Source organism: Dermacentor variabilis, chromosome 2, assembly GCF_050947875.1.
Source record: "Dermacentor variabilis isolate Ectoservices chromosome 2, ASM5094787v1, whole genome shotgun sequence".
Lineage (NCBI taxonomy): Eukaryota > Metazoa > Arthropoda > Arachnida > Ixodida > Ixodidae > Dermacentor > Dermacentor variabilis.
The window spans coordinates 77,210,105-77,264,611 of NC_134569.1; the positions used below are offsets into that span (position 1 = coordinate 77,210,105).

The 54,507-nt window shown below is 43.0% G+C and overlaps 3 protein-coding genes across 15 annotated transcripts; all 3 read right to left on the bottom strand.

The window, feature by feature from the left end:
- Window positions 1-570: 570 nt before the first annotated feature.
- LOC142572141 (serine hydrolase-like protein) lies at window positions 571-9,346 on the bottom strand. 4 transcript variants are annotated; one of them, XM_075681035.1, is made up of 4 exons: window positions 9,190-9,346; window positions 7,296-7,392; window positions 3,514-3,964; window positions 571-1,124 (listed from the first exon to the last, which is right to left on the bottom strand). In XM_075681035.1, exons 2-4 carry the CDS (start codon window positions 7,319-7,321, stop codon window positions 597-599), a joined length of 1,005 nt encoding a protein of 334 aa, XP_075537150.1. In that variant the 5' UTR covers window positions 7,322-7,392; window positions 9,190-9,346; the 3' UTR covers window positions 571-596. The 4 variants fall into 4 exon arrangements, with proteins under 4 accessions (XP_075537150.1, XP_075537148.1, XP_075537149.1 ...); XM_075681033.1 differs by lacking the exon at window positions 9,190-9,346 and adding an exon at window positions 8,790-9,179; XM_075681034.1 differs by lacking the exon at window positions 9,190-9,346 and adding an exon at window positions 8,695-9,179.
- A 1,741-nt stretch (window positions 9,347-11,087) lies between these two features.
- On the bottom strand, window positions 11,088-25,115 carry LOC142572142 (serine hydrolase-like protein). Of its 4 annotated transcripts, none has more exons than XM_075681037.1 (4): window positions 24,936-25,115; window positions 22,862-22,966; window positions 16,226-16,676; window positions 11,088-13,560 (listed from the first exon to the last, which is right to left on the bottom strand). In XM_075681037.1, the coding sequence occupies exons 2-4, from the start codon at window positions 22,885-22,887 to the stop codon at window positions 13,033-13,035; spliced, it is 1,005 nt and encodes a 334-aa protein (XP_075537152.1). In that variant the 5' UTR covers window positions 22,888-22,966; window positions 24,936-25,115; the 3' UTR covers window positions 11,088-13,032. The 4 variants fall into 4 exon arrangements, with proteins under 4 accessions (XP_075537152.1, XP_075537155.1, XP_075537154.1 ...); XM_075681040.1 differs by lacking the exon at window positions 24,936-25,115 and adding an exon at window positions 24,834-24,852; XM_075681039.1 differs by lacking the exon at window positions 24,936-25,115 and adding an exon at window positions 24,681-24,762.
- A 2,370-nt stretch (window positions 25,116-27,485) lies between these two features.
- LOC142572143 (serine hydrolase-like protein) lies at window positions 27,486-49,292 on the bottom strand. 7 transcript variants are annotated; one of them, XM_075681047.1, is made up of 7 exons: window positions 49,244-49,292; window positions 46,418-46,526; window positions 45,798-46,248; window positions 44,449-44,652; window positions 31,536-31,686; window positions 27,769-30,740; window positions 27,486-27,686 (listed from the first exon to the last, which is right to left on the bottom strand). In XM_075681047.1, exons 1-5 carry the CDS (start codon window positions 49,254-49,256, stop codon window positions 31,669-31,671), a joined length of 795 nt encoding a protein of 264 aa, XP_075537162.1. In that variant the 5' UTR covers window positions 49,257-49,292; the 3' UTR covers window positions 27,486-27,686; window positions 27,769-30,740; window positions 31,536-31,668. The 7 variants fall into 7 exon arrangements, with proteins under 7 accessions (XP_075537162.1, XP_075537156.1, XP_075537157.1 ...); XM_075681041.1 differs by lacking the exons at window positions 27,486-27,686; window positions 27,769-30,740; window positions 31,536-31,686 and having other exon boundaries at window positions 39,602-44,652; window positions 49,244-49,291; XM_075681042.1 differs by lacking the exons at window positions 27,486-27,686; window positions 27,769-30,740; window positions 31,536-31,686 and having other exon boundaries at window positions 39,602-44,652; window positions 45,798-46,251; window positions 46,448-46,526; window positions 49,244-49,288.
- Between the last annotated feature and the right edge of the window lie 5,215 nt (window positions 49,293-54,507).

The following is a 54,507-nucleotide window of genomic DNA, read 5'->3' on the forward strand; positions in this document are numbered from 1 at the left end:
GTGGCAATGTGTAAGTATTTAAGTTCAAACAAATCTCTTAAACTGTCAATTCACAGAATTTCTTAGCAAATGCCTAGAAGGTCCACCCTGGATATTTTTTATAGTAAGCTTTACAAACAGCTAAACATAGAGTAACATAGTCTATTTGTGATAAAATGACACAAGCTGCATTTTCAATACAAAAAAGCAGAAAATGACAAATTGTGTGCCTAGTTACTATACAGTCAATGGAAGCAGCACACAATGAAAGTAATGCAAAAGGAATGCAAAAGATTTGATGAACGCCAGCTACTAAGAGTTTGCAGTTCATGCTCATACTAGTTCATTGTATTTTGTCTGTTGTATTTCTTTTTTCGTGGCGCTATAATATGCCAGCTAGTATCTAAGGTATCTCATAGCATGAATTTCAAATGTAGCTTACACACTCGGCAAATAAGTGCAGTGTACCTAGCACAGCCACCTTGAGGCCACAGGTGACATCATCCACAATGTGCAGCATCAGTAAAGATGCAGCAACACTGAGAAAAAATTATCACCTTGGCTGCCTGGAAGGATAAAGTATGACAAAAGGAAATTGAGGTTAATGTATTATCACATCAGTGTGGATTTACAAAACGGCGTATGTGACTAGCCACTGCATCTGGATGAGTCATGTGCACATGGTGATTGCCCTCTACTTCAACGATCTGAAACGTATGGCAGTTTTGTGCACAGATGTCAGACACTATCTTGTGATTTGCAGACAAGCCCCCGAGGCCAGGAACAGCCATCACTACGAGGAGGTTGTTGGTGTAGCCACGGTAGTACTCTTTCAGAGCAGCACGGTCAGCCTGAATCCACTGGATGTACTTAAGCCGGATGTCTTTGGTCAGGATATAACGACCATCCCCAACAGGCTTGCAACCACGTTTCATCAATGTTCTAATGTTGTCCGGAAGGTAGCCCGGAACTATGCTATGCCTGTAAAGCTTTATCACTTCCTCTTCTGTGTAGACAGGTGGCCTGCTGAGATCCTTCTGTTCAAGTTGCATGTTGCCCTCTAACACTGCTCTAATGGTTTGTGAAACTTTGCTTGGTTGCTCATACCAAGGGGCAAAGGCGTCAATCAACACCAAATTTTGCACCTGAAAAATAAAAGGGGTATTTGTCGATATCAATTCATAAAGTTACAGAAAGCAAGCAGCTCAATTATGAGGCCCTTTCACACCACACATTGTGCAAGGATGATGACATGACCCATGAGCATGCCATGGATGTGGTGAATTCAATATGCCCAAAACATGCTGTGATGTGAAGTGTGAAAACATTGATGATGAGACAAGCAAGGCTAGCATTAAGAATGCGCTGAAACATGCGGTGGAGGCATTTTAATGAGTGAATAATAATACGTGGCATGCTCTCATCATGTTATTTCAGCACAAGCAACGAGCATATGTGACATTAAGAGGTAGCTTATGACACTAGGACTAAACCAAACTGTTTCACAATTTCATACATGCATTTGTAAAAACTTTGTCCTTTAGCATGCAGTTCCATGCTTTACATAGGCACTTCATTAAGGATGACCTAACATTAAAAAAGCACCAGAGCAATGGCAAACTTGGAACAGCAGAGACAGCAGATCACACTGGTTTTTCTGCAACTTTGCTGTCGCTGATTTCACCTGCTTCAGGAACTATAATGAATAAGCTTGATCAAATGAAGTACCCCGTATATGGCATTTCATGCAGCCCCATCTTTGAACACCTTTAAACTGTTTCATGAACTGACGTAAGATGCAAGACGCGACATCACATTTGTAAAATTGCAGAACAAGCCTCAAATTTGCCAACTTCACAAAAAGGTCAGGAGAGTTCGCAGGTACGCAGTCTTGCAAGTGCTTCATCCTGCTTCCCTCCAATGCAACACATGCTTAAACCTACTCAATCACCCAACCGACAGCAACAAATGGTGGGGGAGAAATAAAGTTACATATAATGGTGGCCCTGTAGGATATCTTTTAGCAACCAGTGGGCAGGATTCTCTACAGATATTTACGATAGGTTGCAAATGTTCTCTATTACTGAAGAATAACTATGCAGAAAGCTGTAGAAGGCTTTATGTAGAATTTGTAGAAAGGAAAAGAATATGCTTTGAGGTGTTTCTTACCAGAAATTTTTCTTATTGCTCATTGTTTCAGGACAAAAATAGAGTAGAAGGATCTTTTGCTGAGCTACTTGGTACTCATTTAATGATATAGTGTAGCGCAAGGGCACAAGCACAAAGAAGAGACACAAGATGAAGAGAAAAATGGGACATGTTCTGTGCGTCTCTTCATTGTGATTGTGTCCTAGCGCTACTCATGTAATTCAGAAATAGAGTATCAGAACATCAAGTTCAAAGTTTTCTGGCTCAGTGTCTGTTCTGAAGATTCAAGATATGAGACACACACAACTGTATTGCATCTAAGCTCTCAAGCTCTCATATCCACCCTGCCACCACTGCAAACGCTTCATTCAGTATGGAGAAATGGCTTTTAAAGTAATGCAACTACCTTTCGAGAGTATGAGTTAGGCACCACATGTAATTACGTTTCGCTGTGGTCCTCATGCTCAACCGTCATAGACACAGTGACTTCATAAAAAGTCAAAATGACACCATTTATATAGAGAAAACACGGGGAATGCGGGAGATGGAAATTCAAGACAATGAGCAAAACGAGAACAAGGTGAAAGCAAAATGAAAGCTTGAAATTTAGCTATGCTTAATTTCAAGCTATAGGCAACAACACTTAGTTTGGTTTCTTGGCGTATCTTTTTTTTTTCCTTTCCTTCCCTCCTTTTTTTTTCTTTTTCAGCCGGCGTGTCAGATGCCGTTGACACGCCGGCTAACAAACGTGCATTGACGCATGGTTGTCAGACCGGGGGGGTGGGGGGGGTGGCCCTGGCCTTGTGCACAACATTCCTTTATTCTCAATTCGACACGCTAACACACCTTCCCTTATTGCCGCACCCACCCACCTTGCACCCTCTCCCCTATGGAAAAACACCATGTATACATACTGTGACAAAGAAAGCATACGTCGCCTTGAAGAAGACAAGACCGTTTGTTGAAACATTTGCTCCTGCTTTCGTCTTGTTCTCGTTTTGCTCACCATTTATATAGGACACTTTATTTGGGAAACGCTTGAACAGAATTAATATGATGGTATGCTGGACTACAAATAATGGCACATATTATATTTTATGCTGCCAGGGTCATATTTTGCACATCACTTGCCATCATTGTTAGAATGAAGCATTGACATTTTCATGCTGTTGCTTGAGCATGCTGAGACGAGGTTGCCTATTAAGTTTTTTTACTAGACCTGTTCTCTAGAGTAGAACACATCAACCAACAGAAAACACTTGTTGCCTTGACAATATTTTTTATGGCTATAAGATATGTGCATGCACAAACTCACAGATGTTTTTTTATTCTGTCATTAAATAGCATTAGTGGTCCAAACTAAAAGGCAAACATTGTTATACACACCCTCTCAGGAAAGATGCAAGCATAGTTCAGGGCTGCGATGCCTCCCATGCTGTGTCCGATCATAGAGAACTGACTCCAGCCAAGGTGGTTAACTGCACGTGATATATCCAGCAAAAACTGCATCGAAAGATACGGTGCCCCTTTGGGTAAGTGTGAAGAGAGGCCATGGCCTGTGAAGTCAAGGGCCACAGCATGCCATCGAGGGTCAAGCCTTGGCACAAGGGGGTCAAAGCTCCCGGCATTGTCTTGGAAACCATGCAGCAGGAGAACACGTTGGTGTGGGTCCTCAACACACATGGGCAACCACTGCTTAGCAGCTAAGTGCCCGTACGGAATGGGGATCTGCAGTTCGCGGACCTCGCGCTCCACAACTGGAATCTCATTGGTGGCAGTGCGGCACCGACTAATACCTCGGCACCTGAAAGGCACCCACTGCAGCTGCCTTGCGGACCTGCAAAAGGTACATATGTATAATTGTAATATTAATTAGAATTAACAAAGTTAATTACAATTCTCTAGGGACTATTCCAATGTAAAGTTTTACTGGTACTATACAAGAATTATATGTCCACCAGCAAACCTTATAGGTACAATACAGATTTTTTTCCAGTTTTGTAGTTCCTTCTACAGGGCAGCACGATGTCTTATATATATATAAAAAAAAAAGGCTTTATGGGTCCCAATTGAAACAATAGAAGTAGTGGTATAAACATGTATTGGACGAATAAAATGCTTCATAGATCCTAATAGATGCAATAGAAGTAGTTGCGATACAAACTTGTATTGGTAGTACAGTTGAACGCCTTTGTAAAGAAGTCCTTGAGGCCTCTGAAATACTTCATTGTAAAGGTCGGGCACCACAATGCTCACAATGGAACCGGGACAGAATTATTCCTTTGTTACCCAGGTAATTTCATTGTAGAAGTGCTCGACCGTAATGCTTGGCAAGAAGCCAACAAAGCACACACTCCAAAAATCAAGAACGAAGGCACAGAAGGCTTTGCTTTAATGAAGGAATTATGCATTGTAAGCTGTACATTTCTTGCACTGAGGATACTTAGCAAATTAGTTTTGCGAAATCCAACAAGGCAGAGGAATGGAATGGAATGGAAAACTTTATTGATTCTTTAATATATTAGCGAGTTGAGGACGAAGTCTTCATTCTTGAAAACTTTGGGTCCTCTTCAGCCTTGGGTGGGCCCCTAGTCCAGGGCACCACTGAGTCGGGCCACCTCGCTTGCGTGTGCTATGAGGGCCCTTTGGACCCCTAGCTCTCAGCTGGTGAGCCGGCTCTCCCATTGCTTTGCACTTGGTGTTGTATGTTTGTGGAATGTCTTGTTTCTCTCGCATTCCCATGTGATGTGATATATAGTGTTGGCCTTGCTCCGCACCACGGGCATACAGCGCAATATTGTGTGGGGAACATCCTGCTTAGTATGTAAAGATTTGGAAAGGAACCCGTCTGCAGTCTACGCCATCCTGCGGCTTCCTCCTTCGTCAACGCTTGGTGTGGTGGGGGGTATTGGAATCTTCGCCGCCTATATAGGTTTAGCAGCTCTGAGTAACTGTCCCCGCAAGTAATCTGAGGCTCTCCCGGGGGGACTGAGGTGCCCGCTCGGATGGTGAAGCCTCGAGCTAAGCTGTCCGCCCCTTCATTGCCCTGAATCCCTGCGTGGCTTGGTATCCAGATTATGTTGTGTGTAGGTTGTCCTTCATAGAGCGGTGCTCTACTAAGGATCTTGAGTGCCGTGCTGCTTATTCTACCCCTGATATAGTTTCGGCACACCTCTTGTGAGTCTGTTAGGATGTTGAGGGATTTTCCTATCCTGTATCCTTCCTGTGCTGCCAGTGCGACAGCTATTTCCTCTGCTTCGGTTATATCTGATACCGCTGCCGTGAGACTCGTGATTAAGCATCATGAAAGGAAAAATTGTCATCCACCTGAATGCAGCATGAAGCTACAAAGAAAACCCATGTGGGCTTCTCAAAAAAAAAAAAAAAAAAGCTGCGCAGTTGATGAAAAATTCATCCTTGTATGGCATTTGAACCCGGGACCAATGCCTTTTCGGGGTGGTCGTACTACCATATGAACAAACCAGTAGGCTAGCAAATCGCAGTGCGAGGGCAAATTAATCGACAAGTCCAAGCACAGGAACACTGAATATGGTAAATCATTTCTGTGGAACCCTGCAAGGTGGAGGAAGGATCAAGAAAGGGCAAATTGTCATCCAAAATTTTCGCAAGTACTGTTTCTTGTTTCACTGCGTAACTTTGTAGAAAACAGAGGTGGCCGCCAGCACATTTGTAGGGGTAGTACAGATGGGGCTATCAATAGGTCACAATTCATTATATATGAGTGTCATCCTCTGTGTGAGCTATTTGGCAAGCAGCAGTAACCACAATCAGTCTTATCAGGGTTAGCCTAGAATGCTTTGCTTTAAAATGAACAATTAATGCACCTTTGTAGAGCAAACTGTTTTAATACACAGTGCTCCTCTTTAACCAATACAACTGCAAGCTAATAGACAAATACAGGTTATCAGATGTATCAGGCCTACTTCATAATTCAATATACCAGTACAGGCTGTCAGTTCTACCTGTTTATCATGTTCCTATAATATGGAAAAAAAAAAGTTTCTATTGGAACTTGCAAAGGTCACCCAGCCACTGTATCTTGTCAGCCTCTATTGTAAGCTGTTCTCGATGTTTGGAGATTACGACGCAGTTTTCAAATTCAGGGTCACAATGGCAGTCAGTCTCTGCAGTGAATGCCAAGATGACCTTGCACGGCGGTGCAAGTGCTCTTTCAATCACTCATTTAAACATGACTTTTTTTTTTCATTACTTTTGTTTGTGCATATAGTCCAGGCAATTTCGCAAATAAAGATCAGTTGAGGTCAGCGCCTGTGTTGTGTTCTTCCTTCAGTCCTCGTCTTTTGCGCTGTGCACACATGTTGACATTGAATCTCCAACTCGCCCAAGCTTCCATCTTATCATATTTCTTTTAGGTGCATTTTTTGCACATTACACTCCATGGTCAAATCAAGCAAACTATTAGGCATTCTACCATTATGATATATATATAGGCATTCAGGCTCACAAGTTTTTTTTTTAGACAAGTATGTCACCGAGTTTCCTTTGCAGCCATATAGTAGTTAAGTTCTTTGTAATCCATGGTTTTTAGGTTTAAGTTTATCACAAACACCTGATGTGCAGGCCATGAAATGACACATCAGCTCACAGCTATGAACAATTAATTAAGCCATTATCCCCCGACTGCAATAGCAGTGGCTTATTAATTACCTGCTATGTGAGTGATAACTAGGTTAGCCATCACACCATCATGGCAAATGATGCTCTTTTAAAAACATGCTCATCAGAAATAAGCACTATGAGCTGCAGTAAATGTATAACATAAATATGGATGACTACAGTGCCCTCAGTGGCACTTTAAACAAATGAATAAGGTTATGCATAACCACTAATTCTTTTCACTGAATGCTGCGAAAACTTTGAGATGGTGCTATGTGAAAAAGAAACAAAACCAGTAACAAAACTAAGTAAATTGCAAACATCAAATAACATACGACTGCGGTGAGAGCAACTTCAATGTTTAACATTGAACAATGCGCACAAAGATAACTATGGTGATAAAAGGAAAAATAACTCATCAGTTCAATGCAGCTTTAATGTTGCTTCACAACACTTACTGAGTGCTCACAAAGAGAAAACTTAGCACCAGTTTGATGCAGCACCAACAAAACTACAGAGTATCTACTCACCTCAAAGCAGTTATTATTTGAAACATGTTGAAAAGCAGAAAGGTTCTCCCGACCTTGATTTTTGTTAAAATGAGGCGAGCCTGACACGGACGGGTCACTAGAAGAAAAATGTGCCAGCAGTAAAACAAATGAGCAGTTAACAAATGCAATATGTTTTAAATTATATGCTCAAGTGACAGCACCCACAGAGTTGGAGATAAGCAATTTTTGTTTCTATAGATATGTGCTAATATTTGCAATCAAAACCTCATGGTGTGTATAAATAAAACTGCAAACTTTAAAGTATCCGCAATGATATAAATTTCATGAATACTGTCTGAAACCAAATGAATGAGTATTTAGTTTGGTGTCAGCCAATGTGCACGCAGCTTGAAACAGACATCCTAAGAGCAAAGTTTACAGATGTGGCGTCACTTTCGAAGCTTCTTCCTATTTTTACATTTTGCATACCCCAGCAACAGCCAGCATTAAATCAGGACACAAGATGTGACAGTGTGAAAATAGCTGTCCAGTCACGCTCGTTTGCTGTTCAATTTACAGCTTGCATAGCTGCTGTTTTGCCGCATGGTTACGGTTTCAGCTGGCTATAGCACCTAGAACTCTACCATGATCTAGTGAGAACACCCGGAAATGATCACCTTAATTATGCTGCAAAGAATTCCCATTCAGTTGTCGGTTAGCTCAAAGGTAGAATGAATTGCAATGCAATATTTGATGCACTGTCATCTTGTATGATTGCTTTTGAAAGCCTCTTGCATAGACTATATTCGAAGTTTAGAAGCCGCACACAAGGACAGGATCACAAGCTCACGACGACTTTTGACCTCAAACTGTGCTCGCGCAGTGACAGCATAGAGCACCACTACCAACTAGCGCAGGACGCAACGGAAAATGATTTAGCTAGCTAGAACTCTTGGAAGTATTCCCCAAGGACATGCTGCAAGGAATTGCCGTTCAGGACCGGTATAACGTAAAGCTATTCTAATCTATCAGGCGTCGGTTAGAGCTCTCGCTAAGAAGGATAGATCGAAAGCGTTGTTATGTGCACCGCACGGTACGTAACTTTTAAGATAATGGCAGGCCGCAATTAGTGCCACACGAAACATATACCGGTGTCACACGGCGCACTTTCGATTAGCGATCGAGCCCGATCTGGATCGAAGTTCTCGCTCGCCGCTGACTCATTCGTGCAAGCTGCGGGAGGGAGCCAATCGCAGTCGAGAATTTCGATCCGGGCTAGGCTCGATCGTGATCGAAAGTGGCCGTACGTGTGATACCGGTAATAGTTTGGCTTACAGTACGCACGCAACCTCAGCTTCAAAGAAAAAAAAAAGCTATTGAATGTGCTCTTGTGCATAGGTTTATAATGAGGAGGTTACCAAATTTTAAAGTTGCTTACCAAGTTCGAGCGGCCGAAATTAACTGACGAATACGGTGACTGCATGCGCGGAGTGACGTACGGTACGTACAAGAATGAGCGGAATTATTACTCACGTTTCCTATAACGTACGTTGCAACATGCATGAGGAAATGTCTGCGTCTACCGCCAGCGAAAAGTGTCCTCGAACCTTGAAGCCAACAATAAAAAAATTAAAAACAAAAATGCCATTCAGGCAGTGTTGCTCTTGATTACATCAGCCGGCCCATGAGACGGGCAACTTGGGGGGCATCACGCATAGTTCAACTTTTGCGCAGTGTGGCCGTAGGCTGCGTGCGTTCTTTACGCAGGCGCACAATCATCTCTGCACACCAAACACCAGCCAACAAGGTTAGCAAGAGCAGGGGGACACAAGCATAAGAGACAAACACGCAGACAGCCGAAACCAACCGGCGAAACTACTCGTACACTCATGGAGGAAGGAATACACGAGTACACTCAAACGAAACTACTTACATAGCGTTGATATAGTGATGATGATGGATACTAACACGCTGGATGCGTTTTTATATTTTACGTTATTTGCCTAGTTATTTCCAACAATAACTGATTAACTGCTACGTTGCTGCTAGAAACCTTGGCTGCACGACTTAACGCTTTTTTGTTTTCATTTGTGACATGCTGCGACTCGCCGACGACCTAGGAGTAGAGGACGCTCGCATCATCTCGTCTGCTTGAAAAAGTCGTAGCATCTCTGTGGTAACATCTGGTAGCATGTTCAAATTGCTCTCCGGCTTGATGATAGTTATTTGTGTGTGTTTGTGTGTGTGTGTTTGTGTGTGTGTGTGTGTGTGTGTGTGTGTGTGTGTGTGTGTGTGTGTGATTCTGGGAAGTGGTACAGGCAGTAGCTTAATATCACCTTTTGAAATTTCGTTCACCACGAAATCTTTGGCCGTCTGCCAAAGCTATTATGAGTGAGTGAAAACTGTATTGAAAATAAAAGAGAGAGCGATGGTTTGGGCTCCTATTCCAGAGACCCACTGGCACGAGCGGCTCGCGGGCCTTAGCTGGGCTTGGTCGCTTGGTCCAGAAGGCGGCCTACTGGCTCTCCCGGCCCTCGTCCGCAAGCAATATGCCTCCCACTGCCTATTATGTAGTACTGTATGTTTCTGTATTATGAGGCTGACTATGTGCGGAGGCCTCGTGAGGTGCTCGCATGTTATGAAATGCATCAAATCCTTCGCGCTCGAGATCCGCAGCTCGTGATTCGCGGAGAATCGAGACGAATGACCACAGCAATTAGCAAGGATAAAATTGGCCGTAATCATGTTAGGTGCATTCTCATTGCCAGCTTTGAGGAAAAGCCACGAGGGTGGTGTATACGCCAACTGTGGACATCTTGAATGTTGTTAGAATGTTGCAAGCAGGCAGGCAAAGCTATTGACAGGTGTCATTATCAGCTGTGCACGCCAGTTCTATTCATATAATAGAGAAATGGAATAAAACAATCACCAATTAACTTTCCCGCTTACAGATTGAGGAAATTAAGAAATTAACCGTGTCTAAAAAGCAGGTATGATGCAAGCAAGTAATTCCCACTATAAATGTTGCCATGCAAGGTATCTCATGACGACATTCCAAGAGTGCCTATCGATATGCATCATGACATTCAGGTTTTTTTTTTCTGTTTTCCACAATTGTCATTACATCTCGGCCCCAGACATGGAAAATAATGCATGCAACTGTGGACGACACATGTGACAAATACGCACTGCAAAGGTTCTATGCATGGCATGCAGCACTCCCCAGGCATGTAATTACAAAGACTATATATAGTAGCAACATTTCCATACTACTGAAAACTGCAGTATCACAGTTACAGTAAGCATATTCCCACTGTGAGCATGAAGAAATATTACTTCTAGCTCTTCGATTTTGGTTTTGTGTTTAGGATAGGTGAGTGTTCAGACCTAAATTGGCATTTGAGGTAGTCTCTACGCTTCAGAGGTACGCTCTTTATCAAAAATGTTATATAACTAATCATACTGTGTGCGAGCGACTGTTTTTGCATGCTGCAAGAGGGGTTATGCATCACCAACAGCCCCAGAAATCTACTATACTGATGCAATATTTCCATTTAATCGAGGACTGATCTGCTTTTACGGCAAGCACTCGTTTATAAGGAAATTACTCAAAGTTCTGCTGCTATCCAAAACAAATAGTATGTTTCATACTGGACAGTTCAATCAATAACAGATGAAGGCTTTGCTTACTTTGAAGTGCAAACAGCCCTTACTGTGCCCATTATGAGAATGTGAAGGATAGGTGGACAAAAAAAATTAAAAATAAAATGAAGATGCCAGTGGCATTAAAGAGCCACTAAGGACTAAATGAGTTAAGACTGCAGCTGGTAATTTATTGTTTCAAAACTTTATTTTCATAGATTTCGTAACAAATGGTTGATTATAACTCAAGCAAATAAAGGCAGAACTTCCATTTTCTCCGTATAGCAAGAAATTAGGCTAGCTGGTGGTTGTTCATCTTATAATGCACTGAGTAGTACTGACAAACAATAAGACACAGCAGACAGAAATGATTGACGTAGTAGTTCTGCGGAAACCCGCAAGGTGGAGAGAAGTAATGAATAAAGGGAAAACCAGACATCCACCCGTTCGTAGCAATTGCTACAAAGGAAACCCATATGGGTTCCTCGAAAGAAAAGCCTCATAGTTGAAGAAAAATTCATCCTGGTCCGGGACTCGAACCCAGGACCACCGCCTTTCCGAGGCAGCCGCTCTACCATCTGAGCTAACCAGGCGGCTAGCAGATGGCAGGGCGAAGTCGAATTTGTCGACAACACGAAGCAAAGGCAAGTGTTTGACGTAGTAGTTCTGCAGAAACCCGCAAGGTAGAGAGAAGGACGCAGGAATGACACTGTGCACCATCACTTCAGACAGAAATGATGGTGCACACTGTCATTCCTGTGTGCTTTGGTGGTCCCATTTCTGAATTTCATGCAGATATCATGGCACAGGTACATCAGTGTGACATCACAGAATTCTACGTAGTATGAATTTCCTTGTATTTGGGCCACTATCATGCAGGATCAGTTACTGCTAGGATAAGTCTGGCTATTTTAGAATATAATGTAGCCTTTTAACTATGAACAATTAACTATACTCAAGCAGACATACACTATTAAAATCCTTGATGTCATGCCAAGCTGATGCAAGAATGTCAGGGCAGTGTTGTCAATGGTCTTTTGTTTTTAGGACTTCTCTGGCTTACCGAGCCTCCTCTCATATTAAGGATAGCTGTATTGCTATTGCATAATTTACTAATACAGCCTAATATGCCTCTTCAGTGTCCCTTCAAAGACATCACACAATTTGCACTTGCTTCACAGCGAAGTGAAGTGCAGCAGTGGCAAAAACAAACTTCTGGGGCTGGCTAAGACACTAAGCAAACCATTAGAGGTGGCAGGCTTGTCAAGTAGTGCATATTCTTTTGTGACAGAATGAATGTGCTCTTGCATAGGTGGTAACAAGCATTTTACAACAATTATCTTTGTTCAAGAGGATTATGCTGTGCTGAAGTGCATTGCTTTAATATAATTGTGTGAATGTTATTTTTTATCGAAAGACTGCTTCAAACAGCTTCCTCACTGTCCCAGTAACTTCTATATAACAAAATCTTATTGGATTTGTACTTTCTCTTGTAAAAGGTGCATGTGCAATATTATGATATAAAAATGTTAGAACTCAGACATCCAAGCTAGTCTTAAATTGTCAATTCACATACTTTCAGTGCAAGTGCCCAGAAGGTTCACCCTGAATGATCTTTTTAAGCAAGCTCCCGAAATAGCTAAATATGGAGTATTATATTCTACTTGTAACAAAATGGCTCCAACTGCATTTTCAGTATGCAAAGCAGAAGGATGATAAGTTTTGAACTAAAGTATAGCATTTTTATTGTCTAGTTGGGACACGGTGAATGAAAGCAGCACACAGACGATAAGAAGGCAAAAGGAACGCAGAAGTGATGATGAATGCCAACCACCAATTTTCATATTCATCCAAGTTAACCGGGTTCTGCATGCTGGCTTTCCTTTTTTTGTGACACTGATTCCAACTTATATAGTTAGGTTTTCTCACAGTATAAATTTCAAATGCACTTCCAGATTCACCAAATAACAGCAGTATACACAGCACAGTCATCTTGAGACCATTGATGACATCATCCACAACATGAAACATTGGGGAAGAAATGCATCACCACAGAGCAAAAATTAACTTCATGGCTGCTTGGAAGAATAAGGTATGACAAAAGAAAACTGACATTATTGTATTACTTATGACATCACTGTGGTTCTAAAAAGGGACGTATGTGACTAGCCACTGCATCTGGATAAGTCATGTGCACATGGTGATTGCCCTCTACTTGAACAATCTGAAACGTGCGGCAGTTTTGTTCACAGACGTCGGACAGGATCTTGTGCTTCGCAGATGTGGCACCGAATCCAGGAACAGCCATCAGTACCAAGAGGTTGTTGGTGTAGCCACTATAGTATTTCTTTAGAGCACCACTGTCAATCCGAGTCCACTGGATGTATCTAAGCCGTGTGTCTTTGGTCAGGATGTAGCGACCATCTCCAGCAGGCTTGCACCCACGTTTCATCAGCGTTCTAATGTTGTCAGGAAGGTAGCCTGGAACTACACTATGCTTGTAAAGCTTTATCACTTCCTCTTCCGTGTAGACAGGTGGCTTGCTGAGATCCTTCTGTTCAAGGCGCAAGTTGCCTTCTAACATTTCTCTTAAGCTTCGTGAAAGTTTGCTACGTTGATCATACATAGGAGCCAAGGCATCAATCATGACTAAATTTTGGACCTGAAAAAGCAAACGTAAAGGGTATTTGTAGATACCAATTCTGAAGCAAACCACTCCGCTATGAGATTGCTCACAGAACGCTTTGTGCAAGGATGCTGACAAGACCCACGAGCATGCCATGAATGTGATGAATTAAATACATCAAAAATACTAGGAAAGAAAACAATAATGACAATAATACAAGCAATGCTTGCATTGAGATTGTGCTGACAGATTCTGTGGGTGAGCTTAATTTACTAAAAAAATCACTCATTAATTCACTCATTAAAATTAACTAATCATGATGCAATATACCCTTATTGTGCTATGGCAGCCTATGCAATGAGCAAATGTCATGTTGCCAAAAAGCCGGTAGTACTGCCATTAAAGCAGATTGTTTCACAATCTTGCAACATCATGCATAACCATGCCAATTATGCAACAACATATGAACACACCTTCTATAATAACAATTAGGCTGGATGTTGGTGCACTTAGCTATATCCTAGAGTTGTGCTCTCCTTACTTTATTGCAATGAATTAAATCTACTCGGTATCCACGCTGACTTAGCAATAATATGTGGCCACGAAGTAATGGAGCCATAAGTGAGAGAGCAAACCTGTGGGATTTTTTCTAGCGACTACAGCAGAACCTCATTGATATGTTCCTGTTTGTTACATTTTCCCCACTTTTACACTGTGAAGCACTGGTCCCCTTTAGTTCCCATAAGGTCACGTGTATTAGTTTCCAGTATGCTATGTTTTTCTTTCTAGCTGTTAGGTCCATAAAATGTGACAGCGCTGTTAATAAAATCAAAGAACTAGCTTGCGTAAATAGAAAGGAAAGTGTGGCGTTTGAGCACACATGGCCCGGGGATTCTTCGTCTTATTTTTTTTAATAAACGGCAGCGGAGGTTCTTTGAGCGTACTATCCTTCATTGTACTTGAAGCCTAGCCTGTTATACCGCGGTGGCCCAGGCGAGGCTGTTCTTTTATATTCTTTTAATGGCCTGACAATAATTTTTTGTACTCGAAGCCTGTGGTCTACCGGACGACAAGGTCTTCAGACTTTACAGGTGCACCACCAATGCACACGGAATCACCTGTCGATGGTGCCTATGTTGACTGCCGCACATGTCACAGTTGAAAACGGTCACTTCAAAGAACCTGCCATACAGCACTAATGAATTGCAATTACTACGTTTCATTGGCGATCACCAATCTAAACATATCTCATGAAGTTGAAACCCAAGAGGAGGTGGACAAAGGCGCAAAGGCATGCCTGCATCTATGTTTGTGGATGCTGTCTGATGACCTTCGATACCTTGCAGTTACTTTGACATACAAGGCTGCATGGTAACTGAAAAATGACTGTGAAGGCTCGAAAAGAGGCTGCTATTATTGAAGATTTCACTCAATGACAGATGGAAATTACAAGCTATATTTAGTGCGACTCATATGGCTACGACTGCTAAAAAAAAGTCTGAACAGTCAATCTAACAGCCAGGCAACAATAATGAGCCTTACAGAGTGAGTTTTCAATAATTTGCTGGCTTTCTATTAAGCTTAAATTACAGTTTTTCGTGAGGGTAGCTTTTTGTCTCATCAATACTACTGCTGAAAGTTATCAGATATTAGATTTCCCTGGATTATACAGTTATTTTCTGTGGTCCCAAAAAAATGTGTCAATAAGGTTCTACTGTAGTATGTATGATTATTTATAGCTTATGTTTAGGATAAGCTACAAAAGTTCTAAATTACTGGAGGTTAACTATGCAGAAAATTGTGGAAGGCTCACTAGAAAGGTGTAGAATTTGTAGAAAGCCACAGAAGATGCTTAGAGGTGCAACTTACAAGAACCATTTGTTATTGCTTGTTTCAGATCAGGAATGGAGCATCAAAATGTCAAGCTCAAGGTCTTTCTGGCTCAGAATTTGTTCTGAACACACTATAATATGAAATGATTTAGGTGCATTGCATTCAAGTTAAAAAAAGAAGAATTAAATTATGGGGTTTGACATAAAGAACCACAATATGATTATGAGGCATGCTGTAGTTAGGGACTACGGATTAATTTTGACCCCCTGGGGTTCTTAACCATGCACCTAAATCTAAGTACACGGGCAATTTTGAATTTCACCCCCATCGAAACGCAGCCGCTGCGGTCGGTATTGTACCCGTGACCTCGAGCTCAGCAGTGCAATGCCATAGCCACTAAGTTACTGTAACAGGTACATCCAAGCTATAGTAGTCACTCTGCCGGCATTATGAACACTTCATTCACTGTAAAGAAATGCCTTTTAAAGTAATATAGCTGCTTTCTGATAGTCTGATTTAGGTGTCTTGTGTGATTACACTCGGCAGTGGTTCTCGAACTTAACTGTCATAGACTCGGTGACTTGACAACAAGTACCAAAGAGACACCATTTAAATAGGGCACTTTACCGAGGAAAAGCATGAACACAAATATGATGTCACACTAAGCCATAACTAGAGGTGCACAATATATTTTGAGTTGCCAGGGTCATATATTAGGCATGTTACTCGGAGTCATTGATAGAAGGAAGTAGTGACATTTTCATGCTGTAGATGATTGCGTTGATGCAAGAGCCCACAGATTCTTTCCTATGTTGCCCTTAAACAGTATCAGTGTCTGAAAATAAAAGGCAGACATAGTAATACACACCCTCTCAGGAAAGATGCAGGCATAGTGCAGGCCCACTTGACCTCCTACACTATGACCAATCAGGGAGAATTGACTCCAGCCAAGGTGGTTAGCCGCACGTGATATGTCAAGCCAAAACTGCATTGAAGTACACGGTGTCCCTTTGGGCAAGTGTGAAGATAGTCCGTGGCCTGTGAAGTCAATGGCTACAGCGTGCCATCGAGAGTCAAGCTTTGGCACAAGGTGGTCAAAGCTGCCAGCATTGTCCTGGTAACCATGCAGCAGGAGAACGCGTCGGCGTGGGTCCTCGGCAGACGTGGGCAGCCACTGTTTAGCAGCCAGGTGCCCGTACGGAATGGGGATCTGCAGCTCTCGGACCTCGCGCTCTATAACTGGGACCTCACTGGTGGCAGTGTGGCACTGACTGATAAATCTGCACCTGAAAGGCACCCACCGCAGGTGCTTTGCAGAACTGCAAAAGAGGCACACATCATTCTTATATTATTTACAATTAATTACAGTTAACATCATACTGCCTTAACACAAGGTGTTATGTTGTACCGGGAACTTGCACCTCACAGCATGTAGTATTGTGGTGTGGCCAGTGAGGGCAAATGCTCTTGCAGTCTTCAGCAGTGTCTCCTTTCATAGAGGCAATAAGCTTTCCAAGAATGAAGGGAGGTTAAAAGTGCGTGAAAAAATGAGGACAAGAGAAAGAAACACACAACACACCATGGGCACAGACTGCCAACTGTTCATTCTTAAAAACCAGAGCATAGGCTATTTCAAGCAGGATCTCCAGCACTTGACCACATCGTCACTCACACTTGTGCAGATAACATAAGAGAATGCAGACTGACTGTAACGCTGTTTGTACTGAATAAACACGAGGAAAATAACTGAACCAATCTGTCGTGCGCACAAACATAGAGCGGTCAAAAATGAAGACGGCACATGTCATAACAGTAACTGAAATGTAGGCGACAAGTGAGAGAATGAAAAAGCGCTATGGTACCTATAAAATGTGGTTACAACAAAGTCAACACTAGTGATATAAAAAGGGACGAAACATAACGAAGATGACAGAATGAAAAGACAACAATCAACCCAAGTAAAGGCGAAGGTGACACTATTAAAAACCTGAAAACTTGTGAAAATGGCATGAGGGAAGAGTAATAAAACGCAGTAATACAGGGTCCATTGTGAAAGTAATGCACATTTTCTGGGAAAAATAGATTTACTGACTGGACCTGTACAACTGGTTAAAATTTTTCAAAATACTCTCCCCCCTTGTATCAATACACTTGTGGAAATGTGTGTGTATTGCCTGGAAGGCACCCTGAAAGTCCTCGACGGGAATGTCTCTCAGGAATGCTGTAACATGCTTTTGAATGTTTTCCACGGTCTCCCAATGCTCTCCTTTCAGTGCTCTCTTGAGTCGGGGAAACAACAAGAAGTCTCATGGAGCCAAGCTGGGACTGTTAGGGAAATGGGGGACCACTGAGGTGTTGCTCCGGGCGAGGAAGTTGGTAACGACAAAGGACATGTGGCTGGGGGCATTGTCATGGTGGAGCTTGACCATGTCTTTGATGTCAGCCCTCACGAATGCGACCTGGCGTTTCAATCTCTTGAGCACATCCATGTAAAAGGCTGAGTTGACAGTTTCTCCCTGCGGTACAAACTCAAAATGGGCGATTCCTCTGGCTTCAAAGAAGACAATGAGCATCGTTTTGATGCGAGACTTGCTCATTCGCACTTTCTTGGGGCGGGGGGATGATTTTGTGTGCCACTCGTAGCTCTGCCTTTTTGATTCTACGCCGTACTCGAACATCCAGGATTTGTCTCTGGTTACGACAGAGTCAAGAAAGTCCGGCTTCTATTGAATAAAATCCAACAAATCTTCACAGTGCGAAAGTCGAAGTTCTTTCTGATCTTCTGTCAACACTTTCGGCACAAGCTTCGTGAGACCTTGCGCATTTGCAGATCCTCGGTCACTATCCCATGTACCGCAAATGTGGAGATGTGTAGGGTGTCAGAAATTTGCTAGATGCTCAATTGACGGACAGAACGCAAAACTTCGCGCACACAATTCACGTTTTCGTCGGTTCTGGTCAATGTTGGGTGTCCAGAATGGGGTTCGTCGGCAACCTCCTCTCGGCCCTCCTTGAACGCGTTGTGCCACCTCCCGGACTGTGGCCTTGAAATGCAATCGCTCTTGAAGGCCTCTTGAAGCATCTGGAATGTTTCGGTTGCATTCTTTCCAAGCTTCACGCAAAACTTGACAGTGTATCACTGTTCAAGCGAACGCTCCATCGTACTGTGTTATCCGCTCACAGTGCTCGGGGTAAACTAGTGACCGGCTGCGTTGGCAGGGCAGAACCCTCCTCACATTTCCCGACTGGTTTTACTGTGCTGCCATGGATAGCCGCACCATAATTAAATCATGCGCATTACTTCCATAATGAACCCTGTATATGATGAAGCTAAGTATGGACAGCTGGGCTAGTTGGTTATGATTAGCATTATGAAACATCGTTTCAGCGCACAATTGAACAAGGACGAGAAGGACAAGGACAAGTGTTGTCTTTCTCTTCTCGTCCTTGTTCAATTGTGCGCTGGAACGATGTTTCGTATAGGATGAAGTTCAGCCTGAACTTGCGAGCAATTACATCCATGGAAAAAAACCAAACAAACCGAGTACAAGGGCTACTTTTCTTTTTCACGAGTGGCTTCCCAAAAAAACAATTTCTTCAAGTAAAAGCGACACAGACGGCGTGCTGGCACACTTGTCAATAGAGTTTTTAATGTGAAATGCATCCACAATCTCCCTTTCTGTCTTGTCTCACCATTTGAACAAAAACGTTGTTTTCCAAGATTGGCTTGCAAGGAGTCTTTTTCGCTTACCCTCACCTTTACCTTTACATTCTTTGCAATGTTGGGCTGAGGTGCCTCCTGCAAAAAAAAACTAGCATGTCCTCATTTTCTTGCGCAGCTTTAGCCTCCCTTCAAGTATGAACCAACTAGCCCTCAAGAACGTCCTAATAAAGTATACGTATTTCCAAGAATGCCTGCCAGTTCTCCGTTTGCAGTCACAGAAGCAATAGTGAATAATCACAAGGGTGTAGAATACCGTCACAACTTGAGTGGCCTAAAAGGTGCAAGGTGAGGCATGGGGAGACCAGTAGGTGCTAGAGACTGTCTGGTGAAAAGGACAATGCAGAAAATATTTCAAATTAGGCAACTTTTCGTTTCTTTGCCATTTTTGAGTTTGTTCTCATGATGGCCTACTGAGACTGCTAGACCTGTGTAGATAATTGGCTTTTATGGGAGGTTTAAGTAGCAACCTTAAATTGAGAGTTGACTGCAAATGGTGCTCTTATGGCTATTCACCTCCTCTTTGCGAGTTTCCTGCAGGGGGCTGCAACATTTGTCTGTCATTTCATAACTTTTATATTTGCACAATTTTTGACCAATACAATTTTGTGATGTGCATGCGGTCAGGCACATAACTTTTCACAATTTTAATTCAGATAAATAAATTAATACGCATTTCATATGCATGTTCATAAATTAATACATAGCATAGACAGGCTCGAGTGCCTACTGTTGCAAGAGGAGTTGCACCATCAGTTCATATCAAAAAGTGCACAAAGCATGTCATGCCTGGCCCTGACCTAGAAAAAAATGCAAGCAAGGTATGTGCTTGTAGCCATTTAGGTTGCAAAGAAAGGGACTGCAGCTTCCTTGTATTAGTGATTTCAGTGATTATTTCCTCAATGTGTCATCATCATTATAGTCCTGGTGACATAATTTCCAGGTACTCTGTGCCCTAATTACTTTCATCTTGTGACATGATGATCGTTTTGAGCAAACAATAATTACTTGTGACGACAGCAACACGAGTGTACACAGAGAACATAGGTGCAGACGACAGCCTCACAATGGCAACAGGTTGCATAGCTAGAGCACCAGCTGACCAAAGCATGGAGCCCTTGTGGCAGCACTGCAACGTAATGGTGGCGCCATCAGTCATAGCTATGGTGAACATGGTGTTCTCATCATAGCCATAACAGACGCCGTTGTTCTGTTGCAGCAGAATCGAACACTTTTGAGTGGCGTCACCACAGACGACACCAACTTTGGATTTAGTGTGGACAGTACTGGAGGGGTATGTAATGCGCACAAACATGGAGTGAAACTAAACTTAATGCAAAATGGTACTTCTATTCAAAATTTGAGTGGAGATCAGCCAGCAATTTAGCAAGAGTCGTGTATAGACTCTTTTCACCGCCTAGTTTACTCGTTACAAGCAGATGGCACTTGTGCCATGCCTAGACTCTTGTTGCCTCGAGACCTGCTACATCGCCTCTGTGAAAGTTTGATTCCTGGTTTCAGCGGGCGTGTTCGAAAAGGAGAGGAATGCAAAAGTGCTATGGTACTACTTAGGTTCAGGTGCACGGTAATGAATACAAGATGGCTGAAATGAATCTGGAGCTACAGCACTACTATGTCTCTCATAACCCACTGTGCAGTTTAAGGACCCCTAAAGCTCTCATTTAAAAATTTGCTAAATATGCTGTGTGGTAAGGCTGCTTCCTGGCTAGTGGATTGATAACTGTGGCACTCTCACATGGATCTTTGTGCTAAGAGCTTAAAAGCTCGCAGTGTTTTGTGTTCACAGTGGAGAAGCACAAAAAAAAAAAAATGAAGCACTCCTTAATGGCGTTCCGTTAACTCTGCCTCGTTGTAGGTACTGTCCTCCCAGGCTTTATTCGTCTTTTTTTTTTTGTGAACTTAAACTGCACTAAGGACGAGACACCAAGGTAGATGATTACAGGACGAGTGCAAACTAACAACTGGTTTATTGAAATCACTAAGCCCCTACCTACACCAAAAAATCTAACTCTTTCTTGATAAGATACACTGATGGTTCGCTGACACACCTATCTAGGCCATGTGTTGCTATAAAGGAAGCTTCCAAGATTTCACGTGCCCTTTGGTCCTTTGCTCGCCCTAACACCTTCGTTTTGTCAAACATCGGCTTGTACTTCTTCGCACATTACCAACGATGAAATGGCAGATGCTTTCCGCTGCCATGCGTATAAGGAAAACACAAACATGCCTCTAGCATGAAGGAGTAGTGACAAGATCTTCTATTTCATCTATTTTACATTAAATGAAGGTCCTATGCCACTAAACCATAAAAAAAAAAGATAATGGCATGCCTCAGGGTGTTCTGAATATATGATTATAGTAGCTTTTTTACAGCCAGTTTCTGTTTCTCTTTCCATAATGTGACAATGTTGTGAGGTCATGAAGCAGAAGGTGGTAATGTCCTAAGAAACAGGACATCTCAACATTTTGGCATTTGCTCTAGCTTACTCAGTCATCTGCTGTGCAGTTAAAGCAGGTGTCACAAGTAGCAGCATAGGAGGCAACCAAGCGAGCTGGAGCTAGTGTCAAAACATTGCAATGTCCTGCTCCTATGTTACCACCTTCACCATCATGGCTTAACAACATGGTCACCTCCTAGGAACAGACACAGAGACTGACTTCAGAGCTATTATATTAATGTATTCAGGGTTCTCTGAGGCATTCCAGTATTTTCTTTATAATTTAGAGGTATAAAATATTTCTTTAACGAAAAAAAAATGGAGTAGAATATATTCTGTTGCTACTCCTTTAATGTAACAAAACTGATAAAAAAGCTCATTAAGGCATAAAATGGAAACGAAATGTGTTCTCTTCATTATAACCCTAAAGTGAGAGAGAAATACTTAATTTTTTTCCAATGCCCTTGACTGGGAGGGGGCCCATGCCCCCCTGGAATTGTGCTAATAGTGCTAAACAATAAAATAAGCATGTTACATAAATTTGTTGAAATTATCATAAACAAGCCTAACTGCATTTTATATGTACCAATAGCTATTAACTGCGCTGGCTTAAACAAACATTACACTTCTTTTACATGCATTTTAGCAACTGTTGTAAATTAAACCCATTGGTCAAATAAGGCACACCAGACAAGCATTTTACTATATGTAGACATTCAGGTTCACAACCTTTTTATAAACAAATATGTCACTGAGTTTCCTTTGCAGCCATAGTTGAGTTTTTTGTAAGCCATGGTTTTTGAGTTTATCATGAACATCTAATGCGCCAACCATTACATGACTCATCAGCTCAGTCATGAACAATTAATGAAGCTATTAGCCGATTGTAACTGCAGTGACTTAAGTACCTGCTATATCAGTGATAACTACGTCACCTGTCACACCATTATGGCAACCAATGCACCCTTAAAAACATTCATGAGAAATAAACACCCCAAGCTGCAGTAAAAGTGTGGCACAAATCTGGATGAAGTGCCCTTACTTTACAAATGAATAAGGTTACGCATAACTGCCCATTCTTTTCACAGAACTCTGTGAAAGCTTTGAAATGGTGCTATGTAAAGAAGGACCAAGACAATAACACAAAATAAGTAGACAGCAAGCACAGAATTAGATGAATGAAATGAGAGAAACCTCAATGTTGAACACTGAACAAATTGCGCAAATGCAACCATGATCATAAAAGTGCATATATTGAGTGCTTAAAAAGAGAGAACTTTGCACTTAATCCAGCATCAAAAAAAATTGTAAAGTATGCACTCACCTAAGAGCAGCTGTTATTTGAAACATGCTGAAAAACTGGGAGTGTCTGCCGACTCTGATCTTCGTTAAACTGAGCTATCAAGGCAAGCCTGGCACATACAGGGCACTGTAGGAGAAAGGAGTGCCAGCAGTAAAACAAATTAAGGCTTGACAAAGCCAAGATATTTAAGATCATATATTCAAGTAACAGCATTCACAGAGCTGAAGTTCCCGAGTGAATACATGGAAATCATTTCTGCATAATTGTTCCCAGTCATCCAATAAGCATGCTTCCCTTAGACAGTGTACAATTATGTTGGCTGGATTTAGGGAAAGCAATTTATTATTTGGACAGTCTCACCATAACTGAATTTCCTTAAAATGATGTGCAGTGCTGTGGTTTATACTTAGATCCCTCAACAAACACAATACTCTATTATGTAAATGTGATGATGTGTTGTCCAGTAGTTTCATTACTGTCATAGTCGTGATGCAGAAGATGCTGTAATCTTTCAGTTGTTTCTCATGTACAAGCTTCTGCATTGACCTGCCAGCCAGTCATTCACTGTGGTACATGCATGAAATAACATAAGTAAGCGTTTTGTGTCGAGCAGGCTTCGCACAAGTATTTGATTCAGTATTATATTTGATATACGAAGGTCGTTTTCTGGAATATTTGTATTCGATCACATTAAAATGTTGCATCATTTGGACACTTCTATGTACAAGATATGCTACGAGAAATTCCCATTCATGTGTTAGCTTGCTCAAAGGTAGAATGAACTACTGTGCAATTTGATGCCCTTTTAGATTGTCCGATTGCTCCTGAATGCCTCTTGCATGGATAAGATGTCAAACATATTTAATGTTCATAAGTTGCACGCCAATGCAGGATTGCAAGCTCGAGATGTGTTTTGTTAGCTATGAGATCTATGCTTGACCTCAAACTGCAGTTGTGCATTGACAGCAGAAAGCACCTGCTGCCAAATGGTACAGGACACACTGTGCACGGAGCACTTGCTAGTGAGGACATGTAAACAAGAATCAAGCGAGGGTGTTGCGAGGTGTGCACCACATGCATTTATAATACTGCAGGTGTTTCGTTCGATTATACGTAGGGTCCTTTGTACTTGTCTTATGTTCTTTAAAATCTGGGTGGTAAAAATCGTGTGTTATTTTTAATGAGGTAAACAGGGGAGAAATAACGGTTCTTGTTGTCTGGTGTCCATAGTTTAGGATACATTCCTGGTACTTTTAACAAACGATCAAATTAACACAAGCAATGGTCTCAGTTCAGACACAACTGTTTACTTAAACAAGCAAAGCATTCATTATCATTTCGTTTTGAGCATTTGTGTCCGTCCTAGACCTGTCAAGCCTTTGAATGTACCTCACTTGGAATAACATCCTCTCAACGTCAAAGCGACAGTTCACAATGGAGAGCAATGTCAGCCCTGCTTTTGCTCCCCAACACATTGCCGCCGTTTACATGTAAGCAACATGCAGGAAATGTCACGCATCACTGCCTCATTCACGTAAACTTGACTACTAATATGGCAACAATGGCACTGTTCGGTAAAGGGACTGGCGTCACGGAGCGTTCGCTTGCCAAAGCTGGGTGGCTGCTCTCTCTCTTTCCTTACACACACTTTCGACACTAGGGGGCGGCAAGGAGCAAACAACAAGTCATTTTGTATGCGGCAAACCCAGCAATTTCATTTCCACATCATACAACAAAACAGTTTGACTAACACAAGCTTGACCACTGATATGAATACGATACAATGCTTGCAATGTTTAGCTGCATTATTAAGCGGTCGACAAATGACAGAAGTGCTCACCAGCTGCCGCAACTACAGTGACTGCTTAGATTCGGAACTAGCGCTTCCTCAAAACGTTGCGACATGCGTGAGGCATGTTTGAGGGAACGCCTACGTCTACCGGAAGCGAAAGGCAGGTGTCTTTGCAGACAACGATAAAACTTAGCCATTTACTCAAGAGTTGTTCTTGATTACAGCAGCCGGCCTATGAAGCCAGTAACTTGTGGCACACAAAGGAGCATATCGCAAGCTGCGTTCGGTCCTCACGCCACTTACGCAGTCATTCGTGCATGCCAGTGCCTTCTGTCTATGCACACGTGGACAATTCAGAACATTGACACGAAGAACCAGACGTTACACCGGCTACGCTACACAACCGGCAAGATAAGCAACAGCCGGCAAGAGCAGGGGTCCGGGGGACGTAACTGAAACCAACCGGCAAAACACTTGTGATGATGATGATGATACCAATGCGCCGTATGAGCTTTTATGCACAGATTTTGCGTTATCTGCCCATATAATTTTATAAATAATTAACTTCTATGTTGCTGCTACTAATTTGATCCAGTGTGCGGCTGTGGTACGACGAAATCGGAGTAGAGAGCACAGGCGGCTCAGGCATTATGCATATGGCTCAGGCATCAACGTCTACTTGGAGAAATGCAGACATAGCATTTAAAACAATTTGCCATCCTGCTTTATAATGTTAATTTCTCTCTTTGCCGCTTCTGGCAAGTAATAACAACAAGTAAATTAGGATTTGAGCAAAGTTAGATCATAGTATCTGACGTAAATTGCAATGTCCTTTAATAAAGAGAGCATTCTCCTGTGTTTTTCATCAAGACAGCTGTGTTTAACCGCAGGCTGACCTCAGATTTCGCAAAGAGGTACTATTTTGCATGAAGCTTCTTTGATACCATGTTTGCGGATATTACTAGTTTCTGCTTCAATAAATCCGATGTTCGCATTCGCATCGTCTGGAACGACGCTATCGCTGATGTTGCAGCAACGGCCGCTTCAATCTTATGACTAGGGCGCCTAAACCTACTGAAAAATAAATTCAGGCGCTTTAAGGAAACACCACCTAGACAAGAGAAGGCCTGAGCGCTCGGCGAGTGACGTCACGGAGACGAGGCCGACTGCGTACTCGCGGATACGGGCAATGATACGGGTTGAACGAAGGGATTGCGCCCTTATGGGCAACGTTAACCAGAGCGCAGTTATTCTTTTTTTTTTAGGCATAGTTGAGCAGCTGGCCCGCAGAGAACAGAGTTTATTTATGCACAACTATTTACGCGCTGTATTATTAAAAAGCCCGTTTATAAGAAATGAAATGGTTCAGCCTTAGGATTGAGAATTAATTTCGGGTAAATGATATGACAGGGAGCAAAGCTTATATTGAAAAGTCACAGTGCTGCCCTCTTCTTCAGAGTAGCTGCTTTGCTTTCAACAGACAGCTAGGACAGGACAAGGCGCTTGTCCTGTCTGTATTTCTTGTGTGCTGTCACTTTTGGCACCTAATCTATCAAAAGCTATGCACCAACTAGCCCCACAACGTGTTTTAGCTGCTTTGCCTTGATTTATCGTCGGCGTCAAACTGTTTGCCGTTCATGTGACCACAAAAGTTCTTCAACAATATGTTAGCACTGCAGCACCACAACATATCTCATGACAACTTCACTGATGTGCCCTTCTTCACATTCGGTACGCATGTATTTATTCCAGTCTAGATTAGGCTCTAAACGAATAATTTCGCTTTCGAGGCATTCTTACATACAGTACCACTGTCCACATATTTACAACACCTCGAATGAGTTTAGCAATGGAGATACAAAACATTCGTGCAACTATTGCTCAATTGTGCCCAATTCTGCGTGCCCAATTGCTCCAGCAATTGGGCACGCAGCACTTATTAGGCATATCCTGGTATGAACGTAATCCACATTCCGTGGCAATGAAGGCTTGCAGGACACACAACCGCAATCGCAGCACAAGCGCAGCTAGAGACTACATGCACGGTTCACATCCAGAAAAAAAATGCGCTTGGAAGTATGTCGTAGCATGTCAGGACTTTTCTAACCCCCAAGGTATCCAAGGAGCAGCAGGGTTCCCAGAACTAATCAAATTGTTATCGCCGTTGTAGCCCACTCGGTCTTCCGCGTCTCATTTTAAACACAGGTGCGCCGCCTGTAGCTTTGTAGCACCTGCATGGAACTTCTATGTGGGCCTCTTTTGCGTGACGTAGCTCAAGGGGAGAGGGTACAGCCAGTTAAGTTCTCTAGAGGTTGTGTTTAAGGCCGCCTCACTATCAGCGCCACCTTCCGAATGCAATGTCGAGGCATACTGCAACCATCAAGTTTCTCTGCAACTGAACGGCGGTGCCAGCTTTCACCACTACAGCGAAACATATCGCGACTGGGAGGGGGCCCATGTTCTCTGGTGTGCTGTTGTAGAGCGGCGGAGAATGGCTTGCTACTAACTGAAGTTGAGTCTAAAGTAAAACAAAAATCGGTTTCTGTCGGCAAAGTTAATAAATACACAAAGAAAATATCACAAAAGTTATGCAGAGATCTCACGCACTTTGTTAATCAATGTTATGCGAAGCGTAATTGGCCAGGTAAGTGGCTATAGATTAGCTGGCTATCCAGAATCATTTGGGGTTCCGCAAAGCGTTACCGGGTGTCATTTATGTTGTGTCATGTCATGCATATCCTAATATATATCCTGTTAAACAACCATGACGGCATCACAATTATGATTCAAATATCTAGTCAGTTCCCCAAGTACATTGTTGTGACTTCGGGGTGGAGGACGAAAGACAGACTCTTTCCGCAAACGAAGAAGAAACGAAAAACTTTATACAATATTTACAGATAGTGGATGATAGCATACAGGTAGCAGTAAGAGCACATAAGACTGACTGGACAGCTGGAAGCGACTCTCTCTCCTCACAATGCGCCGGTTCTCCCTTAAATCCCTTCGGTGACCCCTCGTCGGCAGGAAACAGGTAGGCAAAATGGGCGCGGCCTGAAAAATTTGGACCAATGAGCGAGCGGTGATGGCCGATTTGGAATAAAAACAAAATGGAATAGTTTTACGTTATACCGACCCAGTTTGGGCATCGGCAGGAATTAACCAGGCGGGACAGGGCGATGACGTCGCCCACGTCGAATTCTTGATTCGTCGCGGAGATGGCTGGGCGCTTCTTGAAGTCGCCTCCCGTGTCGAATTCTCGATTCGTCGTGGAGAAGTGGGGGCTCCCGTCGCCTCGTGGTAGCCACCAGGTGCTCGTAATATGGCACAACATATACATTTAAAAAAATGACCATGATGGCATCATGACCACAAGCATCTTATGTCATTCATGCCATTCAAGTCATGACACACACACACACGCACGCACGCACACACACACACACAACAGCACCAGAGAAATGCAGACAGTGAAAAGAAACAACAGGACAGTGCACTCACACAACTGCAGTCAAAGAAACACCGAATATAAGCTTTTCAAAAATGCCAGCTGGCGGACACAATATAAGCAGCATATCAAAACAAAATGAAGAAAACAGGAAAAGAAAAAAGGCATGGATAGGAACAATATGAACAGGAATTCATACAGTCGCATGTACTACCAAATTACAAGGCGTAAGAATGTAGCAGATATTTGACTTCTTCATGTGGCAGAGGTATCGATGGTTGGCTTATACAAACATCTTGAAATTGACAGATATGAAAAAATGCTATGATTCTTCAATTAAGCTGGTTATGACTGCGGGCGACAATGATGGTGTTAGTGTAACAAGGCAAACAACCACACTTCTTGCAACGGTCTGCTAAGTGGGAACAAGGTGAACTGGTCAGGCCATGCTTGTGTTCTTTTAATCTCGCATTGACGCATCTGCTGCTCTGGCCAACGTATGTCTTTACATAAGACAATGGCAGCTGGTAAGCGACACCACCACAAACAAATGCACATGCCTAACACCACAACCATGCATACCACCATCCTTCTCTACATGTTAGCTTAGTTCTAACAAGATTACATAGTCTCATTAGCTTAACCAGTAAGGAAAACAAAGCATCAATGCTGTCTCTGTTAGCAATATTCTCCAGATTATGCGACAACTTGTGTACATATGGCATGACAACTGGCTTCTTTTCATGGCGGTGCTGTTTGACCAATTTTAAGCACTTGTTACAAGCCGTGGTGACACAGTAGCTGGGGTAGCCCACTGCATGCAATCTAGATAACTGCTCCTGGAAGCATGTAGCTAACTAGTAGACGTCTACCTTCCAGCTTGATCTAGCTAACGCCACAACTATTAGCCATCTTTTGTAAGCTGTATTTTAGACCTCGACCTCTACATGCCAGCTGGTAGCTCAGCTAATGCTCCCTCCACTTACGGCTAGTAGCCATCTTGGGAAGCACTGCTGCAGCTGTGGTGTAAACATTCAATGTCCAGGCTTGGTTCAGCTTTGTAGGTGCTATAGTTAGCTTTACTTACCATGTTTACGATCATGGAAGGTTGAATTCTTATTTTACATGTTTCATTTCATTTATTCAACCTTAAGGGCCCAAAGGCATTACATAAGGGGGAGCGTGCATCAAAGTCGAACAGCTTAATAAGAAAGTTACATAATAAGTGCACATTGGTTGTAATAGGTACAAAAAAAAGAGAATTTCAAAAAAGAAGAAGACAAAACATATACACAGTACCAACGAGGCGATAAATAAATAGATGTGGTATTCATATGGTTACGTTGGCATTATACAAATCGTTTAGTTTTTTGCGAAATGTTTAGCGGTCGCTGCACGAAACAATGTCATCCGGGATCGCGTTCCAAAGTGTTACGGCATGGGGGAAGAATGAGCTGCTCATCGCCGTCGTCTGGCACTTTATCACCGCCAAGGGGCGAGTATGAAATAAACGGGATGATGTTCTGAACGGGTGTTTTAAGAGGGCCTGTCCTGATTGGGTGAAGTAAAAGAAAGTGTGAAGAAGGCAAAGACAAGAAGTTATGCGCCGTGAAGCAAGCAATGGAAGAGACAAAGTTTGTTTTAAGGTGGTTACGCTGATATGTCTTGAATATTGTGACGTAATGAAGCGAGCAGCGTGGTTTTGTACGGCTTCTATGTCATCGGCGAGATAACCTTGTGAGGGATGCCAGATGGATGATGCGTATTGAAGGTTGGGTCGCACATACATTAAATATGCTAGTTTTTCAAATATCACATGTCACTACAAAAGCGCAAGAAAGGCAACAACCCAAGTAAAATTTTCACTTTGAGTGTGGTCAGTGTCTTTCTTGCACCAAGTTAATTCCCAACCAGATGAGTTATTGTAAAACCCTTGATTTTATACCATTGTAAAATTGCACAATTATCAAATTGATAATCATTTAAAGAAGTAATAAATACAGTGCAAACAAAATACTTTTTGTCAATACGTAGCACCAACTAATAGTTATCCCAATGTTCACAAAGAAATGCAATTGTGCTCTATGTAATTGTTCTCCCGCTCCTGGTAAACTGCAAGACAACAGTTTTCGCATAAGCTCGTGCAAGTACTACTATATATATGCATTTCTAGTGATCAAGTGGCATCATCACTAACCAACTTTAATGTATACCAAAGTTGGTAATGAAACATTATTGGAGGTTTTCATACAAAGTATGACATCTGGTGCTACACATGCGAAGCAGAACAAGCGACATTACATTACGCCCCTTTATTTTAAGGAATTTAGGATACAGCTTAAACAAGTGTAGCAGTTCAGCCTAAGCACACACTGAATGCGCATAATGCATTGCAGTCTACTCATTTTGTTCATCCATTCTTAACATTCGAGCGCCATGCCTGTAAATAGTGCTAAATTTTTAGATTCAGAAAGGACCATTGTTTTGCGATACTAGTGGATCAGTATTAGCACACTATACCATGCATGCCGGCTATACCAGTGCACTTATAAGCATGCCTGCCTGAAATAGGGCAAAAAACGTACGAGTCTGTTTCCCTTGTTCCACAGGCCACGAGTAGGTTCCACTGCACATGCATCTCATGTGCCAGCAGACTTTCACTGGTATGAAAATGGATGGATCCATATGCAAGAGCCACATACATCACTTCCATGACTGAATACAGCCAATAACTACCACTATCACCTCAGGTAAATTGCACTCTAAATGGTTGCATGTAGTACTAATGGCAGTAGAATTGAGTGTAAGTGTGTGGATTAAGCAAGATAAAACAGCATGCGGAAAGGTTGTTTCCTGTCTCTACACCGAGACAACATTGCATAATTGCTCATAGATGCTTAAGGAAGCAGTTCACTTCATAAATACATATGTGATTTAGTAAGGTTGCTATAAACATGACTAATAGAGCAGGTCCCTAGTAAATGCAACTTTACAGAGAATTTAAAAATCTTAATTATCAATGCACTACAAATAAAAATATTGTATATTATTAAAATGGTAATTCAAATGTTTATAAAATGGGTACAAGGGACCAGTTAGCTTCTTTTGAGAGCATCAATAAATGTAGCAGACTTTATTTTAAAATAAAGCAAGCAGTGCAGAGAAAGAACAGGCTAAGACTTGGGTGGAATTTTAAACTTAAAAGGAAGGCAAAGGGCGTATTCACAATGCTCTCTTGAATACATCTTTCCAGTAACCAATGTTAGAAAGGACTCATCTTGCCTAAATCATGGCTGCAAAAAGTGCCATTGTGACATACCTACACACACACACACACACAACTGATTTATGGTGATTTCACAAGTTAATATTTGGAATTACAACTGAACTGTGGCCAGCCTAACACAAAGAGATTGGTGTGGGCCCTGGAGCCATGTGTTGATTAAGATGCCCACCCTTTCTGCTAACCGGAAATTCTGGATTTTCATCCTGGAATACTTTGTTGCAATCTTCTACGGACAGCTGGGACTCCTTGTGGGAAGTTGGTCGATGAGATCACAGCTACGGAACTTCCTTCTTCGTGCGGGCTCAGTGGTTTCTAGTATTCTGCATGAGTTAAAACAAGACATCAACAGTGTAAAACTAATTGTGCATCAAAATTATTACTCTCTTTTAAAATCAATTAATGCACCTAGGAGAAATTAATTAAGGGAGTAGTGACACAACAACTTTGTGCCCCATTTGCGTGATTTTTTAGGTGGTTGCTGACCCCACAATTATGACATGGAGGCTCAATTCCTTGAGTGTTGCTGAACAGGACAATGTAATCTGCAAACCGAAAATTGCTGAGATATTGCACCATTGATCCCTACTCCTAAGCCTTCCCAGTTTATTAGCTTGAATACTTCTTCCAAGCACGCAGTAAATAGCATTGGAGAGATTGTGTCTCCTTGTCTGACCCCTTTCTTTATAGGTATGTTCCTACTTTTCGTGTGGAGAATTAAGGTAGCTGTGGAATCTCTGCAGATACTTTCCAAGATATTTACGCAAGAGTCCTGTACTCCTCGCTTACGCAATGCCTCGATCTATGACTGCTGGTGTCCCTACTGAATCAAATGCCTTTTCATAATCTAGGAAAACCACATAGAGAGGCTGATTGTACTCTGCCGATTTCTCGATTACCTGATTGGTGACATGGATGTGGTCCACTGTGGAGTATCCCTTCCTGAAACCAGCCTGCTCCTTCGGTTGACTGAAGTCCAGTGTTGCCCTTATTCTATTCGAGATTATCTTGGTGGCTATTTTATATAATACTGGAAGTTAGCTATATAATGGGCCGAAAATTTTTCAATTCTTTAACGTATCTCTTTTCGTGGATTAGTATAATGTTGGCATTCTTCCAGTTCTGTGGGACCCTTGAAGTCGATAGACAGTTCATATGAAGGGCCGCCAATTTTTCAAGCATTAAGTCTTCTCCATCTTCCATTACATCAACTGATATTCCGTCTTAACCTCCCACTCTTCCTCATTTCATGTCTTGCAAGGCCCTTCTAACTTCATCGTAGTTATAGAAGGAGCCTGTGTAACCTGTTCATTGCTACTTTGAATAGAGGTATCGTGGCTGCTTTTGGTACTGTACAGGTCAGTATAGAATTCTTCCGCTGCTTTTACCATATCTTCGAGATTGCAGATATTGCCCTGCTTATCTTTCAGTGCACACATCTCGGTTTTTTCGTTACAGTAAAAGCTCGTTAATTCGAGTTCCGCGAGGATGCTACGAAAATTCGAACTAATGAATGTCAGAGAAAAAAAAAATCGCTCGGTTAAGGCGCGTTTATATATAGTCCGACGAAGCGTGAGCGCGCGCGCACACACGCTACGTCACGTTGGCGGGAATAACAATATACTTCGAAGCACTGGCGCAGCCAACGTAACCGGACGCGGCCAACGCGGTCCGACATGCCCAACGTCGAGATGGCTCTTGCTCCATCTCGTAGTTTCGCACGAAAAGCGCGAAGCATCCATTGCGATAGCAAATTAGTAGATAGCTATACGAAGTAAGGACAGTAGGTTTATCGGCCGTGTAAACTAGTAAACATTCGCCTATTAACTAAACTAACAAGTGCGGTGTCACGCGCGCACAGGTAAACATATGAACACAGATCTGCCGCGATGACCGCGGAAACACGCTGAAAAACGCTGGAGCAAGGAATCGCGGCACTAGCAGCGAGCGAATTGACCTTCGTACAGCTCTCGCTTAAAAGGCGAACAAAACGTAGCAGGCACATCGCATGCGAAGCTAACGGCATCACGCGTACTCTGCAAACATTGCAGATCGCTTTAAAGATGACGCCCACGCGGGCGCGCACCACGTCGCAGGTCGCTTTCAAGATACGGTGCCCGCATGGCCGCACAGTAAGCAGCCGCCGTAGAAGAACGTCCCCAAGGGGCTTCATCGCCATCCTCCCTCCGCCTCACCCCCTAGTGTTACTGTATTATACAGGAACACTATCACCCCGTGCCTCGCGCGCGACAGGAGAGGGCGCGCATTCGCCCGGTATTCCTCGCTCGCGCACGCGAGATTGAGCCACGTTCGCCGGCTCATTACCCTCGCACGCTTTCACTCGCAAGTACAGCATAGGGCGCACGGCGACGACTTTATCGCCCTTCAGCTTTATACGGAACCTCACGGGAGAGAAGCGACCTGCAACAGAGTCGTTGGCCATGCCATGGCCAAGCGCAAATGCGTCTCTCTGCAGTCAGGCTTAAACAAAGGGCCGCAGATGGAAAAAGCAAAGCCGCGCGGCCCGCGCGGCGACGCCAGCATCGTCAACATACTCCCGCACACTAGCACTCTCCCCATCCACGATGGCGCGGAGGTCGAATTATCGGTGGTGGTGCGGATTTCAGTCTGAATTAGCGGGATGTGTTACATATTGCTTTCGATACCTTGCTGGACGGACAGCGGCGGCTACTTCGAATTATCCGAAATGTCGAATTAACGAGTTTTTACTGAACCGAGCTTTCTTATCACCGATTTCATGCTGCGTCTATTTTTTACTGCTTCCTAAGTCTTTCTCGCATTATAATTTCGGATATCCCTTATTTTCGCCTTGTTGATCAGTTTTGACAGTTCTGCAAATTTTATCTGGTCTCTTACAACACTCCCACTTTCATGCTATGCTACTTGTTCTTTAACTGCAAGTGACTTTCTTTCTTGTTTCATATTGCACTACTTGTGTTCCCCTGCTTGATTATTTTTGTACTGCTTTGTATATCTGTATATTTGCTCCAAAATGTTTTTTCTTTAGAGTGGAGCTTTCTTTGCCTCTTCCTTCGACTTTTCCACTGCTGCTGTCCCTGTCTCGCATGCCGCGTCAGCAGGTGGTTCAGAGCATGCATGGAATGGCAGGAGTACAGTGCCTAGAATATATTTTAGGCACTGTAGCAGGAGCATCGCTGAGAGTAAAGGCAATACAAGAAACTCGTTTGGACCTTTCCATCACTTTGCATGTGCACAATGCCCTCTGGAACTCCCTGGACATCGCCACATTATCGCCGTCGTCGTCGTAATCATCATCATCATCATCATCAGCTTGGTTATGCCCACAGCAGGGCAAAGGCCTCTCCCATACTTCTCCAACTACCCCGGTCATGTACTAATTGTGGCCATGTTGTCCCTGCAAACGTCTTAACACCCATCATTCTTTTTTCCATAGCTCGTTGCGTCGTCGTCAATTTCAGCAGAACCCTTTTCGTAAGCCTCCAGGTTTCTGCCCCGTACGCGAGTACTGGTAACACACAGCTGTTGTACACTTTCCTCTTGAGGGATAGTGGCAACCTGCTGTTCATGATTTGAGAATGCCTGCCAAACGCACCCCAGCCCATTCTTATTCTTCTGGTTATTTCAGTCTCATGATCCGGATCTGTGGTCACTACCTGCCCTAAGTAGATGTATTCCCTTACCACTTCCAGTGCTTCGCTACCTATCGTAAACTGCTGTTCTCTTCCGCCCCCCTAACTTTCTGCCACCCCCTGCTACGCTTCCCTTCCCTTGGAATCCAGTCCGTAACCCTTAATGACCATCGGTTATCTTCTCTCCTCATTACATGTCCTGCCCATGCCCCCCCCCCCCCCATTTTTCTTTCTTGATTTCAACTAAGATGTCATTGACTCGCGTTTGTTCCCTCACCCAATCTGCTCTTTTCTTATCCCTTAACGTTACACCCATCATTCTTTTTTCCATAGCTCGTTGCGTCGTCGTCAATTTCAGCAGAACCCTTTTCGTAAGCCTCCAGGTTTCTGCCCCGTACGCGAGTACTGGTAACACACAGCTGTTGTACACTTTCCTCTTGAGGGATAGTGGCAACCTGCTGTTCATGATTTGAGAATGCCTGCCAAACGCACCCCAGCCCATTCTTATTCTTCTGGTTATTTCAGTCTCATGATCCGGATCTGTGGTCACTACCTGCCCTAAGTAGATGTATTCCCTTACCACTTCCAGTGCTTCGCTACCTATCGTAAACTGCTGTTCTCTTCCGAGAGTGTTAAACATTACTTTAGTTTCCCGCAGATTAATTTTCAGACCCACCCTTCTCCTTTGCCTCTCCAGGTCAATGAGCATGCATTGCAATTGGTCTCCTGGGTTACTAAGCAAGGCAATATCATCAGCGAATCGCAAGTTGCTAAGGTATTCTCCATCAACTTTTATACCCAATTCTTCCCAATCCAGGTCTCTGAATACCTCCTGTAAACATGCTGTGAATAGCATTGGAGAGATCGTATCTCCCTGTCTGACGCCTTTCTTTATTGGGATTTTGTTGCTTTCATTGTTGAGGGCTACGGTGGCTGTGGAGCCGCTATAGATATCTTCCAGTATTTTTACATATGGCTCATCTACACCCTGATTCCGTAATGCCTTCATGACTGCTGAGGCTTCGATTGAATCAAACGCATTTTCGTAATCAATGAAGGCTATATATAAGGGTTGGTTATATTCCGCACATTTCTCTATCACCTGATTGATAGTGTGAATATGGTCTATTGTTGAGTAGCCTTTACAGAATCCTGCCTGGTCCTTTGGTTGACAGAAGTCTAAGGTATTCCTGATTCTATTTGCGATTACCTTAGTAAATACTTTGTAGGCAACGGACATTAAGCTGATCGGTCTATAATTTTTCAAGTCTTTGGCGTCCTCTTTCTTATGGATTAGGATTATGTTAGCACATTCCCTTACAGCTTCCAGTGCCTTGCTACCTATCATAAACTGCTGTTCTCTACTGAGACTGTTAAACATTACTTTAGTTTTACCTTTCCGCTAACATGCAACAGTCTAGAGGGGCGGTAGATAGAATGTTAGAGAGGAGGTATGGAGAGAAGGTAGTGAATGAGCAGAACGGACGCAGTCATGAAACGAGTGAATGACAGCCTTGCGACTCTTTGCTCGCAGTTCCCATTCAGGGGGGGAGGATGGGAGAGGGAAATGGTGATGCAAGATGGCGAGCAACAGCTGCTACCAGACACGACAGTGGTCACGGACAAACTGGGTAAATTTAAGTTCAAGGTACAATACGGTACATTTTTGCCCTTTCTGAAAAATTAACACCATGCAAATTTGTCAAGTGTACGACTGATGCAAGACGTACAGACGTAAAGCAGCATTAAAGCACCGTACTGTCTAGGCGACACTACGGAAGCAGTCGCACATAAAATCAACACTTCTGTACCTGCCAAGGTAGCTTCACGACTATGGCTTGCTCGAGGTCGCTGGTTTGATCCCGAACACGGCAGTCGCATCCCGAAGGGGGCCAAATACAATAATGCTAGTGTACTTAGATTTAGGTGCACATTAAGGAATCCAACTGGGTCAAAATTATTCCGGAGTCGGCCACTATTGCATGCCTCATAATCTGATTGTGGTTTTGGCATGTCTGGCTCCATAATTTGAAAGGTTAGCACTACTGCCGTAATGCGATGTGCTGTGTGAGGCAATGACAATGCTAACGTTCTCAGAGGTTATGAACAATGACGCAGAACAACGCTTCAAGCAAGTACGTCCAACTGTGTGCTCTGTTTACTACGCAGGCAAACAGCAGTTGTGCATGCAAGCACACAAGGTAACATTTAACCTCAACTCACTACTCTCGTATTGGCCTAAACAGTGAAGAAATTGAACATTTGCCATCGGCACTACCGCTAATTATTGTAAAATTAAACAGCACAGAAAGCTTTGCTTACATCAGTTCCCACAGTGCGAGGGGTCCACATAGTTTTATCGTTGCTTTTGCTTTTTGCTCGTGCCTGCTTCCCTCTGTAATGCTGTGAAGCCCTGAGGGTACAAATACATGAAATGAAAAGCCTCATAGAGACTTCATATGAGGCTTTGTTCATTTAAGTGGAAAAGCGGGCACTGTTGCCTTGATGGGTCAGTAGTTGCATCTGGTCCTTTCCTTCATTTCATCCTCCATTAGATACAGACTTGCGAGATTGCTTGTCAAGAGAGAGAGAGAGAAACAACTTTACTGGCCCATAATGAAATGGAGTGCATTAAGCGTCTGATGGGGTGGCTATCTCTTGACGGGCTCCATATGCTTCCAGAGCCGCCTCGCCCCTGTGGATCAGTCGGAGCTGGTCTTGCAGGGTGGGGCTGGCATGATCTCCAATCACTCGTAAAGGGTGGGTATAGTAGGGAGGTTAGTTATGGGTATAGGTTGGGGGTGGTCTTTGGAAAAACTGTACTCTTCTATGACGTGCTGAAGTGTGCCTAGTGCATTGCAGTTAGGACATGTGTTCTTGTATCTTTCTGGGTACATTTTGTTCTGGAGGCAGGGGTGGGGAAATTATCCTGCCTGGATTTGCCTGTATATTGTTTGTTTGGCTATGGTCAAGGAGTGGTGGGGGTGCGGGAATGTCTTCGTACTGTCGCTGTAATACTTGACTATATTTATAACTGGTTATGGGTTGCCATCCCCTTGGCTCCTCCTTGGTGGCCCGGGAGTTGAGCGCACGGGCCTGTTGATGAGCATATTCGTTGCCCTTAACTGAGTGGGCCGGTACCCAAACTAGTTCGATTGTTTGTTTAGGAGGCGTAATTTTTCCGAGGATTTTTAGTGCCGCTAGGGACACCCAGCCAGATCTGTAGTTCTTGTATGCAGTTTGTGACGATCCTGGCGACGTTAGGTTGCAAGAGTGCGAGGGCTATCGCCGCTTATAATGAAGGCATATAATTTTGAAAACTAGAATACAGGCAAGTGGTCCGATTAAGTGGAATTCACTTAGCAACGATAGTGATAGTGCACGGTAATTGTTAAAGAGCTCAAAGCATGAAATCTTTCAGTGATTAACTGCTTTGCATGCAGTATGAAGTGAAATCTACAAGAATAAGAAAAATAATAATTCTGGTCCAATGCTAAAGGACTGCAAACATGGTGTTAAATTTCCTTAACCATAATAGTTAAAGGGCCTTTCACCAGGTCTGGCCATTTTGAGCTGACAAACGCAGAGCATACATTGCGCGATAATGATCGTGTCTGCAAAGTATTACATCGCTACGCGCCGTGGAAAGATCTGAAATTTCAAACCGAATGCCATTTTTCCTTCTCCTTGCGGCCGCCGCGCTCCAAGGGGGACGGTGACGTACTCGTGTTCCTGCGTCTACGTATTCATGTCCGCAGTGTGACGTCGCTCGTGGTGACACGGAACTTCAAGAATTATTCAAGACATCTGTTATCTGTGCGATCTGTTGCTTGAATTGACGAATTGAAGCTTTGAGAAATAATAAAACACACAAACAGAATGTCTGCATGCTTTTCTTGTTTCATTTCGCACCGAAGCAAGAGAGATGTACTTCTGCTCAGTCTGCTTGTTCCCACGGTCGTGCAGTCACGTGCACAGGTACCGAAACTATGCTATTTTCTTCCATGTTCCAGCGTGTGATCATGCTGTGCAATCCGCTTGTTCTGCCTCAGTATTCGTGTAGCACTGAATTATACCACTAGTCATGTTTCCTTGAGCACAGCCCGCAAAATCATGCACGGCGCGAACGAGACAACAGCTCGCATGCGACGTCGTAAGCGGAAATATGTAGTGCCAAATAAAAGAAGAAAGAAAATGAATGAAGGCGGGGCCTGTGACGTGTGCATCATGCGATCCTCGAGGTCCAGTATGGGAGAACGCAGAGAAGGAATTTTGCTTGCACAGGCTAGACGGGGCGAATGTAGAGAGCGTCTTGCTTGGCAGTGGAGCCCGCCTGCTGAAATCGTGGGTTCGCAGCATTGAAATATTTATATCTCGGCTACTAATGAGCCGATTTGAAAAATGTTTATGGCAGAACACTCTTTAAAGGACACGTTACAACTTCCAGCGTATAACCAAAATTTGCTACGGGGCCTGGTGAGGGGCCCTTAAGGTCATCTTCGGTAAAAATTTTAAAATGCAGGAAATGATAGGTGGACATTGTTCACGAAGTTTGGTTTTAAGTGAAAAAGAATGGCACAGGAAAAAAAAGAAGAAGAGGCAGACATAAATGGCAATTCTGCAATCTTTAATGGTGAAGAGAAGACAGCAGTACACGTTTGGCATACAATCGGTAATAATTTTTATGCGTAAGGTGTAAAATGTACACTCCATGACATTAACAATAATAATGTGGCTGCAACCAAGATGACACTTGTGCAAAATGATTGACTTCTTCAGCGTGAATACCCACCCTACTTTCTACTGTTTAATGAAACAGTTAAGCACTACTTTCTACAGCGATGGTATCAGCACTCGGCACCACTTATGACAATATTTTAAGAACATCCACAGAGTTTTAAGGCTCATACACACTTTGGTTGCACATGCCTGACGACAACACAACACCATAGCTGTCAGACCACTACAGTAATTTTACACTAGTAAAGAAAAGAAGTAGGGGCCACAGTGCATGATCTTAAAGTCAACTGGAACAAAATCTCGCTTTGTCTAAATAGGTAATGAATGAGTGGTATGTACTACTGAAGCAATCTTGGCAAAGATGCAGGGCTTGTACATGTCTAAGTTACTCATTAACAGCCTCTGATTAGCACCTGAGCAGACAGCACGCGCGCCTGTTGGTTAGCGGATGTGATGCAAGTCCCGTCACGTCGCCCCTACGGCAGCTGCAAGTTGCGATCAATTTTTGATGTCATGCCAAGAGCTGCACGTGCCAAGTCATGTGTCACTTCCGGCGGAGGTAATGGCAGCATTATTTTTCTTTCAGTTACGGTATCAAGAACATCTACTCTTGCAAGCTTTTTGTGATGCATTCACTTGTATTTCAAATGTTAAAACATAACATTTTTCACGAAGGCTTAACTATGTCTACACTATCTAAATTATGCTTTTACGCTGCCCACAATTTCGTTGCAGTTGGCTTAAGTAAAAATACTGCAGAGGTCACTGATAAAAAGAGGTATATGTTTAGAGGTACAAATTCATGCGAATAGCTTTCACTTCAACCCTTGCCCCCAAAATAAACTCTTAGTACAGTCTTATGTGAAAAATAAAGAAAAATTATGTCACCATAATGACTGATAAGCTTGAAGTCAAGATTCATGGTTGCCTAGGAAAGCAAAACATGCCTTCAGAGAAACACTGAAAGAAGTATGAAAGGTACATGTGAAAAGGCTGAATCTTAATTATGCTATTGCACTTAACACTGTTCAAGAGGATGAACGTACGAAGTATCCTCATGCAGACTTGCATGAGGGTTACCTGCTGGCTTTATCACCTAAAGTCTTGGTGTCAGCAAAGACAAAAATCTACTTTCCAATACTTCTTTTTTATTAGAAGTTAACATTGCTTGCTATATCTTAATAGCTTGAAATACACAATGCGTAATTTAAGTAATGCAGATTCAGAATAGGGGCTACAAAACAAAATACACAGTGTCATGTTTACTGTGCGTGCACAAGGTGCAAATGGAATTTGTGGTTCCTATTGAGCACATAATTTTTTTAATGTAGTGGGTTGTCCAAACTGCTTCGTGCCAACAAACATGGTGGCATCCATTGATGTGACGGATGTTGCCTTTAAATCTAACTAGATTTCTGAGCAACCCGCTAGCTTTGTAAGCAATGAATGGTGATGTAGGCTACCACATTGTCTCACCTCACAAAAATCTCAAAGACTGAACAATAACCTACCAAGGTTTAAAGCCAGAAGGTTTCGGCATTGCTAGTTGACCGGACAGAAACAATTTCACATTCACAATCAGAATTGCAAATAGGATTGTAGTCTTATTTATTTATACTATTACTTAGAATGAACATTAACAATAATATGCTTAAGATTATACTACTTAGTTCATATTTATTTTAAATTTTGTAGTTTTTTTCCTGTAGCTGCAGTGGCGCTGCAAGCGCAAGACACAAGACGTGACTGCAAGAAAAAAAAAGAAAGTTCTAGAGCTTGCTGCCCTGCATACCCTCATTGGGGAATAGGTACCTGCCCCCCACCCCCCGCCACTTTGGGTACCTATTCTACAACTATGTAATGGATCAGTGCGGTACAACAATGCCACTGTTTTAACAAATATGATAACTGGCTTTCACACATAGCAGAAAGACTAGAAGACTGGGCACAAAACTGGACATCAACAACACATTATGAGTGGAGCATGAAAGATCTAGTACTAATGTAGGCAATGAAATCAAACGTTTGTACAAGAGTCCCGCTTGAGGCTTTTGCAAATTACATTTGCATGTTACATGCTTCTATGGGTCCCTCAAATAAAGCAAATGCGAATAGCAGTGTGTTGAAAATACAAGCAAATTGTGACATTTAAACACTCCCAAATTATAGACCGATCAGCTTACTGTCCGATCAGCTTACTGTCCGTTGCCTACAAAGTATTTACTAAGGTAATCGCAAATAGAATCAGGAATACCTTAGACTTCTGTCAACCAAAGGACCAAGCAGGATTCTGTAAAGGCTACTCAACAATAGACCATATTCACACTATCAATCAGGTGATAGAGAAATGTGCGGAATATAACCAACCCTTATATATAGCCTTCATTGATTACGAAAATGCGTTTGATTCAGTCGAAGCCTCAGCAGTCATGAAGGCATTACGGAATCAGGGTGTAGATGAGCCATATGTAAAAATACTGGAAGATATCTATAGCGGCTCCACAGCCACCGTAGCCCTCAACAATGAAAGCAACAAAATCCCAATAAAGAAAGGTGTCAGACAGGGAGATACGATCTCTCCAATGCTATTCACAGCATGTTTACAGGAAGTATTCAGAGACCTGGATTGGGAAGAATTGGGGATAAAAGTTGATGGAGAATACCTTAGCAACTTGCGATTCGCTGATGTTATTGCCTTGCTTAGTAACTCAGGAGACCAATTGCAATGCATGCTCACTGACCTGGAGAGGCAAAGCAGAAGGGTGGGTCTGAAAATTAATCTGCAGAAAACTAAAGTATTGTTTAACAGTCTCGGAAGAGAACAGCAGTTTACGATAGGTAGCGAAGCACTGGAAGTGGTAAGGGAATACATCTACTTAGGGCAGGTAGTGACCACGGATCCGGATCATGAGACTGAAATAACCAGAATAAGAATGGGCTGGGGTGCGTTTGGCAGGCATTCTCAAATCATGAACAGCAGGTTGCCACTATCCCTCCAAAGGAAAGTGTATAACAGCTGTGTGTTACCAGTACTCACATATGGGGCAGAAACCTGGAGGCTTACGAAAAGGGTTCTGCTGAAATTGAGGACGACACAACGAGCTATGGAAAGAAGAATGATGGGTGTGACGTTAAGGGATAAAAAAAGAGCAGATTGGGTGCGACAACAAACGCGGGTAAACGCGGGCAACAAACGGGGCAACAAACGCGGGTAAAGCGGACTGGAAAGCCAAAAAAGATGAAAAAATGATTGACAGGTGGTGATGCCAGCTCGAAATTCTCACACCAGCTCCCTGAGATATCATATATTTCTATGAAATCTACTTAGGGTTGGATAGGGTTCATCATAAAGAATGATTCCATTCAAAAGCGAGCGGCAACTCATTATGACAACTTTCAGGACTCTTCCAACATAAAGCTATTTGAGAATACAGTGACACCAGCCACTTCACATCGACATCATTATCACATTACTTACGGTGCAATATTCTGAGAAGAAAGCTTGGCCTTATCACTCGATCTCATATCTATTAGCTTTCTGCCAAAAAACAAAAATGAAGGAAGCAGGATTTTTTAAAGACTACTCTGCTAATTTAAAATAATTTGGTGCCGCTCCTTAGTGTTCCTTTAATAGTAGCCATGCAATTGTAAGCCTCCACAGTTGGGAAAAAAAATGTAATTGCTGGACAGGTCTACCTTTGTGTGTTTGGCAGCGACATTTTAATTACAATGACGCTAGATGTCGGTGTGTGAAAGACAATGTGAAACAATGAAGTGAAGAATGTTGATTACAGCTGCCAACAACAATGTAAAGCTTTCCTGCCAAGGCAGAATGACCAGATTTTTCACATTAGGAAATGAGACATATAAGCACTTGGAAGATGAGGATAGGAGATGACTTGGACACAAAAGAATACTTAACAAAATGGATGGTATGCATTGCTACTCAATAATAAATAAGCATGTATGGTTTTATGTCAGCAAGCCACTGTAGCCTCCCTACTAAATGTATATATCCCTTTACTAGATGTATTTTCGTAAAGAGGACATTGTACTGAAACAGTGCCAAGGCACTTGTGTATGAATTATCGAAGGTATCAAAAGGCATGATGCAAGGAAGTAAAAAATCTGATTTCTCTACTCTGGATTCACTATCTTTAATCCATGCGAGATGTCCATCCTAAGAGTGCGCCATCTATTTTATCCAAGCCAGTTTCGCACCTGATTCTTGCTCTTTTTTTTATCGCCATAAATAAAATCATCTGAACTTACCTTTTCCGTGGCACCTATGCCACCTTACAAAGTACAAGGACTTTGATAAAGCCGCTAAGAAAAAGAAAGATATATATTTTCAGTTTGTCACACAAACCACATCTGATTTCTAGTGCCCTGCAAATCATCTAAAAAGGGCCTTATGTAACTGGCTACCAGCTCTGGCTGATTCATGTGAATGTGGTGATCGCCATCGAGCACTGCCATTTGAAAAGTGCGGCAGTGTTTTTTCAAAGCATTTATCATTCTGCCATTCTGGACTGAACAGCTGCCAAAACCAGGCACAGCGTCCAAGACAAGAATGTCATTTTTAAACGACTTCCACCATGGGTCGAGGGCAGCTTTGTCGACCTTTTCCCAGTAAAGTGCCTTTAGCCGAATATCTCTAGTAAAGTTGTAACGACCATCTGCCTGGAGCTGGCAGCCTCGTTTCATCAATACCTTCACATCATCAGCACGAATGCATCCCCAAGGCATCTTGGCATAGAGAGCCATGATCTCCTCTTCAGTATAACTTCGTTGCCGACTGAAGTGCTTCTCTTCAAGACGCAGAAAAGACTGAAGTGTAGTTCTTACAGTGCCGAGGAGTTGGCTTCTAGCTTCATAGATTTCTCCAAAGCCCTCCACAAGTATTAGTTTTGACACCTGAAAGAAGTGCAAAGGTCACAGTAGAATGTTTTCAGATGAACATCGGTTTTATATCCAGGAAAATCTCGACAAAAGATGGATCAAGAAAAGTAAGCCTTCTGTACAAATATAACAGCTGGTTGATTATAGAAAAATAAACAAACAATATAGTACTGGCAGACAATTCATTCTACAGATGCCTGAATTGTAAGCTTCAATTTATTGACATCACTAAGTAAGTAACCAGATTTAGTATTCATGCTTCTGTCTGACCTAATTAAATGCTGTTAAACTGTTAAGTATGTAATTCAGCTTTGTGAATGTTCCGACCAATATTTCAATACATTAGAGTTTGAGAAGACATAAATAGTGCCTGTCTGCCTCTCTCTCTGTCTTCCTTGTGCAAAGTTGCGTGCTTGTTCAACTCCTTCTGTGCCATGCTATTATTTTGAAGCTTGACCAAAAATGGCCAAACTATTTTTAGAGACCCCAGTTGCCTGCATATTTTAATTCCTCAAAAAGAATAAATTTGCTCTCTCTTGCACTGCCTAATGGATTGTGTGCTGCCATCTACCAAAAGCACGAGTAAACAATGAGACAAAATTAGGCTTGCCCATGGCATTGCTAGAATATGCTAAGTACTGTCGACAAATGGAGCTCATTCTCAGCCATCTTTAGCAAAAATGCGAGGATGAGCGCAGCTCGCTCAAGGCACAAAAGGAGTTAAAAATGCAAAATATATTTTCCTGAAAAGAAGAACAAGCAAAACTTATTAAAATGGACTGCTTATTAATGTCAGTAATAGATATAATACCCCCTCTATATAAAATATAAACTGCATAACATTTTAGATCTGTACAGACACTCAATATTTTTTACATTTGCAACAGTGCTATCACCATACAATGCTCTACTGAACTTTTGTATACCACCTTAGTAGTCATTCCAGGCAATCTTCAATAGGTCCAAATGCACTCTGAAATGTTGCTGAGACACTTGAGCATCGGTCTAAGAGCTCAGCAGACAGCTATGCCCACACGGGCGCGCTGCCCTGCACTACACTTGGGAGGACAAAAGAAGAGCTTTGAGTTAAGGCACGTTCACAATACGAACATGGGGGACACAGCATCGAGCTCTTGTGTTCTCAAGAAAAAGGCACCAACCTTTTGAGGAAATACGCTGGCATATCTGTGTCCCACGAGGCCTCCTATACTGTGGCCCAGCAAATTGAACTGGTCCCAGCCAAGAAACTGAACAGTACGAGCAATATCCAACATTAAGTGTGTCGTGGTGTAGACGCATCCCTTCGGCAGATGCGACGAAAGACCATGGCCGGTAAAGTCTAATGCCACAGCCTGCCACCCACCATCCAGCTTTTCAAGCAATGGATCGAAGCTCCCAGCATTGTCTTGACCACCGTGCAGGCAGAGGAGGTGTTTCTTGGGATTTCGGTTTCTCTTGGCAGGCCAAACCTTGGCAGCCAGTTGGCCGTAGGGCACGGGAATGGCTATTTCCTCTGGTGGCCGGTTGGCAAGCGAGTGGGCTGTTGAAAGTTTACGCAGATGCTGCACTCCAGATGTGCTCGCACTGCACTTTAGGCGAACATTGCAGATACTTCTGGGGAAAGAAAATGCTTTTATCAGTTTCTGCATGTTTGCAGAATTTCGTCACTGGGCATAGAAAGACAGTCCACAATTTCTGAACTGTGGGCAGGTGGCCCATTTCTGCATTTAAGCTTAAAAGCAGTGCATGAAAAAACTTTGATGAATTATACGAAACATACCATAGCAGGATGAGGAACCTGAGCACTTGCCTGCATGTGGGTATGTGCAGTCCAACTACATGAGACAAAATGTTGCGGGCTGCTGGCATTTCTTCAACAAAACATAAGCCTGCAATTAGAGATAGACAAGATCATTTACATACAGAAATTTCGGCTAGTTGGTATAGATATACTGTGGTGCTTAAGGCTATGATGAACAAGATTATTTGTTGAAGTGCTAATGTGCTTCGTTGCAAGAAACGTGTGTAAGAGACGCCAAACATAAAATACTTAATTATTATTAAGAGATAATGTGTACTGTCTCAAATAGCTGTAACCTTTGCATGCAGTAAATAACTGCACTACATGATAGGCCAAACGAAACGAGATTGTGAAGCCTGGTAGTATAGTCGATGTTTCATGATCAACAAAGTGATAAAAGCTGCAAAATTATAAAGAGTAGTGTTAATTTATTCAACGTTTCTTATATGAAAGGACAGTTTGGCTACGTGAACACAGTAACATATATGTGTTTAGGCCAATATACCAATGTTGCTATGTTGGATTTGATTCCATGCAATTTCACAGTACTTTCATACGGGCAATCATACAGCAGAAAATCAAGGCTGAAGCTAGTTTCACTCATTCTCTGCAATAGATGTTTTTATACTTATGTTGACATTGACCTTACTTCCTCATGAAAAGAAACAGTAGACAGGGAATAGTGTAGTACAACTTTTTACCTTTGATCCTACTTTTCTTTTATTACCTGTTACATTTACTGGCTGCTAATAATAATATCACAGGAAATAAACCATATTAGACAATGATGAAGTGCAAAAAGAAATGGAATAGAGTTGTTGCCTGACATCTCCGTCTTGCTAATAGTCTCATGCATATAATTGTAATAAAAAAGAAAACTGAGTAAGAACGACCTCCATTCATAGAATTTTTCATTTGAAAGGTCTGTCAGACACCATTACAATTCAATTAGGGCATATCTTGTTAAGATTACCCAAAAATGGTAACTGTTTGCTTTGTAGCATTACTGACAGTCTATAATATGCTGGTCAAGTTTGCAAGTGAGGGAAACAGTCCGTGCAACATACTTAAATTTAGGTGATTGTTAAAGAACCCCAGGTGATCAAAATTAATTGGAGCCCTCCACTATTGTGTCTCCGATTGGCACTATGCAACTTAGGACATTAAAATTCAACTTGTTTTAAAGATAACAGAAGCTTATGGACACTATGGTGAGAGCCCTTTTTATCTTTGCATTCAGCAACGCGATGAAATGAAAAAAACATTGGTGGATGAAGCATGGTGAAGCAGCTTCTACAATGAGTGAAACAGCTGCAAGTTGTACTTTGTGCGCATTACGTGGGATGCTTAATTGGTGAGGTGCTTTGACCTCTGCGTGGAATGGGGAAATGGGTACTTTTCTCAACATGTGCATTTTTTAAAATATTCATAGCTGGCTATCTGGCCCTTCCATGACCTGGTGCGATATGCGCTTGGTAGCCCATATTATGCTGTTGTCATGGCGATGATGCTGTGCAACAGCACAATAGAATGCAGGATGAAGTGGCAGGTGGTTGAAAGCAGAGAAGGAGCTAATGCAAGTAAAGAAGTCAGAGGGAGGTGTGAAATTCGGTGAGCAGAGAGGAACACAGAGTGGGTGAGTCGACATACAGCAGACGAAAGTGGTCGTCGGTGGATGAACAAGGGAAGCCACCGTCTGGAGCCAACGTTTCGACAAGGGGACTTGTTTTCGTCAGTGTAAAGCAATGGCTGGAAGAATCTTGCAACAAAATTTGCAGTCGTATGCAATTTATAAAAAGTCGAAACATGGTTCTACATAGCATTGTGAATATAACTAGTTGCATGCGAAAACAATGGGGGACGAATATTTCAGATGTGAACTGTACGTACCGGTACGTGTGATGGAGTGCGGCTGCTTTAGCGTAGTATTAGTGTGCTTCGCGTAATCAGCGTCATTAATTGGCGCACGTTAAACGGCAAGCGATCCGAGTTACCTACTGTACAACAAAATTAATTGGCTACATCACGATGAAAAGGAGCTCCCTAAGCCCAACAAACCCATGTTATATTGAATGTCCATATTTCTCATGGACATTGTTTCAAGCGGACGTATAAACTGAACGAACTTGTCTGCAGAGCTGCTCGCGCAGTAGTCTGGTTACACATCGATAGATGCTCACAAGTAAACGATTAAATGAGATCTGGTCGTTTAAATAAGACTTTAGCTAACTTTAAATTCTGACCAGTTATTAGAAACACGCAAAATATATTTGGAAATGAGCTTAACATATAGAACCGACTACACGCGACACAAACATGACAAGGACACTCGACATCAATGATGTTACCTGTCGGAAAATGTATTCAAGCCGAATCAGTACCGCAGGCTCTCGACTGCGAACGATTTCGTTTAGTCGAAACGTACTTAGTTGGCATTTGCGAAGCGCCCTGCCTAGATGCAGCCGAGTAAGGACAGTACGCGGGAGAAATTTGACTAAAAGGGTCGTGACCGCAAAAGCAGAGGAAACCAATGGTCATAAGAACACCCCGCGGTCTCATGATAAAGCCAAGATGAGTGAGAGGAGTGCCGCTAGTTAGCGTTTACAGACAGTCGTCTGCCAAGGTAATGATAGAAAGGGGAAATTGCAAATAAACGTAACATAAAAGAAAGTACCACTTACAAAGCGAGGAAGGCTGGGGAGTTACGAAGGTCACTCTGCGGCATATGACAGGTGAAGTACAAACTTTCGTGGGATACCAAATGCAAGGACATGTATCGCAGCACCTAAACTAAAGCCACTGTACCTAAACAAACCATCAAGCTCGCATCAACTAGAGAAACCGCGCGACTGCCGTTGCTATTTGTGACTGAGAAGAGCCGGAGCTGGTGGAATGGCCAGTTTCGCTTCGACAGCAGCACAGAAATAGAAACTCTTGACCGAACCGCACAAATCTTTCGAACAAATGCAAACAAAAATACCAAACCAATGTCTGCTAAGGTTACCGGAAAATAAATGACAGCTGAATAATTTTCAAACCACTTTGAGTATTCACGATTAAGCTACCTATTTTCGCAGTCATCAAAATTTTCGTCTGGCCACATAGGTAAAAAGGTAGCGCGAAAATTTGAAAGGTTCATGGAGGGAAAGGTTGCTGATTGGCTGGCGGTATTTGTTGATTTGAGTCCGCAGCCGCGGCCAGAGCATCGAATAGAAGTCGTGAAGAGCTCAGTCGAATATTGGGAGAACAGAACGCTCCGGGTAACATGTACAATTAGTGAGTAACATGCGCTGTAAAATATGTAGAAAGAAAAAAGAAAATATGTGTGAGTGTGTGTGGAGGGGGTCGGGGTTAAACTCCGGATTTCTTTTAGTCGAAAATACGAAGATAATTTCATTGAGGAATATATGTTTTTCCTGGCCATCTTTTTCTCTTTTGGATTTCAACAGAAGTGGTCCCTATGTAGAGTCAAAATCTTGTCATGAATAGCGTATGCGTACACTGTGAGCATAATTAATTTTGTTTGCTTCTTTATTACCCTGCATTAACCTTTATGTGTAGCTGTACTACCCACGTAAATGTTGGCGCACTCACTCGCTCGCTCACTCACTCACTCACTCACTCACTCACTCACTCACTCACTCACTCACTCACTCACTCACTCACTCACTCACTCACTCACTCACTCACTCACTCACTCACTCACTCACTCACGCACGCACGCACGCACATATAAATATGATTCACAGCGTCTGCTTACGATAAGCGCTAGAAATTTCCGTAATGGTTCCTTCCTTCAAAAAGGTAGACTATGAGCGCAATTTCTTTACCGCTCAATCATGAGACATTCCTGTCCATGAAGCAGGCATGACGCCTTGCACACGGGCCGCGTGCTCAAACGAAGAAGAAAAAAAGAAAGAAATCGCAAGGAGGTCGCGCGTCGAAGAAATAAAACTCCCTGTTAATTCACTTAAAATCTGCCCTTGCACACGGACGAAAATTATGAGTCTTTGGCACTCCCTGAAAACTTCAGTCAGGAGGAGAAATAATTTTTGGTTTCGAGATAGGATTACACTGCCACGCCGGAATTCGCGAGAGGACAGCAATTTCCCCCCGCTCTGGTTTGCTCTAATTTCTTTCTATGAAGTAGTGGCGGAAAAAGACCTATCAACATATTATTTAGGTGAAACTGCAGAGAAAGCAAGAAGTGCCTCGAGTCACAAATGTCACAATGTGCCTCGAGCGGCCAGTTGCGTGGCAATTTTGCGTGTAATCGCTGCCTTGTTTCACGCTCGGAAAAACACTGTCATGTAGCACGTACTGAGCAACAGAAAGCTGTATCGGGAGTTTTTCATGTTGCTCTGCAATTTTGTCATTGACACTTTTCATCTAATTATAATATTTGAGGAGCTGATTAATTAATTAAATTAATTATGTAATTAGGCGGAATGCAAATAAATAAATAAATAAATAAATAAATAAATAAATAAATAAATAAATAAATAAATAATCTGAATATGTCCAAGCGACGGCAAACAACATTACCTCGGTTCTGTCCAGCTACGTGGCATTTGCATATATAGCAAGCGATTGCGCCACGCCACCATTCCCACAAGAACGTGAGCTGGATTCACATATACATTAATGAAAGCCTCCAGATTAAATACATCCACGTCGCAGAAAATAAAAACAAAACGCTTAAGAGTCACATGTGCGCACCGAGAAGCGTATAGCGTGCCCGGTGAAGTTGGGGAAAGTATATATTGCTTCACGATGAGGCACGCGTTTGGGGAACGCGTAGGTTGCTCAGCACCATCTCGGAAGACAAGCTTATTTTGTCGTACAGCGCCAGCTGAACGACAAGGACAGCAGAAAGGCGCATCTGACACACACAGCGCTGCGTATGTCAGATGTGCCTCTGTGTGTGTCAGATGTGCCTCTGTGTGTGTCAGATGCGCCTTTCTGTTGTCCTTGTCGTTCAGCTTGCGCTATGCAACAAAATAAGACATGCCGTACCAAGAAGAGCTATCCTCATCGGAAGACAATACGTTCCAATTAACGTTCCAATTCACTAACGGGGGCCACAAGAGCCCGCAAACCGCAGAAATCATCTGAAACGGCTGCTGGACGTCGCCTGCGATCCCACGGCTACCGCGGTGTGGCCTCTCGCTGGCCTCTCGCTTCCGTCCTCTCACTGGCACGTGCTGCGGAGTGAACCGGTGAGCCGAGGGCGTACCGGGCTGCGTGGTCGGGAAAATCGCCGAAATAAATGTTAGCCTGCGTTAATCGCGAGTCCTTACTTCAAATGCCGCGTCTGCAGCACCACGTTATTTCGTTCTTTCAATTCTTTCTTTTTTAAACATTATTTATGCAGTTCCGGACTTTCAACTGCGGACTGTGCTATATCAGGTTCCTTTTTTTTTATTTTGTAATTTTCAGTAGCCGCTTGCTTTAACTCTCGCAGCGCGAAATTGAAGCGACAGCGCGTACGCGAAAGAAGAAACGAAATAGACGGCACGAACGTTGGTCGTTTCGTTCTCTGTGTGCGCGTCGCTTCAACACAATGCGTTGGCGGGCTACTTGGTGCGAATCCATAATTACTTTGTCCTGTAGTCTTGCTTGTGTCCCTTGTTTTGCGCTAAACAAAGTAATTATGGTGTCACTTCAAGATTGCACTGCGATAACGGATGCGAGCTTGAGCAACCACATGGGCCGCCTTACCGCTTTGCCGTACTATAGTAGCCGATTTCCTTAAGTTGTAGCTGCTAATAGACAACAATCAAGCCGACATAAATGGTGAAGCAGATAGCAGGTCCCATTCATAATCGCGTATTATTAGTAAAAGCTGAAAGCTGAGCAAGTGTGCAAACCAGCGCAGAAGAAGGCAGACAGAAGAGAACAAGTACAATCAACGCGAACGTTGACTAATGGTTGAAGAAAAACTTGAAGCCGGAAAAGCACGAAAGGCTGAAGTAACACCTGCGCATGCTCATCCTCACAGCGAACACGTCAAGCCCGAGTAAACAGAAAAAGGTTTAACTACTGAATACTGGAAGGCGCAGTTCCAAGACGGGACAAAAGAAATGCACAGAAGCACAGTACAATCGCTAACTAGCAACTAAATTTTATTGTGAAGATTTCGCCTACTTAAATACACAGCAGACCAGGATCGCGCATGCGCGCAGTCCATCAAGCCAAGCGATGCATCATATCAAGAAGCGTATAGATTACAGCATCATTTCTAGAAACTGCTTTTCTTTGCTACGCAAAGCAACCGGCGTATCGCTAATACAGGCGCTTTCTTTCTTTCTCTTTCTGTCTTTCTTTCTATTTTTCTTTCTCTCTTTCTTTCTTTCTTTCTTTCTTTGTTTCTTTCTTTCTTTCTAATATAATATGCCTCTATGATTTCGCTGGCCAAAGCGTTGCCACTCCTGCCTAGAATTCGAATACCGGAAAGAATTGCCACACACGGACAGGACCTACAATGCATAGGCAAGTGGAAAGAAGCTTTGTTAGCTATAGATCGATCATGCTCCATGCGCCCGATCGTTGATGCACCGGCCGGTTTGTCCGATATATGCCTTTCCGCACTTAAGCGGAATCTCGCACACAACGCTACCGGTGCATGTGACGTATGGCATAGTATGCTTGTTTCCACAGGCAGGTTTTCTCGGAGATCCCGAAATGCGTGGGCACAACCCAGGAAGTTTGCGTTGCGCGGAACACACAACAGGCACGGCGTACCTTTTTGCCACATTCTTCAGGTTGTGCGCAACCGAATGTAGGCCACCACTTCCGGCTTTTTTTGTTCGTAGAACCTGCCGAGGTATTTTCCTGCCCTTCAGTTTCTGAAGGAGGGTCTCGGACACAGCTGTCAAAATCCAATGAGGGAAGCCAGCCGCCTGTAGGTGCTCAATCCTGAGCCAAGTGAGCACAAGGCTTCGCCAGCACCGACTCTATACATTGTGTTGCGATCGCTCGCTTTACCACCTTATATGTGCTGAACCAAACGGCAAGAGTTCTTTACGAGCTCGCGGAGAGTATTTACAGTTAATGTTCAACCCACTAAAAAGCATGTTAATATCTAAAAACCGCAAAGTGTCATTGCCAGGAAGTTCGGTTATGTGAGTATACGGCGAGTATCCTGAATAATGCTATCGTACTAAAACAGGCTATTCGTAGCAATATACGGAACCTGGCGATGTAGAAGAGAAGGCCGGTTAGTGCAACTCAAAGCAATAAGGGATGACGATGCCATGCTGTGACGTCACATCTTTGCAATACAACGCACTGCCTCCATTGCCCTCGAGCGGGAACAACGCTGGGAGTGTTATCGACCGCCAGGAGAGGTGAGGCAGGTGTCGTAGGAGGTTGGATAATGAAATGGAGTCCGGCATGCACTAATGGATTTCTTACCCCACATTCAGGCTATATTTCTCTAGCTTGCCGCCGCAGCCGCACTGCTACTGGTCAGACTAAGTTACGCGGAAAGTCGGGTGTAAGCGTTTTTTGTTGTAAGCACTAGCGGCAGGGACCCATTCGTTCGTATGTATGTTTTCGCAATCAGTTCTCCGAAGAAGCTTTGGGATAGATCGGTGCTCTTCTTTCGCTCTCGGGAGTGAGGCCCCACGGGCCTACAGCCTACAACGTTCCTAGCACCCATGCTCAATCCAGCGCTTTCCCGTACCTTGCCGGATTGTCGGGATCCAACAAGGTAATTTGCTTTACCCTCGCGAACGTCGCGCTCGGCTACTATACGCCGGGCATAAAACACGCATCTCTTTCTGTGATTCCAGGTTGCGGCCTCTGATTTCAATTCAGCCCCGTCATTGCTGCAGTGCCTTCCGTCGAAGTGATGCGGAATCACTGCGCAATTGAGGTTCCTCAGGTAATGGCCGAGCATGCTCTCGACCACGGTGCCTCCAACTTTGTCTCAGCACCGCAATTCACAGTGTAGCTGCGTTCAGGACGCGGCCGTGAATGCCCAAATGTGTGACATTTACCCCTTCACTTGCGCAAACGATTACATTGCAAATAAAAAGAAATAAATAAAATAAGTACACATTCCC

Excerpts from the sequence above, each read along its gene's own strand:
- LOC142572141 (XM_075681035.1), bottom strand. The coding sequence starts at position 7,321 with ATGTTTCAAATAATAACTGCTTTGAG. Across the intron at positions 3,965-7,295 it reads CAAATAATAACTGCTTTGAG|GTCCGCAAGGCAGCTGCAGT; the intron begins GTGAGTAGATAC and ends TACCTTTTGCAG. Across the intron at positions 1,125-3,513 it reads CTTGCATCTTTCCTGAGAGG|GTGCAAAATTTGGTGTTGAT; the intron begins GTGTGTATAACA and ends TTTATTTTTCAG.
- LOC142572142 (XM_075681037.1), bottom strand. The coding sequence starts at position 22,887 with ATGTTTCAAATAACAGCTGCTCTTAG. Across the intron at positions 16,677-22,861 it reads CAAATAACAGCTGCTCTTAG|TTCTGCAAAGCACCTGCGGT; the intron begins GTGAGTGCATAC and ends CCTCTTTTGCAG. Across the intron at positions 13,561-16,225 it reads CCTGCATCTTTCCTGAGAGG|GTCCAAAATTTAGTCATGAT; the intron begins GTGTGTATTACT and ends TTGCTTTTTCAG.
- LOC142572143 (XM_075681041.1), bottom strand. Across the intron at positions 46,249-46,417 it reads AGGTTCCTCATCCTGCTATG|TATCTGCAATGTTCGCCTAA; the intron begins GTATGTTTCGTA and ends TTTCCCCAGAAG. Across the intron at positions 44,653-45,797 it reads CCAGCGTATTTCCTCAAAAG|GTGTCAAAACTAATACTTGT; the intron begins GTTGGTGCCTTT and ends CACTTCTTTCAG.